At 29.7% G+C, this 66289-nt stretch overlaps 1 protein-coding gene and 1 non-coding gene across 2 annotated transcripts; both read right to left on the reverse strand.

Moving 5' to 3' along the window:
• Positions 1-43053: 43053 nt before the first annotated feature.
• Positions 43054-46711, reverse strand: LOC111309256 (eukaryotic translation initiation factor 2 subunit beta-like). Its single transcript, XM_022908268.2, has 10 exons — positions 46565-46711; positions 46360-46400; positions 45891-45999; positions 45645-45694; positions 45511-45565; positions 45307-45398; positions 44762-44907; positions 44215-44357; positions 44020-44105; positions 43054-43270 (listed from the first exon to the last, which is right to left on the reverse strand). Exons 2-10 carry the CDS (start codon positions 46393-46395, stop codon positions 43193-43195), a joined length of 795 nt encoding a protein of 264 aa, XP_022764003.1. The 5' UTR covers positions 46396-46400; positions 46565-46711; the 3' UTR covers positions 43054-43192.
• LOC149519978 (small nucleolar RNA SNORD34) lies at positions 43669-43746 on the reverse strand. The gene has a single exon (XR_016335523.1). It is a non-coding gene; the product is annotated as a small nucleolar RNA SNORD34 (small nucleolar RNA).
• Positions 46712-66289: the final 19578 nt, after the last annotated feature.

Here is a 66289-nt window from a genome sequence, read left to right on the forward strand (position 1 = left end):
ATGGCTTCATGACTGTTTACCTCTGTTAAAGTCATACTATCTTTCATGTTTGCAAATGGTGCTAAGTTTCATCTACAGAGCTACACCATTTGATTTTATTCCAATGGTATCTTTTTTTCTTAAGCAATATTTGTTACTCATAAGGGCAATTGGAAGATGATTGTAGCATGAGTCCATGTGATTTTTTTTAAAAATATTTTGATGCTAGAGAACTAATGCAACATAGGGTGTTTGTATCTATATTGTTTATAAAACTCTTAATTGAATTTATCAATTTTAATGTAATGAATTAAATGACATTAATTTAATTAAAAATATTATATTAAAATCATAATACTAATTAAAAGGTATTTATGTCTTACCTACTTTTTCCTAAAAAGGGATAATGGATAATGTATAGAGATAATGTATTTAGATCTATTGTCAAAGGTAATAAAATGCAAACCTATAAAAATATTGCAACCATTTTACCCTTATTGGTGCTAATTGTTGGTTTCTCTTAATTGATTTTAGTGAGAATGCTTCTATTATTTATTTGGAGTTACAGGTGCCTTACTTCACCATACAATCTTGTGTGTCTTGTGAGGATGTAACTTTAATTTGGTCATTACATCCATTAATGGCCATGAGTTTAATTTCTATTAATGTTAATTTAACATTACATATTGGTATAAGCATGCATTTGGAAAGGATGGGTAGGGCTTGGTGATTGAATTCTAACTCTTGACACGATCAGAAAGAAAGGATTTTTTACTTGTATGGGAAGTTTGTATTTATCATCATGATGGAGTTTAATTAGATTTGTTACACTTTTAGAAAGGTTACAAGCCCTATAAGAAAATAAGGAAATGGAGGCTCCTTTTTAACGGTGTTTAATAACAAACGCCACCAAGTTCCATGTTTTTTAAAAGTTAGCGATGTTTATATTGTAAGGCATTTCCTTCAGTTATTATATTACATGATCGATTCGACACTCTTACAAATTTTGTTTAATAATAATTTACAGGAACTAATCTAGGTGATCCACCAACTCAAGTATTATATGTAGTAAATATTTATATTTCTTAATATAAAAATAACTTATTATTAAGTGTTAAAACTTGTATTACTTTATTCAGAATATTCTTAAACACATTACTGACCAAGGTAGGAAAAATCGTTGATCAAATGACAGTGTTCCAAATCTATATAATCATCAATTTCATATATTTTAAATTTTTAGCTAATATACTAAAATAATTTGAATGTTATTGCATATATTAAACTTTGTGTTCCATCCATATTGGAACAAATTATGTATTTATAATATTCAATTTATGAATTTAAGTTTGTTTTTATTTCTTTTAACATATTTATTTAATGATAATAATCAATATTAAAAAATTTTAAAAAAATTAAAATTTTTAATTTAGCGGCATTTGCACCTAAAAACATCATTAAATATCAAAATTTAACGACATTTTCTACTATAAACGCTGACAAATTTAATGGTTTTTTTACTATAAAGGTCGCTAAATTTAGCATTTAACGATGTTTTTAGGCATAAACGTCATTAAATTAAGTGACGTTTTTTTGATATAAACATTGTTAAATGTAGTAGCATTTATTTTTAAAAATGCCACTAAGTTAGCGGTGTTTTTCTAAAAACATCGCTATTTTTTCCAATATAGGTATAATCGATACTCTTAGCGACGTTTTTGACAAATACCATGAATCTTTTAGTAACGTTTATAAACATCGCTAAACATGAAAAAAAATGCTACTAAAAACCTAATCCCTTATAGTGATATATATGTCGGCTTAGGAGCTCGATTTTTGCATGTTTGCTCAAAAATTACAAAAGTCTATAATATATAAAATTGTGAAGCTTAAAAGCTCAAAATGGCTTAAGAGTGCATTTCTTTTCCATTCTCTGTTTCATGTTGCTTTTTACCAAGGTTATTTTGCTTTGCTTCTTCTACCTCTCTGACTTTCACATCAATCGTATCTATCTTTCTGGTTCTTTGATTTTGGTCGAGCAATTAGTCTGCTTCCTAATCTTACCATTCATCATTTTCACATGACATTATCGTGTCATGGACTAGTCTCTTTTGATCTTTTCAACCCCATTTGGTGTTGAAAACATGATCTTTAGATGATGAGCTAAATTGACTAGCACCACAATAAACTGACTAGGTCGACCAAAAATCATGTTGAAAGCTAAGTGTATGTCTACCACCATAAACTTAATAACTAAGGTGATGCTCTTCAGTTTAATGCCCAATGTGATTGGTAGCTTGATAATATCCTTTACTAGTATTTATTCATTTCTAAAATCAATCAAAGTGATGGTGAATGGCTTCAACATTTCTTCCCTTATACTTATTCTCAACGTGGTGGCATAGTACAATAAATCAGTTGAACTTTCGCTATCAACTAGAATATTTCTCACCACACGGTTGTGCACCATATTAGTGACCATTATTGTATTATAATAAATTGAATCCCTTCCAAATCTTTTGAGCTAAAGCATATTACTCATCTTTCCAATTTTTTTTTCTTGATTGAGGACCTAATGGCCATGATCATCCCTTAATCAAACTTTCTTTTGGCCGAGGTAGAGTTCCTTCTAGTTATCACATTAATGTTGCCCGTAATAGGTTGATTGTCTATAGCTCGACCTTAATCAAACTTTCTTTTGCCTTTGAAAATAGAAGGCTAGTACTTCACTCTTGTTCCTCCGAAAGTAACACCAAATCTATTAATAAAGAGTTATAATCCTAATGGCAAGTGTGATTGTCATATGAGGGCAATCGACCATTCAACTAAAAAATGCAAATAGCTAAAAAAAAATATTGATGATTTTATTAAAAGTGGTATTCTAACTCCAAAATTGATGAAATAATGAAAGATGACTCTATCCAATTATGAACTATGAGGAGTTGAAATATAGAATAAGGTCTCAGTGTTTAAAGATCAAGAAAAAATGATTTTCTTTTGGTCCTTTGACCTTTTATAAATGACATGTGTATGGTGTCCCTAGAAGTTATTTAAATTAATCTTGTTAGCTTTATTTTGGAAAAAATGAATCCTTTCAATTTTTTTATGAAATTTGTCTTTATGCAATTGTTTGAATAATAATCCCCCATAATTAATTCCAAAATCATAAAATGAAAAGCGCTTTACAAAAAAAAAAATTCAATTGTTTAAGAGTAAAATCCCATACAAGTGATTTTCAATATCATAAAAAATTTTTAAAAAATAAGCATTTTTAAAAGGAAATATGTGTTTTTTTTAAATGGTGGGAATCTTAAAGTAATTGATGATTACTATAAGAAAAAAAAACTCATCCAACCCCATCATACCTTTCATTGATCATTCTTATGCTTCAATCTTTTTGAATAACTTCACTCACTAATCATAATCCTTTAAGGGGCATAAACTCCAACTTTTAAACCTTGTCATCATTTGATATATTGAGATAATAATATTTTCTTAAGCAATGAACAAAAGATAACAATTTTGAAAATTCATTCTGTATTTCAAAAACCAAGCAAGCTACTATTTCAAATTTGTACTTGATAATTAAATGTGTGTTAAATTCTGCCTCCAAGTTTTTTCAATGACCATAGACACAAAAAATGCTTAAACATTTTCTCAAGTAACCATTGTTTCATATCTTAAGGCATACTGACCAAAAAAGGCAAAATTCTTTCTCGCCTAAGACAATTTGTTTCATGCATTAATACCTTTTTTTCCTTATTTTGCCAAAAATGCTAGACAATTTAGAACTAAAATGGGCCTTTCTTTGAATTATGTGATCAAATTTGGAACTCACATACAACCTGATTTTCACTTTCATAAGAACCTTAAGTGAAAAATAAAATGGGACATTAGTCATACAAAAACGATTGATGGTTATAACATAAAAAAAATAACAATAAGCTTTTTATCTTTTTCTTCAAATAATTTGCTCTTCTAACTAAGTGATCGTGTTTGAAATGATGAATGGCCATATTTCTCTATCCTTTGCATATAGAAAAATTATCCACTTGCTATCCATTTAAACATATTAAATTTTTTGTTCCAAAATGAACTCTGGCCAAGGATTGTTTTTTACACTGGGGGTAAAATAAGGATATCTTCAAGAGACCAATTTTAAAGATAGTGTTTGATATTAAGAGCGTCTAGCATGTACTCGGAGATGAGAGATTGAGGTAAAAAGTGAATGAAGTTTCAATTAGAATCCCAAAAACTTAAGAAAGTAATTTGCTAATGATGAAGTCAAATGTTTCAAAAAAATTGGAAAAAAAAAACCAAAGGAAAAAAATATACACCTTAAAGATAAGGGTCCAGAGCAAAAAATGCAAAAAGTTATAGTTAAAATCCTAAGAATTCAAAAAGTAGATTGCTAAAATTGAAGTAAGATGTTTGTAAGAAAAGTGCAAAAAAAAAAAAAAGACACCACCTCAAATATTAGGATCTTAGGCAAAAAGTGAATAAAACTTCAATTAGAATCCTAAGAAAAAATAAGATAGAATTCAAGAAAATAGAATGTTAAAGTTGAAGTCAAATGATTCAAGAAAAAAAAAAAAGAGTAAAGAAAGACACATGGCTTTTCATCCAGATATTGCTTCGTAAGATCTTTGGCCTAAATACCCTGAATAATATATTTTGAGCCTATTTATTCATTCTTTTAGAACAATGAACCTTGGTTTACATTATATACCTTGAAAAGTTCATTTTGACCAAATATGGACACTTGAATTAAAAAGTTATGTCCTTAAAAATTTGTATATACTTGTTATTAATTGGCAAGATTTTACTAAGTTCTTCATTGTTAGAAAATATAACTCTAAGGTAAAAACTCAAAAAGAGCAATTTAGAGCTAGAGCCATTTTTTAGACTCTAAAAGAATTTTAGAGTTCCAAGGTTTTATCCAGAATAAAAGTCATGATGCAAAACCTTTTGAAAGATCAGTACCCATACTTTGCATTTCTCCAAAGAGTGAAAATAAAAAAGAAGCTAACCTTTTTCTTTTCCCAAATCTCTTTCAAAAAAACAATAGTTAGTTTTGACGCACATTGAAGTATTATGTTTTCAATAAAAGAAAAGTATTTTAGAAAATTATCTCTTTTGTGAGTCCAAAAAAAATCTTTGAAACCCTCACCAAGCCTTCCTTAAAATATGCCTACCAATAAAAAAATTGAATTATCAATCACCTTATCCATAAGCATTTCAAATAGTAATCATCAATTTGCAAGAGACTCGAAAGTTATGTGTTTTTAGTTTTTTTCATTGATTATGGAAACACTTTATATGGGACAATATTGTGATTACTTTAGAAAAGTTTGGAAATTAGTTGAGCATTTTATACATAATACTAGGATCATTTTTGGTGAAAAAGTAAACATTGAAAATTTAAATAGAGATCTTTTAAACAAATGCATTTACATCACCTACATGTACATCATGATAAAGACATTTACATTCACATCTACATCACAATAAAGACATTCGCATTTGGATATGTATCATGAAAAAAACATTCACATCTGCATCATGAGAAAGTATTTGTAAGAGCATTTACATGAAAGGAATATAGGCATTTGCATTACGAAAAAAGTTACTTGTATTTGCATTAAGTATTCGTATGCTTACATTCGCATTTGCAAATTTTATAGAAATAGACCTTTGTATCATGATTGTATTTGTCAACTTTGTAAATATTAAAAAAAAAAGAAAGAAAATAAAAATATTTTAAGTAGTGAAAAAAAAAAAGAGAAAAAAATAGCTTAAAAAAAGGCAAAAAAAGAGAAAGAGTTTATCATAAAAAGATGAGAAAAAGAAGAAATAGTTTGACAATAGACTTAAATATCAAAAAGGTTTGAAGAGTTAAAAGAAAAATGATCTGCAAAAGGCAAAGCGATTGATGAAAAAATGAATGAAAAAGATGAAATACAATACAAGATAAGACTTAAGCCTAGTCTTGCTTGCATCCAGATCAAACCAAGCCCAAATTAGCTGATTTTTTAGCTTAGATTAGTTGGCACCCAAGCTTAGATTAGCTGACACCTAAGCCTAGATTAACTGGCTTTTTAAGCCTAGATTAGTTTATACTTTAAGCCTAAATTAATGGGTACCTAAGTCTAAATTAGCTAGCACTTTAAGCACATATTAACTGATATTTTAAGCCCAGATTAGTTGGCAACCAATCCCAGATTAGCTAGCATCTAAGCCTAGCCTAGCTGGCATCTAGATCAAACTAAGTCCAGATTAACTGGCACTCAAATGATAATTAAGTCTAGTTTAGCTAGCACGGTTGAGATTTTAAACCTATTTTAGTTGGCATACTAAGCCAAGTCTAGTTGGCACCCAAATCAAACTAAGCCTAGTTAAGTTGGCACCTAGCTGGCACCCAAGATAATCTTTAAGACCTCCGAACATAATTTTCAAAACCTTCAGGTAACATATTTTAAAATTTTAAAGTTTCAACACCTCTAATTTGAAAAGCATTCAAAGATTTGTAAAACATTTGTATATAATCTTTAAGACTTCTAAGTATAATTTTCAAGACCTGTAAGCAAAATATTTTAAATTTTCAAAGCTTAAATGCCTCTGATATAATGAGCATTCAAAAATTTATAAGACTTATAGGTATAATTTTCAAGACCTTCGGGTATTTTCAAGAGCTTCGGGTATTTTCAAGAGCTTCGAGCAAAATATTTTAAAATTTTAAAATTTCAACGCCTTTTATACGAGCAACATTCAAAGATTTGTAAAATATCCGAACATAATTTCTAAGACCTTTGGGCATAATCTTTAAAACTTTTGGGTATAACATTTTAAATTTTTAAAGTTTAAACACCTATGATATGAAAAGGATTCAAAGATATTAAGTATTGTAAAACTTCCGAACGTAACCTCTAAATCCTCTAGACAAGATTCATAAGTCTTTCGAATTCAAACTATTTTAATTTTAAAATTTATAAAACTTCTGGTATGATTTCTTATTTTATTTTCAAAAGCTATTAAGTTTTTGTTTTCAAATGATCATGTTTATTAATTTAAAAAACCAAAAGAAATTAAAAAAAAAACCAAAATTCAAGAAAAACAAAAACAAAATAACAAGAAATCAACAAAAAAATGTTTTGAAAACTCTGAATTGATATTTCAAATAAAATTATTGTCTATGTCTTTGTCTTATTCTTGATTCTCAATAATGTACCAAAAAAATAACTATAAACACTCAATTTTGTCCAACCTAACTCAATTTTGTTTAATTTCTTTAATGCTCAATCTGTATATTCTTATTTGAGTTATTTGGATTTCTTCAAACTTATTTTGAATCGATCATATTTAATTGTATTATTATTATTATTATTATTATTATTTAAAATTAATTAAATTAATTGAAAAATTACAAATATATGTATATGTAAATAAATAAATAAATAAATAAATAAATAAATAAATAAATTATTATTGTTATAATAAAGTAAAAAAAAAAAAAGAAAAAGGGAGAAATGAACAAAAATAGACGGAAAACAAAATTAGAAGGAGTTACCGACAACCACTGCCAATTTTCAAGCTATGCACAGTATACCAGCCACTACCCCTACACACTCCAACCATTACCTTGCAGATTGCCCAGCCACCACCTTTATCCCTTATGAAAATTTATAGATAAAATTTACAAACACCAAGCACTGGAGGAGGGGCACCCATTTCCACCCTCAAAAGCCTTCACTCGTACCAAAGTCCTAAAACCCCCAAGCCTTGCACTAGGTCCTAGAACCCTCCAGCACGCACCAACAACCGACCATCGACCTTTGCCATAACCTTGCTAACCCTAAACACCAATGCTTGGCACCAATTAGAACTGTCGATCCTTCTATCCTAGGACCTTCAAAGCACCTCACTCACACACACGAACCACCAACCCCTACCCAGTACCAACAGCCCTCGTAAACACCTTTGTTGCCCAGCCAAGCCTAAACCCAACCCCTCAGAAACCCGTACACCTAATAGTCTCTGGCATGCACCTCCATCACCAGGCCAGCCCCTACATGGTAGTAGTACCCATCATAAACACCCTTGCCGCCCAACCAAGCCTGAACCCAACTCCCAGAAACTCGTACACCTAGTAATCCTTAACCTCACACCAAATCCCTTCACCAATATTTACCCAGCCTAGCCTAAGTATAGTCCCTCCAGAATGAAGAACGAAGCAACTTTAGAAACTCAGCTGGAGCCTTCTACCACTACAAAGCCAAATGACATAATCCTTACCAGCCCTTAACCCATCGACCTAAGCACAGAGCCCTCGCCCCAGCCCTACAACCAAAGAGAGCCACCCAAGAAACAGCAAAAAAAAAATTTGTATTCACCAAACCCTAGTAGGAAACAAACTCTCCCTAGCCTTGCACAGTTCTAGTCGACCCCAAAACTAGCATTGGCCAACCCCAGCACCTATCAGCCTTCAACAGCCCTTTTATCAAAACCCAACACACCAACTAAAACTAACCACATAACGGCTTCTCCACAACCAACCATGAGCCCATACCTACCATAGCCTTCACCCACACTAACCACTACCTTGCCTTAACCCCAGTACCTGCCATAACCCTTCACCTAAGAACCATCAGCCGAACAACCATATTTCCAAACAATCTAAACCACCAGAAAATTAAAAAAATCATAAAAAAAAGAAGAAACATAGTCCTCTCAATATAGAGGAACCCAATGCCATAGCCAAGGGTCCTTCGCAAAAACAAAAAAAAAAAAATAGTATTAGTTTAAAAAAAACAGAGAAAAAAAAGAGATTAGGTGAAGAGGTGAAGAAGAAAAAAAAGTAAGTTATCGACGCTGCAACGACCGATGGTAGCTAGTGGCAGTTGGCATGGTGGACGGCGACTGAGATCTGGGTTGTTGTTTGAAGATGGCTGGTATATTTGATTTTGATTTTTAGAGAGTTTAGGTGTTTTTTTTTAGGGTGAAATATTGGAATAAAGTAAAGAAAAAATTCTAGACTTTTAATTGAACTGGATCTGACCCTGCTCATAGACCTAATGACCCGTGTAGACCCTATGCTCCAACTCGATTATGCGCTTGACCCGCTCTAAAGTTGATAGAAGTTTTGATTTGCTGACCTCTGTTGTCCCCTTAACTTGTGTTGACTTTGACTAGTGTTGACCAGCCTTATTTTTAGGGTAATTTTTATTTCGTTGTTAGATTATTTACTTGTTTATCCATACGTATTTAAATTTAAATTGTTTAAAATAAACATATCTATATTTATTGGAAAAAAAAGTGCTAATTTTTCATTAAAAAAAAGAAAAAAAAAAAAACAAAATCTCCAAGGAAAGGATTCTAAAGAAGTCTAAATAAAGATTTTGAAAAAAATTTTGTGTGAAAATTTTTTAAAATTACTGTTAAAATTCGAGATATCTAAAAAATTTTCAATAAAAAATTTTCTTTACTTTGTTCCTTTTTAAAAATTATTAATTATTGTGAAATAATTAGGAGATTAAAACAAAATTAAAATAAGTAACAAAAAAAGTATAATATAAAGAAAATGAGTGATATATATATTTTTTGTGCATATTTTATTTTATTGTTTACATTACATAATCTTACGAATAAATAAAATTTTCGATAATGAGATTTTAAAAAGTTCGAGTAGTGATTTTCAAGAATTTTTTAAATGAGAAAAAACTTCTAAAAATTATCAAAATATTGAAATATTTAGAAATTTTTTTCAATACAAAGATTATTTATTTCTTCCTTCAACTTGAATAATTTTAAAGTATATAAATAAAATATAAATTATTTATAAAAATATACTTTTTAAGAAGCAAATTCGTTTATGGATAATTGCTTCACGGTATAACCTTTAGGTATAATTAATAATAAAATTAATTAAATGAAAATATTCGAGAATAAGATTTTAAAGAAGTTTGAGTAATGGATTTTTTAGAATTTTTAAGTGAAAAAATTTATCTAAAATGTTACCAATCTATTGGAGCATTTAAAATAATTTTTTATAAAGATTATTTTTTTTTATAAATGTCATAAGAAATGAATTTTTAGAAAATATTATTTGATTTTAAGTTATAGGTATCATATTTTATAATATGTTTGTTAAATATAATTTTTTATGATAAATATAAACTGTTGAAGATTGAATCTTCAAGAATTTCAAGTAGAGATTCTTAAAAATTCTTTAAGTGTGAAAGTTCATATTATTATTGCCAAAGTATTGGAATATTTTTAGGACTTTTTTCAATAAATAAGGTTCTTATTTATTTCTTACAACCAAGATAAAAATAAAAATATATTTTTTTAAAAAAAATTAAAACCATTTTAGTCAGAATCAAAAGATAATACATAATTAATTGGTACCATTTTTATGGGCATCATGCGATGTTAATCATTCTACATACGTAACCAACTCCAAAAAATTATCTTTTTAAAAATTTTAATTAATTATAAAATTTTTATTAAAAAAATAAATTTTAATATGTGACCAATTATATCTAGATAAAAAATATTGGTGGCAACTCCTTATGTTTTCAAATTCGTAGAGTAGACCTTAAAGCTATTACAATAATAAGAATAAAAAGAAATAAAAAAAAATTACCACCATAGTGTTGTAAGATTTGAGTATAATTTTATGAGCAAATTATATAGAAAATAAGTTTAATACACTTATTAAAGTAAAACCATAAAAAAAAGTCCTAACATATCTTAAAAGGACTAGAATGGTTTGGCTTATCTATTGATTTTATCCAATTGTACTAGAAGTATAATTGTATTAAATAAGTATAAAAATATGAAAATAGAATTATTGAAATTTGTGAGTATAGAGTTGTGGTCGCAACCAATACCATATATTTCTTAAAATGATAAGAATGAGGCAACAATATCTAAAGCATATAAATGATATGCAAAACAAAAATTTGGGCATATTAGCATAAAGTGATTATATTAGAGATTCAATTTCAAATAAGGGTAATCACCATTAAAGAAAATTGAATTTCAAGATATTTTGTTAGTAGTACTACAAATAGAGTGGATTTAAATCCTTACTATTAGCATCAATAGTGGGAACCCAACTTTGAATTAGTAACATCTAATTATAAAGTTTAATGGGTAAAAATAAGTTATTATTATGTGTTTGTTAAGTACGAGTAAAATCTGCTTAAATTTTAAATTTTAGTATGATCCATTGCGTGAGGAGGATGAGTTTCTATACTTTTAATGGAGTTTATTATTCAAATGTCTAAAGTAATAAAGACATAATGAAAACTCTACCTATATAAACATAAAAATAGTACTGCTTCAACAAAAAGAATTGAGGTCTTTCTTGTAAATATTTATAAATAGAATAAGCACATGGTCATAATAGTATTAAAGTAGTTATAAACTTCTGATATAAGAATAAATAAGTATTATGTGTGTTATATCTTAAATTTTAACACTAAGAGTTAATGTTTAATTTACGAATATCATCAACTTTCGTTAGAATTCTAAGATATATATGCTAATTAAATGTTTAAATCGAAAGATATTATCTTATACTCATAATATTTATTTATGTGAAAAGTTAAATATTAAACACCAATATTTTGAACTAGTGGGATATTGTTAGTAGTTTAGAATGTGATATATCTCACATTGGATAGAAATATTTAATTATTGATAAATAAAATTAATTTTTGTATTAATTTTATTAATATTTTAAATAATTATATTTAAACAGAAACAATTATTATAGACAAATAGTCATAATTATTTGAATATAAATAGATTATTATTCATAAATGTCATGATTATATAAAAAATCATAATCATTTAAATAAAAATTTATTCGTTCATTATAAATATATCTTTCAATACAATCATTTTTACTATTTCTATTTGAAGAGTTTTAAAATTTTGTTATATCATAAAAATATAATTATCTTTAAAAAAATATTTTTCAGTTATAAAACCAATATATTTTTTTTATTATTTCCCATCTCTTATTTATATTTTCTAACATTTTCTATTCAGGTACGAAACTTTCACAAATCCGATCCCTTACTTTTTTTGAAAGAGCTAAAGTTAAAGTTCTTGAGCTCTTTCTTCTATAGCCTAAAGAGAAAGGCAACTCATTGCAAATTTCTTAAGCACCGGTGATGTTGACAATTTGGGCAAAGATCTCAGGGTACAGGAAATAGGTAGCAAACATAACAGCCAATTAATTCATCTAACACTTGGAATGTATTTCTTGGTTCCTCACATGTAATGAGCAGTAATAATGAATTTAATAGCTATCACGTAATATGAATTTTACACATAGTGATACTGAACTTATCATATTACTTGCATTTCACATGTAAATATAACAAACCTATCATAAGGAGATTAATAAATAATGCAGCTCCTGCTTTGATTCAAATATTAAATGTGAGAATGAACATTTAATTCAAAATGAATTGACAACAAATAAAGCTACTCATACTTTACTTATATGTTAGGGATATCTCAAATTTTAATATGTGAATTTTTTTATCACTGCTTTAATAAAACCATCTTAGCTAATTAAGTTTGAACATTTGAAGTTTATTGTTGGACACATGAAATCCACGTCAGAAAAGAATGAAAAATCATACCAACATAAAAAAAAAAAAAAATTGCCAAAATTCAACAACTTTTAGCAAGGAAAAACCGGAGTCTTCTCTCTCAAGTACTGGGTTCTTTTCTTTCCAGTCTCCTTTTTTTACGTGGAATGAAATATTTAAAAATTTGAATCCATTTCCTTGTATAAAGAAGAAATCATAAACTTTTAAACTTAAAACCAAAACCTAAATTTATAGAGAGATTTGGGATGGGGGAAAAGAGGAAGGGAAGGATCTCATAACATACTAATTTAACAAAATTTGCAGAGCACTTTTTTGTTGAAAAGTGAATGGGCAATCAAATCACAATAAAAGATTAAGGAAACTTTGTTGGATTTTCAAAGAGAGTTGTGAAGATAATTAAAATCGTCGCCTGAATAATTGTTTTCTTTTCAAATATTTGTGTTTTCTCCCTTTCTTTTGTTGGCAAAAGAAAAGAAAAAAATTTTTGGAAGAAATATGAATTTGGTTACAGGGGAGAAAAGGGAGAGGGAAGGTAATGGGAGAAAGATTGAAAGAGACATTAATGGCATCAAAGTAATTTTCATTTAAATAAAATGCTGACATGGAATTTTTTCCAAGAAACGTTGACAGGGTATTTAGTTGTCTCAAATTAGATATTTTTAAGAATCAAGTTTAAACGTATCCTAGTTTAACAAATAGGTTGCAAACGATTTAGCTACGAAATAAACACTAATAAACTGAGTCCAATCTCATACTTTTTTTCCGTATCTGATGCCATTTAGCAGTAACATTTTTGTCCATGTTAAACAGAAAAAACGGATATATATATTTATATATATATATATATATATATTTATACACACACTGTAATATTATATAGTAGCTCAAATAAAATATTTTATCAATATTAAAAGATGTGAAAAAAAATTCAGAGTTTAATTTAATTAATTAATGCAATTATTTCATCCTCGAGAGTATAAGACAAGATAAGTTGATATAGAATTAATGATAGAATAAAATGATATAAAATTATAGATAGGTTACTAATTACCTTTTAGATCAATTAACATGTCATTAAAATTTGTACTTGAAGCTTGCAGGCTTCAAAGCGTGTAGGGGCGTCCACTTCAGTTAGGCATGAAGTGGGGTAGGGGGTTAAGGTATATTAAAAATTTTAAAAAAAATATTATAGATATGATTAGATTAGATAATATTATTTTATCATATGTTTGATGTGAGGAAGAGAATAAAAGGTATTATATGATGATTTTTTTTTTTATCTTCCACCATATTTATTCTGCTTAAAATTAAGAGTAGGATAAAATGATTTTCTGATTAGTCAAAATTACTCTTTTTTAAAGTAATAATAATTTAAATGTATAATTTTTTTATATAAATGTAATTCAAAATTTTTTAACTGAAAAATAGACATTCTATGATAACTTTTATAAATAAGAGTTAAATTTATTTTTCTAAGATTTATCTTTTAATAAAATAATCAATCATTTTAAAAATTAAATTATTTTCTAAAAAATTATTTTTTAATTTAATCTTTACCAAAATTAATTTTCATTATTTTTCCCACTTAATTTAATTTTTTCATTTGTTTTCTTTATTTTTATAGTTTAAATTGAAAATAATTTATATGTTTGTCATCTAAAATTATTTTTTTAAAATAGTTTTTCATAAAAAAGTAGTTAAGCTTTTTTGAAAAAATTTATCAAAAATATAATTGAAAAAAATATAATTTGCAAAAAGAAAAACAAAAATAAGGAAAAAAACAGAAAACAAGAAAAGTAGAAAAATAAAATAAGAAAAAATAGAAAATAAGGGAAAAATTAAAAAAAAAAACTGGATTAACTAATTAAATAATGAAACTTTTTAGTTTATTAAATGTTTAAATCAAAATTTAAAGGTTAGTTTTACAAATAAAATAAGTAATTTATAAGTATTTATTATCTAATCTCATTGGATTAGGAAATAATTCTTTAAGATCAAGTCATCTTATGCTAAGAAGATGAAAATACTCTTTGCAATCCAATCATTTCTCTTATGTGTACACCAAATATAAGATAGGATAATAATCATCTTACCGCATCTTGTTCATAATTTTATACACTAAATATGCTTTATATATGTATTATAATAATATATATTAGCTCAGAGTGAATATTTTGATAATGTTAAAAGATCAAAAAGAGAATTTAGAACTCATTTTAATTAATTCATGTAATCACTTTTAAAAGATAGTATACAGTAAATCTAAAATTTATATTTCAACACTTATAATTTTTTTATTTGTAAATTGTAAAAAGGAAAAAAAAAACAAGTTTTAAGGGCATTTGGTAATCAAATGGGTATAATGGTCTTTTTTTATGTTAGAAGCCTTCAGCAGACAACCAGTGGTAATTTTGTCATTTATGCAGACTTAACATGTCAGGCCCATCTGAACCGATCGAGATCTCGTAGCCATACCATTATGGGATAGCATCCCTAAAAAAGATATGTAGATTGAAACCAAACTTCAACATAATGATCAGTTAATTCAACTTTTAAAAGATAATGTCAACCTATTCGTTTGGACACTATCTGATATGCCCAGGATTGATGTCTAAGTGATGGTACATAAGCTATATATTAATCTAGAGATAAAACCAATTCAACAAAAGAAGAGAACCTGTACCCTAAAAAGATAAAGAGCCAACGAGAAGAAGATTGATAAATTACTGTAAATAGGCTTTATTAGAAAGGTCTATTACCTTGAGTGCATAATCAACGTGGTCATGGTAAAAAATCATAGTGAAAAATGAAAGATGTGTGTTGACTTTACTGACCTGAACAAAGCTTGCCCAAAAGAAAACTTTTCTCTTCCTAGTATAGATTGGATGGTGGATGATAGTACCGAGAATGGCCTCATTAGCTTTTATGGATGCCTATTTCGATTACAATCAAATCAAAATGTTAATGGATGATGAGAAAAAATAGCCTTTATTACCAAAAAAGGCTTTTACTGTTATAAGGTAATTCTTTGCGGATTGAAAAATGTAAGGGCAACCTACCAAAGGCCAGTAAATAAGGTATTTAAGAACCAAATCAGTCGTAACATGAAAGTATACATGGACGACATAATAGTTAAAAGCAAAAGCTTGACTGGGCACCTAAAAGACTTTAGAGAGACCTTTAACACCTTAAAAAAGTATAATATAAGGCTTAACCCAAGTAAATGTGCCTTCGATGTCACAACAGGTAAGTTCTTTAATTATATGATCAACAAAAAGGGGATAGACGTGAACTCAGAAAAGTTTCAGGCAATCCTAAACATGAATGCACTGGCAAAATAGTCACTCTAAGCTGATTCATGTCCAGGTTGACCAAATGATGTCTGCTATTCTTCAAAATTCTCATAAACATCTTTAACTTTAAGTGAACTCTTCAATGTCAAAAAGCTTTTGAAAAACTCATGGAGATTTTATCCTTTCTACTTATTTGTCTAAGTCAAGACTCGATGAGATCTTAACTTGTACATGGCCACTACAAACCAGACTATTAGCTTGGTCCTAATCTAAGAAGAAAAAGGGAAACAAAGTCGGTTTATTTTGTGAGTAAGGTATTGATAGGGCTAGAAATTAACTACAAGGTATAGAAAAACTAGCTTATGTAGTTGTCACTTTGGCTAGGAAACTTAGGCTGTATTTTCAAGGCTACGAGATCCATATGTTGCTTAACCAACCACTAAAATAGATTTTAAAGAAGCTAGAAATGTCTTGGAGGTTAATTAAATGGGCAATAGCACTTAGTGCGTTTGACTTGCATATGCTGCGTAGGTCGACTGTGAAATCTTAAGAGCTAGTAGACTTGATTATAAAGCTCACTTTGACCAAGCTTGAAAGATACCCTAAGAAAAAAAAAAAAACCTTGTATAAAGAAAATTGAAAATTTTATGTTGATGGATTGACCATAAAACACAGCGAAAGAGCCAGTCTTATTCTAATTAGCTCGAAAGGACTACAATATCCATATACCTTGAGATTAAGTTTAAGGCATCTAATAATGAGGTAAAGTATGAGGCATGGATAGCCAGTTTAAAATTGGCAATCGAGTTGAATGTTCAATATATAACTATATATAATGACTCTCAGTTAATGGTTAGGTAAATAAATGAGAAGTTCGGAGCTTAAGAAGAAGGAATCCAAAAATATCTAAATAAAGCATTAGCCCTAATGGTCGATTTTACCAAGGTTGAGGTAAAGAAATATTGAGTTAAAAGAATTCACTAGCAAACTCCTTATCTAAGTTGGCTTTAGGAATAATAACAGAAAGTCTAGACTAAGTCTTGATAGAAGAATTGACACACAAAAACACCAAGGACAAGCTCGTAGGATAAATCATAAAAAAAAAACTTAGATAACACCAATCAAGGCATACCTGACTTTGAGAGCACTACCTGAAGATAAAATTAGAGTTAGGGCATTGATAAAGAAGGCTTTTCGATACACAATGATTAAGAAAAAATTATACAAAAGATCTTTTTATCTGTTTTATTTAAGATGTATTTATAACGAAGAAATAGACTACATCTTGTGAGAAATCCTCAAAATAATACATGGATGCCACCTCAGACCTCGGTTATTAGCCTACAAAGTACTTAGGTAAGGTTATTATTGGTCCATTATCAAAAGGGATACAATCGAACTAGTAAAAAGATATAACAAATATCAGAGGTTTGCTCATATGCAACATCTCCCATCATCGAACGTGTCCAGTTATTATAATAAAATAGTCTAACATAAGCATATCAAGAAGGGTGACCTAGTACTCCAAAATTTGAAGCCTCAAGAATAGATGACTAAGGTGGCAAATTAGCCTTAACTTGAGAATGATCATATATAGTTAAAAAGATCATTTATGGCATGACTTACAAACTATAAGACACCAATGGTAACTTCATCCTAAAGATGTAAAATGTAGATAATTTAAAGACTTATTATCAATAGCATGGTCCAAACCGAGCTTATACTTATACTTTTTACTTGAATATTGAAATCAAATTGTGCTTAATGAGCTCATGCTAAATCGACCTAACAAAATTTGACCTAGAACTTGGATGGATTCTTAAATTAATTTAATTCAAGTAATTAAGTAAATCCTTAGTTCATTTAATTGGGCTTAAACTTTTTCAATTAATCGTGCTTAAACTTATACGAATAAAGAAAAAATTATAATAGCAGAAATGAGATGAATCTTGGATGAAGTTGAACAAAAGTTTTTATTTGACTTTTTATTAAGTACAAAAGTTGTTAAAAGATGGTTTGTCAGGTAAGTCATTCCAATCTGAGGTCATTACAAAAATTGACCTCATACATTAACAAAAATTTACAAAAGTTAAAAACAAAAAAGTTAAAAATAAAAAAAAATTATGTGTCAGCAACATTAGCAACAACAGCAAGAGCAATATCCTAATCAGTAGGAGCAACAATAGTGATGATCTCACCTTTCCTAGCCTCTTTCACCTCGAGCTCGACATTTATGGCTTCATCATTACCTTTTTTTTTTTTCATCTTTCTCTTCTTTCTTAGGTTGATTTAGAGGAGATCTTGATCTAATATTGTTGATATCAATTAAAAAAGATTAAGGTTGAGGTGAGAAAACTTAAAATGCACCTCATTTTTGGCCAAGCTAAAGGCACCAAGCATATTTTTCCTAAAGAACTCCACTTTTAGGTGGAAAAATTCATTGGAAGCCTTGAACTCCTTAACATTTTTTATCTTTAGATCTTCTTTCTCTCTCTCTCTTTTCTTGATTTCCAGCTTAAACCTCAGCCTAAGCATCATTAAGCTTAACTTAGGTCTACTCCCTTATAGACTTGATTGAGGTTTTATAACTAGGACGGCCTCTAACTTTAGTGTCAGCTTATCATTCTTTTTCCTCTGCTCAGCCTCTTTTTTATGAGACATACTGATACTAGAACTAACATTGCCCAGAGTGCCTAAGTTCTATTTATGCTCATTGGCTGGGTAGCCATATCTTTGTCAGCCCTCAATAGGTGGGTTATTATGAGGTAGATGTAGTAGAGGGCCTGACTGATTTTGTTAAAGTGCTGAGTTGAAAATTTTTGTTGGACTATATAAAACAAACTCATGCTTAGCAAAATGAAAGATAATGATAAAATCGAGCTTAAGTCAGATAGTACTTACCAAAATGAGGGATCACAACCTTGTCGAACCTTCTCACTATATTAAGGTTATTAGTGAGGTCATTGGTAGGAGCATACTCTAACCTTGTAGAGATCTTTTTTGAGTCGAGCTTTAGTACCCTGGCTTCAAGGTTCTCTAAGGTGGAAGAAGAGACCTTCATCTTTGATTTTTTAGCATGAAGAGGTGTTTGTGCTAAGAACAGATCCTAACTAGCCCAGGCCTTTATCTTTTAAGCTATTAGAAAATGTTATATTGAAAGGTTAATGACCTTGTCCCTTTGTGGGATTAGGCCCCAAGTTGAATTTTCTTTAAGCCTCTTTTAGGCCTAAGAGTGTGCTGGTATATGGTGAAGTTAAAGTCATCATTGGTAGACATCTTTACAAGATCAAGCTAACAATTAAATAAAAATTAGGTTAAAATAAAACCTTACAAGATTACCTTAAACCTACCATAATACTTTATCTTGTTTATCACTTCGAAAGAGGTTAACTTGTGGGCATCAATAATGTGTTACCTTCTACGGGTGTACTCCATTATTTTGTCCCAATCTAATAGATCCAGAACAGATAGAGCCATCGATGTATCAACAAAAACATTGAGGAGATTTATTTTTTTTCGTGCCTCGACCTTAGTCGAACTATGTTATTTATATTTTATTTTTAGAGGCAAAAGAAGAGTAGTTTTCAATTCTTTTTTGAGCTAAGATTAGGGTTGGCAGCCCAACTGGACTTAATCTCATATGGTCATTTTTTTTAAAAAAAATCAGATTTTGGATCGAGTTGGGTCAAGTCAGATAATAGTAAAAAAAGGTTAAGGTCAGGTTAGGGTCGAGTTTTAAACAAACCTGACCTGACTTGACCCAATATATATAAAAAATTTATTTTTTAATTATTTTTAATTTTTAATTTATATAATTTTATATCTATATTAAAAAATAATATTTTATATTTTAAAAAATAATATTTTATATTAAAAAATAATATTTTATTAATTTTGAGTTAGGTCAAGTCGAGTACGGTATATATAATATCAGGTCAAGTCTAGTTCAAGTATAAAAAAATAAAAAAAATCTTCAGGTCGGGTCAGGTTTGAATTTTATGGATATAAAGTCAGGTTGGGTTCGGGGCGAGCCAAAACTCGCCCCGACCTGACCCATTACCATTTCTAGCTAAGATAATAGGAGAAGAATTTTTTATTAGACCGAGGTGTTACATAATACCACATTTTATCACTAAGGTACGTCTTAATAGAAAAAAATTTCCTAAATAGAAGGAGAGAAAGAAGAATATTTAGATGTTGACAAAAATGATGAAAACAACTATGTACCGAACAAAGTTGGACGTGAATTGGGTGATAGTCAGATTTTAAGAATTAAAAATTGAAACAAACAAAGAAAGAAATAGAAACCTCAGACTGACCACGAAAGAATCTCAATATACATAAAGCCAATGTGGCTTTAGTTTATCAGTGACTCGGTCTAAGGAGTTCGACCTTATTATACTATACTCCTTTTTGGAAAAAAATGAGACTGTCGTCAGAGCGTAAAGTGATGGGCTAAACACATGCTAGACAGTCTTTCATGATTTGTCCTGACATTTGGTTCTTTCATCACTTTTTTAAGAATCATATCGAGGTCACAAGGAGTATATACAGGGACCTCAGTCAATCCATCTTGCTCCACAATATTTCTTTCCTCGTCATCACTTTCCCTAATTGAAGTACTCATATCCTCTTATTCTTCCTCAGAACCTTTCTCATCACTAGAATTTTCATTTTCAGAAGATTCTAAACTTCTGAATAGGAGCAGGATTCCAAGGCTGAATCATAGCTGATAGCAACTCAACTTTGAAGTAAAAAAGACGAGGTGAAGACCTTTCAGAAGAGCAAATGATCCCAACAAAAATTAATCGGGAGGGAATAGAAGTGACAATGGTAGCATTGATAGGAGGAATAGCACAAGCAGAAAAAAATTGATGAGATTGAACCCCATAAGAGGGAATAGCTAAAGATAAAGGAAGGTTAGCCATAGAAGATGGACCAACCTGAAAAATGGAAAAATGTGGTGGATTTTGTACATCAAAGTCTATCTGAGCATACAATTCTTCTATGCTCATGACCCATTCCCTTCTTATCTGAGCATTTTTTTTGTTTTGTCGTTGCCATTCTTTGGACATCGGGTTGAACCAAAAAGCCATCTTTTCACAATTACGATCCCCGATATATGGTGGAATCAGAATGTTATCGTCTTGCCGAAGCTGACCTCCATTAAGTTATACCCTAAAACTCTTGGGCTCCCTAGAACTTATTTTAGAAGGCATGGTTATAACTATATATTGAAAAAAGTGTAGAAAAACTTTAAAGCTGAAAAGCTTTTGAGATAAAAAAATTTAGCTCAGAATGAAAGAAAAAAAAACAAAAATATGAAAAATGAAAGCCCCAATACAGCTTTATATAGCCGCGTTGCAAATCAAATGAATTGCGTAAACCATGCTACATGTCAGATTGTAGAGGGAAAGATATCTTTTCATATTTCCTCTTTAAATTTTCCCTCTCAAACTACCTTTTTCCTCATTTAATGCCATCACACTAGCCAAAATTGGATGAATCCAGGCCAAACTAGCCAAATCGGACAAATCCTAGGTTAGATCAACCAGACCAGATAACTCTTCGGGGAGACTGGACCCTTAGTTCATCATCAGAGTTCAAAGTAGAGACTTGAATCTAAACTCCTAAAATAAAACACAAGTCTCGCATCGACTGGACGAACTCCAATGCTAACATTAGACCATTCTGAACAATTATCACCTTAGTAACCTTTAAGCTGGCTATGCCCTTAATTAAATACATACACGTATGATCAGACAACAACAAGGTTTGACCACAACTCAAGGCTAGTTGTCTCCTAACATTGATCTCACTCTATGATGCTGACTTCAAAGAATTAAATTTCATGTCATTTCCTTTTCCCTACCTATCCTACATTAGGTGCATTGATCATAAATTCAGCAATTTGAATAGTGGGGAGACAGAATGTTATAAGCATTTGATGGTTAAAAAGTATAATAATTTTCTTTTTATGTTAGAAATCTTTAACAGATAACCAAAGATAATTTTATCATTTATGTTGATATAAAATATTAGATCGATCTGACACATTCAGTACTACATTAGCTTTACATTATCTTTGTTATCCTCCAATAATTTTTCATTGCTTATATATAAATATGAAAAGTCTAGTCACAATTAAAATAAATTCATGCTACTTCTATTTTTCTTTATTATTTTTTTTCTAATTTTATTTATTTTGATTTATATATTCAAATACAAACGTAATTAATATTTTTTATCTTTACTTTTAATCATCTTTTTCTTTTATCTTTATAAAATTTGACCAGAGATCAAAACTTAGCGCAAGTTTTATGATCTGTCGTCTTTTATGTAAATGAAGTTTGGCCTAGCCAAAAGAAAGAAACGTGAGAAAGAGAAGAACTCAATGAAATTGAGCTTATCCAAATGAAAGAAACGTGACAAAGAGAAGAAATATATTACTATGGACATGAAAGCAGGATTCAAGAGGGCCATGTGGGTGTTTCTCCGAAGGGCGAAGGATGCTATGTACACGCAATCTCCTGTGATTGTGCGCGCATGTACTACTTTTGTATTTTATGTTTTACTTTAATCAATTTAGTTAATATATTACAACATCAAATTAATTTTAACACAAACTTAATAAGAATTTATCTTGATATTTATAAATATAAAGCTAAATTTAAAATTTTAATAAAAATTTTATTTTGATATTTATAAATCAACAGTGATATATAATTATATAATAATATATGATGATCGCTCAAATATTAAGAAAGTTATCATGATTTAACAAAACTTTTCGTATACAATACGTTAATGAAATTTGAAACGTTTTCTTGATTTAATATAAACTACAAACAGATAAGAAAACGGACTGAGATGACACATGATGCAGACCGGGGTTGGCCTGCCAAAATTGCAGATGGGGTGGACCAGGATAGCTTTGAGAGGGATTTGATGGTTAGCTGGGCAATATTGCATAGCAGAAATTTTTTTGTAAAATGCAATGGAACACCCCACAAGATACGGCAAGGTTTGCTGCCTTATATATAGAGAAGTTCAGGAAGACAAAAAAGGTCCTCTAGGTACAAGACCTAATGACGCTGAGGACTGGGCTGCCCCACCAGTTGATATTTTGAATGCTTATTTTGATGGTGCAATAAATGAAGCAATGGAACAGGAGGCTTGGGCGTCGTGACACGAGACAGTGTTGGCGCTGTAGTTGGGGCATCTTCTATAGTTTTAGTGAGAGTTAAATCTCTCTCGATAATTTAAATTACGATAATGATCATATTTTTAGTAATATCATATTTATTATGATTATAAATATAATAAAAATTTTTATGATTATTATGATTATAAATTTTTTAAAATTTTATTTAATTTATTATAAAATATAATAATTTTAATTATTAATTATAAAAATAGAACAGAAAAAAAAGTAGAAAAAATAAAATAGGAAAAAATTGAAAAAAATTGGATTAACTAATTAAATAATGAAACTTGTTAGTTTATTAAATGTTTAAATCAAATTTTAAAGGTTAGTTTTACAAATAAAATAAGTAATTTCTAAGTATTTATTATCTAATCTCATTGGATTAGGAATAATTCTTCAAGATCAAGTCATCTTATGCTAAGAAGATGAAAATACTCTTTGTAATCCAATCATTCCTCTTATGTGTACACCAAATATAAGATAAGATAATAATCATCTTACCGCATCTTGTTCATAATTTTATACACTAAATATGTTTTATATAGGTATTATAATAATATATATTAACTCAAAGTGAATATTTTAGTAGTATTAAAATATTAAAAAGAGAATTTAGAACTCATTTTAATTAATTTATGTCATCACTTTTTTATGTCATTATTTTTAAAAGATAATATGCAGTAAATCTAAAATTTATATTTCAACACTTATAATTTTTTTATTCGTAAATTGTAAAAAGAAAAAAAAAACAAGTTTTAAGGCATTTGATAGTCAAATGGGTATAATGATCTTTTTCTATGTTAGAAGTCTTCAATAGACAACTAGTGATATTTTTGTCATTTATGCAGCTTAACATGTCTGGCCAATCTGACATGTCTAGTGCTACATCAGCTCAGCATTATCCTTATTGCTTCCCAATGGTTTCCCATTATTTATATATAAATATGAAGGGTCAAACATCATTAAGGCAAGTCCATACTACTCTTATATATCCTTGTTACTCTCTTTCCAACCTCACTTGTTCTGATTTACGCGTCGGAGTGCAAACACAGAGAATATCCCTTGTCGTTGGCTCTAACCATCATTTTCTTCTATCTTTCCAAGATTTGACCCAGAGATCAAAGCTCAGCGCAAACATTTGGCATGCCAAGTAAGGGGCTTCTTTTCATTCACTAGCCAAGCAGAAAATAATGCCACCAAAAAAGAGAACCTTAAAGGAAGGAGAGACGGTTATCTCAGTTGGAATAACAATACATAATGGCTAGCACTCAAAACGACTTCCCCCACCACAAACATGCCTAATCATAGAATAATTCTAAGCATTGACCAAGTAGATACAGACCCATAAATAGATACTACAAAGCATAACCCCGCCATAAACTTCAAAAGTGCTCGACTGGATCACCTTTAATCAAGGAGCTACAGTAAGACAACCAAGCTATAAGGAGTTAAAAGCCTTTTTAGCCTTTAAAAAAGATGAGCATAACACTCCAATTCACCATTACCCTAGTCACAATTTGACACATGCCATAATCCAAAAATCTAAATACACAAACCTTGAACCCTAACTAAACAAGGATTTGAAAGCTCAAATGTAGAGAGAAAGCGCTGAAAACAAAAGTAATGGCATTTGAGAATGAGCTTAAGTTCTTGAAAACCTCATTTTTCATCGAAGAAATCAATAAAGCCATGCTTTTTAAGGGGTTCAAAATATCAACCTTGGAAACTTACGATGATACTTTTGACCCTATCGATCATTTGAAACTTTATAAGACAACGTGATGATGCAAGATGCAGACAAAGCCCTGATGCGCAAAGGCCTAGCTATCATTCTAAAGGGTGTAGCTCAGTCTTAGTATAGGAGCCTGAACCAAGGTCAATTACAACTTTCAAAGAGTTTAGCCATTTTTTCCTATCTAGATTTATGAACAGTTAAAGAGTAAAGAAGTCAACTCTGAGTTTGATGTCAATCCACCAAGGTCATAATAAATCTTTGAAAAGCTGTGTCATACATTTTAACACGAAAGCTCTACAGGTTAAAGACTTAGAATAAATGGCTGTTGTAGCCACCTTAACCAGTGGACTTAATGAAAAAAAATACCACATGAAGTTAACTTTGTCGTTGTAACCACCCAAAACTTCGATCGATGTTTAATTGATAGTTAAAAAATATATAAACGCTAAAGCTATAATGAAAAACAACCAAGGTGAGAGAGGCTCATCCCCCTTCATCAGTCATAAGAAAAATAATGATTTCTACAATCTTTCCTCAAGAGGGAGATAACATAAGGCTAGAAGTCCTAGTGGAGAAAGGAACTACATTGTAAAGAATACCTCTTAAGAGAGGATTCTAATGCAAATTGAAAAAACCCAACCTCAAATGGTCGAAGCCACTAAGATAGAATACCTCTTAAGAGAGGATTCTAATGCAAATTGAAAAAACCCCAACCTCAAATGGTCGAAGCCACTAAGATAGAACACAAGAAGAGACACGACCAAAAGATATGCCTTTCACAGAGACATGGGTCATAATACTGAAGATTGTGTTGACTTAAAAAATGAGATCAAAGCCTTAATAAAAAGAGGTCAGTTGAAAAAGTTTGTAGAGCAATAAAGGCAAAGCCAATTTAGAATAAACTATAGATAAGATTAAAGAGAGCCCACCTAAGACAAAATAAAATAGCCAGAAAATGGAAAAAGAAAAGTTTGAAGAGACTTACCGATTCAAGAAAAGGTTTGAATTGATAATAACAGGTCGATCACCTGGGTTATTAATATGATCACTGGAGGTAGTCCACCTCGACTAAAAGAAAGTTCAATCTAGGCATGGTTATGGCAGTAGGCATCATGGCAAAAAAAAAAAAGATTAGACAGATAAGTTGATCTCGTTTAGCTTGAATGATCTTGAACAAATCTAGCACCCACATGACGATGTTATAGTGATCATGATCGTAGTATACAATTATGTAATCAAAATGTATTATTTGATAAAGAGAGCTCAACCGATATCATATACCATGATACCATAAAAAAATTAGTGAAAATCGACTACAATCGATCACTATGATACTAATAAGATTTGGAAAAGAACATGTATTGATAAAAGGAACAATCAAGCTACTGATCTCTTTGGGAACAAAACTGAAGACTATCACTTCAATCATAAAATTTATGGATGTCGATGTCCTATCAACCTATAACATGATATTGGGCCAACCTAGCCAATTTAATATGAAACTTATAGGCTCAGCTCCTCATCCAAAAGTGAAATTCTCAATACCCAATAAGGTGAGAAAGGTTAAGGGAGACAGTCTATGGTATGATAGTATTAGTCACCATAATAAAATGAAGGACTGAAAAGCAGACTAAGAATAAAAGCACTAAAAAATGGTATACAGTAGAGGTTAACAAGAAGCAAGAAGCCACAAGCAAAAATATAAAATGTAAGATCGACTTGATAGAAGTACCCTCTTAAGCTACTTCAAGCTTTTAAGCTCTAGCAAAAATAAAACTTTTGTTCTATTTTTTAAGTTTTTTGAGATAACTCTAAAGACAATCAAGCTTTTAAGTCGGTGTGAATAACTACATGTCATTTAGATCAAGCTAATAGGCCGGCCAAATTACAGTATGAAATGAAAAATACATACCAATTTTATGACATATATATTCAAGAAGTTTTCAACAACATACTGATCATTATGTCGAGGTTTGTTTTCATACGAAATGATCATAACCTAATCGAACAAAAAGAAATAATTAACCAAAAATCAGACTTGGATGAAAGTCAACCTGAGTAGATTGAGAATCTAGTAGCCATACCATTATGGGATAGCATTCCTAAAAAACATATGCGGATTGAAACCAAACTTCAACATAAGTATCAGTTAATTCAATTTTTAGAATATAATGTTGACCTATTCGCTTGGACACTATCTGGTATGCCCAAGATTGATGTCGAAGTGATGGTCCATAAGCTATATATTAATCTGAAGATAAAACCAATTCAACAAAAGAAGAGAACCTTTACTCCAAAAAGATAAAAGGTTATCGAGGAGGAGATTGATAAATTACTGCAAACAAGCTTTATTAGAAAGGTATATTACCCTGAGTGGATAATCAATGTGGTCATGATAAAAAATCATAGTGAAAAATGAAAGACGTATGTTGACTTTACTGACCTGAACAGAGCATGCTCAAAAGATAACTTTTCTCTCCCTAGCATAGATTAGATGGTGGATGATAGTATCGAGAATGGCCTCTTTAGCTTTACGGATGCCTATTTCGATTACAATCAAATCAAAATGCTAGTGAATGATAAGGAAAAATAACCTTTATTACCAAAAAAAGCTTTTATTGTTTTAAGCTAATTTTTTTCATATTGAAGAATGTAAGGGCAACCTACCAAAAGCTAGTAAACAAGGTGTTTAACAACCAAATCAGTCGCAACATGAATGTATACATAGACAACATAATAGTTAAAAGTAAAAGCTTGATTGGGCACCTAGAAGACTTTAGAGAGACCTTTAACACCTTAAAAAAGTATAATATGAGACTTAACCCAAGTAAATGTGCTTTCGGTGTCACGACGAATAAGTTCTTCAGTTATGTGATCAACAAAAAGGGGATAGAGGTGAACTCAAAAAAGGTCATGCAATCCTAAACATGAATGCACTGACAAAATAGTCACTCTAAGTTGATTCATGTCTAGGTCTACCAAACAATGTCTGTTATTCTTCAAAATTCTCAGAAATATCTTTAACTTTAGGTGAACTCTTCAGTGTCAAAAATTTTTGAAAAACTCAAATAGGTTTTATCCTCTCTACTTATTTGTCTAAGTCAAGACTCGGTGAGATCTTAGCTTATACATGGCCACCATAGACCAGACCATTAGCTTGGTCTTAATCTGAGAAGAAAAAGGGAAACAAAGTCGGTTTATTTTGTGAGCAAGGTATTGATAGGGCTAAAAATTAACTACAAGGTATAAAAAAACTAGCTTATGTAGTTGTCACTTAGGCTAGGAAACTTAGGCTATATTTTCAAGCTTATGAGATCCACATGCTGCCTAACCAACCACTAAGGTAGATTTTAGAGAAACTAAAAATGTCTAGGAGGTTAATTAAATGGGCAATAGCACTTAGTGAGATTGACTTGCATATGCTGCCTAGGTCGGTTATGAAATCTTAAGTGCTAGTGGATTTCATTGTAAAGCTCACTTTAACCCAGCTTGAAAGATACCCAAAGAAAAAAGAAAAAACCTTGTATAAAGAAAATTAAAAACTTTATGTTGATGGATTGATCATGAAACATAATAGAAGAACCAGTCTTATTCTAATCAGCTCGAAAGGAGTACAATATCCATATACCTTGATATTAAGTTTAAGGTATCTAACAATGAGGCAAAGTATGAGGCATTGATAGCCAGTTTAAGATTGGCAATCGAGCTAAATGTTCAACATATAACTATATATAATGACTCTCAGTTAATGGTTAAGTTAATAAATGAGAAGTTCAGAGCTTGAGAAGAAGGAATCCAAAAATATCTAAATAAAGCATTAGCCCTAATGATCAATTTTTCCAAGGTTAAGGTAAAAAAAATCGAGTTTAAAAAATTCACTGATAGACTCCTTATGCAAGTTGACTTTAGGAATAATAACAGAAAGTCCAAACTAAGTCTTGATAGAAGAATCGACACACAAAAACACCAAGGACAAGCTCGTAGGATAGATCATAAAAAAAAAATCTAGATAACACCAATCAAGGCATACCTGACCATGAGAGCACTACTTGAAGATAAAATTCGAGTTAGGGCATTGATAAAGAAGGTTTTTCGATACATGATGATTAAGAAAAAATTATATAAAAGATCTTTTTATCTATTTTATTTAAGATGTATTGATAAGGAAGAAGTAGACTACATCTTGAGAGAAATCCTCAAAAGAATATGTGGATACGACCTCAGACCTCAGTTATTAGCCTACAAAGTACTTTGTAAGGTTATTATTGGTCCATTATCAAAAGTGATACAATCGAACTAGTAAAAAGATGTAACAAATATCAGCGGTTCACTCATGTGCTACATTTTCCATCATTTATCGTGTCTAGTTATTATAATAAAAGAGTCTGACATAAGCATATCGAGAAAGGTGACCTGGTACTCCAAAAAGTTGAAACCTTAAGAATAGATGACTAAAGTGACAAATTAGCCTTAACTTGAGAATGATCATATATAGTTAAAAAGATCATTTATGGCATGACTTACAAACTACAAGACATCAATGGCAACTTCATCCTAATGATGTAAAATGCAGATAATTTAAGGGTTTATTATCAATAGCATGGTCTAAACTGAGCTTACACTTGTACTTTTTACTTGAATACAGAAATTAAACTACGCTTAATGAGTTCATGCTAAATCGACCTAACAAAATTTGACCTAGAACTTAGATGGATTCTTAAGTTAATTTAGTTAAAGTAATTAAGTAAATCCTTAGGTCATTTAACCAGGCTTAAACTTTTTCAATTAATCATGCTTAAACTTAAACGAATAAAGAAAAAATTATAACAACAGAAATGAGCTGAATCTTGGATGGAGCTGAACAAAAGTTTCTATTTATCTTTTTATTAAGTACAAAAGTTGTTAAAAAATGGTTTGTCAGGCAAGTCATTCCAATCCGAGGTCATTAAAAAAATTGACCTCATACATTAACAAAAATTTACAAAAGTTAAAAACAAAAAAGTTAAAAATAAAAAAGAATTATGTGTCAACAACATTAGCAACAATAGCATGAGTAATATCCTTATTAGTAGGAGCAACAATAGTGATAATCTAACCTTTCCCAGCCTTTTTCACCTCATACTCGGGCCCTAGAGCTACCTCGAGCTCGACATTTATGGCTTCATCATTACTTTTTTTTTCATTTTTCTCCTCTTTCTTTGGTTGATTTAAAGGAGATCTCAATATGATATTATTGATATTAATATAAAAAAGATCAAGGTTGAGGTGAGAAAACTTAAAATGCACCTCATCTTTGGCCAAGCTAAAGGCACTGAGCATATTTTTCAAAGAACTCCATTTTTAGCTGGAGGAATTCACTGAAAGCCTTGAACTTCTTAACATTTTTTGCCTTTAGATCTTTTCTCTCTCTTTTTTTGATTTTCAGCTCAAACATCAACCTAAGCATCATTAAGCTGAAGCTTAGTCTACTCCCTCATAGACTTGATCGAGGCTTTATAACTAGGACGGCCTTCAACTTTACTTTCAGCTCATCATTCATTTTTCTTTGTTCAACCTCTTTTTTGTGAGACATATTGAAACTAGACCTAACATTGCCCAGAGTGCCTAAGTTCTTTTTATGTTCATTGGCTGGGCAGCCACATCTTTTTTAGCCTTCAATAGGTGGGTTATTATAAGGTAGATGTAGTAGAGGGCCTGGCTGATGTTGTTAAAGGGCTGAGCTAGAAATATTTATTGGACTATATAGAACAAACTCATGCTTAGCAAAATGAAAGATAATGATAAAACTGAGCTTAAGTTAAACAGTACTTACCAAAATTAGGAATCGCGACCTTGTCGAACATTTTCACTATATTAAGGTTATTAGTGAGGTCATTGGTAGGAGCATACTTTAACCTTGTAGAGATCTTTTTTAAGCTAGGCTTAAGTACCCTAGCTTCAGGGTTCTTTAAGGTGGAAGAAAAGACCTACATCCTTAACTTTTTAACATGAAAAGGTGTTTGTGCTAAGAACAGATCCTAACTAGCCCTGGCCTTTATCTTTTGAGTTGTTAGAAAGCATTACATTGAAAGGCTAATGAACTTATCCCCTTGTGGGATTATGAAGTTGAATTTTCTTTAGGCCTCTTTTGGGCCTAAGAGTGTGCTAGTATAGGATGAAGTTGAAGTCATCATTGGTAGACATCTTTACAAGATCAAGCTAACAATTAGATAAAAATTAGGTTAAAATAAAACCTTATGAGATTACATTAAACCTACCCTAATACTTCATCTTGTTTATTACTTCGAATGAGGTCAGCTTGTGGGCATCAATAATGTGCTCCCCTCTACGGCTGTACTCCATTATTTTATCCTGATCTAATAGATCCAAAATAGAGAGAGCCATCGATGTATCAATAAAAACGTTGAGCATATTTATTTTTTTTCATGCCTCGACCTTACTCGAACTATCTTATTTATATTTTATTTTTAGATGCAAAGGAAGAGTATTTTTCAATTCTTTATTGAGCTAAGATTAGGGTTGGAAGCCTAACCTGACCTAATATCATACGGTTATTTTGTTTTTTGACAATCAAATTTTATACTCGGTCAGGGTCGTGTTTTAAGCAAACCCGACCTGACTCGACCCTATATATATAAAAAATTTATTTTTTAATTATTTTTAATTTTTAGTTTATATATTTATATAATTATATAATTTTATATTTATATTAAAAAATAATATTTTATTTTAAAAAATAATATTGTATATTAAAAAAATATTTTATTAATTTTGAATCAGATCAAGTTGATATGGTCTATACAATATCAGGTCAAGTCGGGTTCAAGTATAAAAAAATAAAAAAAAATCTTCAAGTCGGGTCAGGTTCGAATTTTATGGATATAAAGTTAGGTTGGTTTAGGACGAGCAAAAACTCGTCTTGACCTGACCCATTACCATCCCTAGCTAAGATAATAGGTGAACAATTTTTTATTAGATCGAGCTGTTACATAATACCACCTTTTATCACTATGGTATATCTTAATAGAAAAAATTCCTTAAATTGTAGGAGAGAAAGAAGAATATTTAAATGTTAACAAAGATGATGAAAGCAACTATGTACCGAACAAAGTTGGAAGTGAATTGGGTAATAGTCAAATTGTAAGAATTAAAAATTGAAACAAACAAAAAAAGAAATGGAAACCTCAGACCGACCACAAAGGAATCCCAATATACATAAAGTCAATGTGGCTTCAGTTTATCAGTGACTCGGTCTAAGGAGTTTGATATTATTACACTATACTCCTCTTTGAAAGAAAAAGAGGTTATCACCAGAGCGTAAAGTGATGAGCTAAACACATGTTAGGACAGTCTTCAGGATTTATCCTAACATTTAGTTCTCTCATCACATTTTTAAGGATCATATCAAGGTCACAGGGAGTATATACAGGGACCTAAGTCAATTCACCCTACTCTACAGCATTCCTCTCCTCGTCATCACTTTCCCCAATTGAGGTACTCCTTTCTTTTTGTTCTTTCTTAGAATCTTTCTCATCACTAGAATTTTCATTTTTAGAAAACTCCAACTCCTGAATAGGAGCAGGATTCCAAAGCTGAACCATAGCTGATAGCAAGTCAACTCCAAAGTAAAAAAGATGAGGTAGAGACCTTTCAGGAGAGCAAATGATCCTAACAAGAACTAATCGAGGGGGAATAGAAATGACAATGGCAACATTGATAAGAGGAATAGCAGAAGTAGAAAAAAATTTATGAGATTGAACCCCATAAGAGGGAATAGCTAAAGATAAAAGAAGGTTAGCCATAGAAAATGGACCAACTCGAAAAATGTGGTGGATTTTATACTTCAAAGTCTATTTGAGCATACAGTTCTTTTGTACTCAAGACCCATTCCCTTTTTATCTGAGTAATTTTTTTGTTTTGTCGTTGCCATTCTTTAGACATCGGGTTGAAACAAAAAGCCCATCTTTTCCCAATTACGGTCCCCGATATATGGTGAAATCAGAACATTATCGTCTTGCCCAAGCTGACCTCCCTTAAGTTATACCATAAAACTCTTGGCCTCTCCAGAACTTATTTTAGAAGGCATGGTTACAAATACATATCGAAAAAAGTGTAGAAAACTTTAAAGTTCAAAAGCTTTTGAGATCAAAAAATTTAAGTCAGAATGAAAGCAAAAAAAAAAAAAAAAAAAATATGAAAATTGAAAGCCCCAATAGCCATTCATATAGTCACACTGCAAATTAGATGAATTGCGCAAACCATGCCACATGTCAGATTGAAGAGGGAAAGATATCTTTTCATCTTTCCATTTAAAATTTTCTTGCTTAAACTACCTTTTTTCCTCATTTAATGCCATCACACTAGCCAAAATCGGATGAATCTAGGCCAAACTAGCCAAACCGGACAAATCCTAGGTCAATCAACCAGACCAGATAACTCTTCGAGGTAGACTGGACCCTTAGTTCATCATTAAAGTTCAAAGTAGAGACTCGAATCCAAACTCCTAAAATAAAACACAAGTCTCACATTGACTAGACGAACTCCAACACTAACATTAGACTATTCTAAACAATTATCACCCTAGTAACTTTTAAGCTGGCTATGCCCTTAATTAAAGACATACACGTATGATCAGACAACAACAAAGTCGGATCACGACTCAAGGCTAGCTGTCTCCTAATATTAATCTCCCTTTATGATACCAACTTCAAAGAATTAAATTTCATGTCATTTCCTTTTGCCTACCTATCCTACATTAGGTGCATTGATCATAAATTCAGCAATTTAAATAGTGGGGAGATAGAATGTTATAAGTATTTGACGATTAAAAGAGTATAATGATTTTTTATGTTAAAAGCCTTTACCAAATAATCAAAGATGATTTTATCATTTATGTTAATATGACATATTAGATCGATCTAACACATTCAGTGCAACATTAACTTGACATTATCTTTGTTGTCCTCAAATGATCTTTCATTGCTTATATATAAATATGAAAGTCTAGTCACAATTAAAATAAATCCATGTTACTCCTATTTTTCTTTATTATTATTTTTTTTCATCTTATCTGTTTTGACTTATATATTTAAATACAAATATAATTAATACCTTTTATTTTTACCTTTAATCATTTTTTCCTTTTATGTTTATAAAATTTGATCAGAGATCAAAACTTACCGCAAGTTTTGTGGTCTGCCGTCTTTTATGTAAATGAAATTAAGCTTATTCAAAAGAAAGAAACGTGAGAAAGAGAAGAACTCAATGAAATTGAGCTTATCCAAAAGAAAGAAACGTGACAAAGAGAAGAAATATATTACTATGGATATGAAAGCAGGATACAAGAGGGCCATGTGGGTGTTTCTCCGAAGGGCGAAGGATGCTATGTACACGGAATCTCCCGTGCTTTACTTTAATCAATTTAGTTAATATATTACAACATCGAATTAATTTTAACACAAACTTAATAAGAATTTATCTTGATATTTATAAATATAAATATAAATCTATAATTTTAATAAAAATTTTATTTTGATATTTATAAATTAAGAGTGATATATAATAATATATGATGATCGCTCAAATATTAAAAAAGTTATCACGATTTAACAAAACTTTTCGTATACAGCACGTTAATGAAATTTGAAACGTTTTTCATCGTATTAAAATCACTTTGTTCAAGGACCCTTTTTGATTTAATATGAACACCCCACAAGATACGGCGAGGTTTGCTACCATATCGAGAAGTTCAGGAAGACAAAAAAGGTGTTGTAGGTACAAGACCTAATGACGCTGAGGACTGGGCTGCGCCACGGGTTGACATTTTGCAAGCGAATTTTGATGGTGCAATAAATGAAGCGATGGAACAGGAGGCCTGGGGGTCGTGACACGAGACAGTGTTGGCGCTGTTGTTGGGGCATCTTCCACAGTTTTAGTAGGAGTTAAATCTCTCTCAATAATTTAAATTATGACAACGATCACATTTTTAATGATATCATATTTATAATGATTATAAATATAATAAAAATTTTTATAATTATTGTGATTATTATGATCATAAATTTTTTAAAATTTTATTTAATTTATTATTAAATATAATAATTTTAATTATTAATTATAAATTTTTTTATTTTATAATTTTTAAAATAATTTATATTATATCATATATTTTTTTTATTTAAGAAAAAATATTTATAGTAAAATATTTATATTTAAAAAATTATTTATATGATAATTAAAAAATAATAAGAGATAAATAAACATATAAAAAATAAATAATCATAAAAATAATATATTTAATTATTATATTTATCAAATTATTATCGAATTATATTATACATAAATCAAATAATAAATTATAAATATTTATAAATTAAATAAGAGTATTACTATTTATGAATCAAGAGAATTACTTTTTATGGGCTTATGTTGTGGCAATTTTAACAAAAATTGCCTTAAGTTTACTTCCTCAACCTTTTGATTAAATTGCACAGATTCACACAACTTCTCATTCCCTTACTTTGCATTCAATAATTTTTTTCTCCAAACCGTCATTATCATCCCCATCTCTCAGTTTTTTTTTTTTATTTGTGCCATCTGTTCGTCTCCATCAACCTTAAGTCTCACTCTTATCTCTTGTCTCTCATTTTAAGTCCTAGCAACTCTTGTCTCCTTCTACCAATGCACCGTAGCTCAATCCAATCCTAAATGCACAAAATCATGATAAATTTAAAAATTAAAAAAAAAGTAATTTGAGTATTGAATTAATTACTTATCTTAAACTGCATATATTTGATCTTGATTGAAGTTAAATTTCAAAGAATTGATATCTTTAGAAGTTTAAGTTTTGTGATTTTTTTTTTAATTTGTAAATTGATGTTTATTTTTTTTCTTGCTGTTTTTATTTTAAATTTTTAAATAAAATCATATGAAAATTTTTTTCTTGAATTTTTGAATGAATAATGAAATAGTGAGTAATAGCGAACCGTTATTATCGCTATTCAACATTACATTGTAATTTGCGACCGTGATGCGTTTACTATAAATGAGATTAAAGTTTTCTCTCATTTTTTTTTCAATAACGTTGATGGATAGTGATACGATTGTAAAATAATGACATCCAACCACTATTTAAATCTTTGGTCCCTCTTGTAATAGAAGCGTTTGCAGCAATAAAGGCTCTAGAGCTATCCAAAAACCCAGGACTTCAAACTATTATTTTAAAGGGTGACACATTACGAATAACATATGCACGAATTGAGCAGGGGAAAGATTTGTTTTATGTTGGCCATCATATCATGGATGAAGCTCGCAAACTCCAACAGAGTTTTGGTTTTATCAAGGTTAAACATGCGAAACGCAAGACCAATGAAATAGCACATTGAAAGCATTAGAAAGCATTACATTGAAAGGTTAATGATCTTGTCCCCTTGTGGGATTAGGCCCTAAGTTGAATTTTCTTTAGGCCTAAGAGTGTGCTAGTATAGGGTGAAGTTTAAGTCATCATTGGTAGACATCTCTACAAGATCAAGCTAACAATTAGATAAAAATTAGGTTAAAATAAAACCCTATGAGATTACCTTAAACCTACCCTAATACTTCATTTTGTTTATTACTTCGGAGGAGGTTAGCTTGTGGGCATCAATAATGTGCTCCCCTCTACGGGTGTACTCCATTATTTTGTCCCGATCTAATAGATCCAAAATAGAGAGAGCTATTGATGTATCAATAAAAACATTAAGCACATTTATTTTTTTTCGTGCCTCGACCTTAGTCGAACTATCTTATTTATATTTTGTTTTTAGAGGCAAAGGAAGAGTAGTTTTCAATTTTTTATTGAGCAAAGATTAGGGTTGGCAGCCCAACCTGACCTAATCTCATATGGTCATTTTTGTTTTACAATCAAATTTCACACTGGGTCAGGGTTGGGTTTTAAGCAAACCCGACCTGACTTGACCTGATATATATATAATTTATTTTTTAATTATTTTTAATTTTTAGTTTATATATTTATATAATTATATAATTTTATATTTATATTAAAAAAATAATATTTTATTAATTTCGAATCAGATCAAGTCGAGTATGGTCTATACAATATTAGGTCAAGTCGGGTTTAAGTATCAAAAAATAAAAAAAATCTTTAGGTTGGGTTAGGTTCGAATTTTATGAATATAAAGTCGGGTTGGTTCGGAACGAGCAAAAACTCGCCCTGACCCAACCCATTACCATCCCTAGCTAAGATAATAAGCAAACAATTTTTTATTAGATCGAGCTGTTACATAATATCACCTCTTATCACTAAGGTACATCTTAATAGAAAAGAATTCCCTAAACAGAGGTAGAGAAAGAAGAATATTTAAATGTTAACAAAGATGATGAAAGTAACTATGTATCGAACGAAGTTGAAAGTGAATTGGGTGATAGTCAAATTGTAAGAATTAAAAATTAAAACAAATAAAAAAAGAAATAAAAACCTCAGACCGACCACGAAAGAATTCCAATATACATAAAGCCAATGTGGCTTCAATTTATCAGTGACTCGGTCTAAGGAGTTTGACATTATTATACTATACTCCTCTCTAGAAGAAAAAGAGGGTTGTCACCAGAACGCAAAATGATGAGCTAAACACATGCTAGGACAGTCTTCAGGATTTGTCATGACATTTAGTTCTCTCATCACATTTTTAGGGATCATATCAAGGTCATAGAGAGTATATGCAAGGACCTAAGTCAATTCATCCTGCTCCACAGCGTTCCTCTCATCGTCATCACTTCCCCAATTGAGGTACTCCCCTCCTCTTGTTTCTCCTCATAACTTTTCTCATCACTAGACTTTTCATTTTTAGAAAACTCTGACTCCTGAATAGGAGCAAGATTCCAAGGCTGAACCATAGCTGATAGCAACTCAACTCTGAAGTAAAAAAGATGAGGTGGAGACTTTTTAGGAGAGCAAATGATCCCAACAAGAACTAATCGAGGGGGAATAGAAGTGACAATGGTAGCATTGATAGGATGAATAGTAAAAGTAAAAAAAAATTAATGAGATTGAACCCCATAAGAGGGAATAGCTAAAGATAAAGAGAGGTCATCCATAGAAAATGGACTAACCTGAAAAATGAAGAAATGTGGTGGATTTTGTACATCAAAATCTATCTGAGCATACAGTTCTTCTATACTCGGGACCCATTCCCTTCTTATCTGAGCATTTTTTTCGTTTTGTCGTTGCCATTCTTTGGACATCGGGTTGAAACAAAAAGCCCATCTTTTTCCAATTACGGTCCCCGATATATGGTGGAATCAGAACATTATCGTCTTGCCCAAGCTAACCTCCCTTAAGTTATACCCTAAAACTCTTAGCCTCCCCAGAACTTATTTTAGAAGGCATGGTTACAAATACATATCAAAAAAAGTGTAGAAAAACTTTAAAGTTGAAAAGCTTTTGAGATAAAAAACTTTAGGTCAGAATGAAAGCAAAAAAAAAAAAAAAAAACCAGAAATATGAAAATTAAAAGCCCTAATAGCCCTTTATATAGTCGTACTGCAAATTAGATGAATTGCGCAAACCATGCCACATGTCAGATTGAAAAAGGAAAGATATCTTTTCATCTTTTCATTTTTAAATTTTCTCGCTTAAACTACTTTTTTTCTCATTTAATGTCATAACACTTGCCAAAATCGGATGAATCCAGGTCAAACTAGTCAAATCGGACAAATCCTAAGTCAAATCAACCAAATCAGATAACTTTTCGAGGCAAACTGGACCCTTAGTTCATCATCAGAGTTCAAAGTAGAGACTCGAATCCAAACTCCTAAAATAAAACACAAGTCTCACATCGACTAGATGAACTCCAACACTAACATTAAACCATTCTGAACAATTATCACTTTAGTAACATTTAAGCTGGCTATGCCCTTAATTAAAAACATACATGTATGATCAGACAACAACAAGGTCAGACCACGACTCAAGGCTAATTATCTCCTAATATTAATCTCCTTTTATGATGCCAACTTCAAATAATTAAATTTCATGTTATTTCCTTTTGCCTACCTATCCTACATTAGGTGCATTGATCATAAATTCAACAATTTGATTAGTGGGGAGACAAAATGTTATAAGCATTTTACGGTTAAAAAAGTATAATTATTTTTTTTTATGTTAAAAGCTTTTAACAAAAAATCAAAAATAATTTTATCATTTATGTTGATATGACATATTAAATCGATAAGATACATCTAATATTCCATTAACTTAATATTATCTTTATTGTCTTCAAATGATCTTTCATTACTTATATATAAATATGAAAGTTCAATCACAATTAAAATAAATCCATGCTACGTCTATTTCTCTTTATTATTTCTTTTCTAATTTTATCTGTTTTGACTTTTATATTTAAATACAAACATAATTAATACCTTTTATTTTTACCTTTAATTATCTTTCTCTTTTATCTTTATAAAATTTATAAGATCAAAACTTAGCGCAAGTTTTATGATCTGCCGTCTTTTATGTAAATGAAATTGTGCTTATCCAAAAGAAAGAAACGTGAGAAAGAGAAGAACTCAATGAAATTGAGCTTATCCAAAAGAAAGAAACGTGACAAAGAGAACTATATTAGTATGGACGTGAAAGCAGGATACAAGAGGGTCATGTCGGTGTTTCTCCGAAGGGCGAAGGATGCTATGTACACGCAATCTCCTGTGCTTGTGCGCGCATGTACTACTTTTGTATTTTATGTTTTACTTTAATCAATTTAGTTAATATATTACAACATCAAATTAATTTTAACACAAACTTAATAAAAATTTATCTTGATATTTATAAATAAAATATATATCTATAATTTAATAGAAATTTTATTTTGATATTTATAAATCAAGAGTGATATATAATAATATATGATGATCGCTCAAATATTAAAAAAATTATCATGATTTAACAAAATTTTTCGTATACAATACGTTAATGAAATTTGAAACGTTTTTCATCATATTAAAATCACCTTGGTCAAGGACTTTCTTGATTTAATAGTAACTACAAACAGACAAGAAAATGTAATGAAGATGACATTTGATGAGACCGGGGTTGGCCTGCCAAAATTGCAGATGGAGTGGACCAGGATAGCTTTGAGAGGGATTTGGTGGTTAGCTGGGCAATCTTGCATGGCAGAAATTTATTTGTAAAATGCAATGGAACACCCCACAAGATACGGCAAGGTTTGCTGCCATATATATAGAGAAGTTCAAGCAGACAAAAAAGGTACTGTAGGTACAAGACCTAATGACGCTGAGGATTGGGCTGCCCCACCGGTTGATATTTTGAAAGCTAATTTTGATGGTGCACTAAATGAAGCGATGGAACAGGAGGCTTGAGGGTCGTGACACCAGACAGTGTTGGCGCTGTTGTTGGGGCATCTTCCACAGTTTTAGTGGGAGTTAAATCTCTCTCAATAACGATCGTATCATATTTATTATGATTATAAATATAATAAAAATTTTATGGTTATTATGATTATTATGATCATAAATTTTTTAAAATTTTATTCAATTTATTATTAAATATAATATTTTAATTATTAATGATAAAATTTTATTTTATAATTTTTAAAGTAATTTATATTATATCATATATTTTATTTATTTTAAAAAAATATTTATAAAAAAATATTTATATTTAAAAAAATTATTTATATGACAATTAAAAAATAATAAAAGATAAATAAACATATAAAAAAATAAATAATCATAAAAAATAATATATTTAATTATTTAATTACCGTACTTATTAAATTATTATCGAATTATATTATACATAAATCAAATAATAAGTTATTAGATATTTATAAATTAAGTAAAAGTATTATTATTTATGAGTCAAGAGAATTGTTTTTTATGAGCTTATAGTAAATCAAACTTGATAACTTTCACGTCGTGAGTGATTTTTAACAAGAATTACCTTAAGTTTACTTCCTCAACTTTTTGATTAAATTGTATAAATACACACAACTTCTCATTTTCTTACCTTGCATTCAATAATTTTTTTCTTCAAACCTTCGTTATCATCCCTATCTCTCAATGCTCTTTTTTTTTTGTGTGCTATCTATTCGTCTCCATTAACTTTAAGTCTCACTCTCATCTCTTATCTCTCATTTTAAGTCTCAATAACTCCTGCTCCTTCTACCAATGCACCATAGCTCAATCTAATCTTAAATGCATAAAATCACGATAAATTTAAAAATTAAAAAAAAAGTAATTTGAGTATTGAATTAATTACTTATCTTAAATTGCATATATTTGATTTTAATTAAAGTTGAATTTAAGAGAATTGATATTTTTAGAAGTTTAAGTTTTGTGAATTTTTTTTTGAATTTATAAATCGATGTTTATTTTTTTCTTACTATTTTTATTTTAAATTTTTAAATAGAATCAAATGAAATTTTTTTTTTTGAATTTTTGAATAAATAACGAAAAACGAGTAATAACGAACCGTTATTATCGCTATTCAATATTACACTATAGTTTGTGACTGTGATGCGTTTACTATAAATGAAATTCAAATAGCGAAATAACAAGTAATAGCATTCAAATTTTCTCTCATTTTATCTATAACGTTGGTGGATAGTGATACAATCGCGAAATAACTGACATCCAACCGCTATTTAAATTTTTGGTCCCTCTTGTAACAGAAGCGTTTGCAGCAGTAAGGGCTCTAGAGCTGTCCAAAGACCCGGGAATTCAAAATGTTATTTTAGAGGATGACACATTACGAATAACAGATGCACGAATTGAGCAGGGGAAAGATTTGTTTTATGTTGGCCATCATATCCCGGATGAAGCTCGCAAACTCCAACAGAGTTTTCGTTCTATCAAGGTTAAACATGCGAAACGCAAGACCAATGAAACAGCACATAAGCTAGCCAAACATGCTCTTACATATAGACTGGACTTATTTCTGGGAATGCCGCCCATTATTCAATCCATTATTATATCTGAATGCAATAACAGTTAAGTAATGAAATCCATGTTTCTTTAAAAAAAAAAAAAAAAGAAACAGAAGATTTATCCCATCATATTTCTTGAGACGATGAATATTTTCTGGATTACTAATCCATTTTCGTGTGCTTCATGCCACACCCAAATCACCCTTTTTTTATTCATCTTTTATTGAGATCTGTAGAGATTAAATCAAAATACGATAATTTACACACAAAATTACTTATTATTATAAGTTAAAAGATTAGTTACACTACGTACATATGAGAGTTATTTCACAAACACATGGGAGTTATTCCATAACAAATTGAACTCTTATAGCAAGTTATATTAAGTGACCAATTTTAAGCTTGGGTGATCAATTGCTTTTTGGAACCAATTTTTACCATGTTATAGATAATTTTCAAGTCCAAGAATAATTATATTTGTTTTTTAGGAGTAAATATATTGAATATAATTAGCATCTTTAGAAGTTAAAATAATATTAATATAAACTGTTTTTTTTTAATTAGCATTTTCATTATAAAGGGGATTTATATTATCACTGTATATTTAATATAATTTAAAGTGACAAATTTGTTTTGATAAAGAACAATTTTGAAAATTATCATTACATTTTAATAGTGTTTAATTTAGCAAATGCTATAACGTTATTTTCTTGTATTTAAATACGATAATTGGTATATTTAAATAGTTTAAAATATTAATAATTTAGTATTAATATTATGTTTTATAAAAAAATTATGTCGATTTATAACTACATAAAAACACAAAATATATATATTTTTTTGTTTTATCAAATTTATTTATAATTTTACTAAAAATTCTAAACCATTTCACCTACCTATCTTATTTCATAATATGATGTTATGTTTTACTTATATTTGAAACGGCGCTCTCATACATTTCCTAACACTACAATATTCTCTTTTCAAACATTTTTATTACCCAGCAATCACAGCCCGTTGCAATGAAAAGATGGTCTGCACCAATTAATGCTCTTTAAGGTGGAATAAGGAGTGTTGGAAGACTTGATTTCACTTGCAAATTAATGCTACGCACCAAGTAACAGTAGGGTGTCTGTCCATTCAAATTGACATTAGCACAAAGTGATTGGCACGATCACACAAGGAAGAACAGCCACTCCAATATCATGAGGCAGGGCATTGATAGAGAATTCCAAAGCACTTTCTCAGAGAAACAAGCAATCAACTAAAACAAATTCCTTGATATAAAATATTACGATTATTAACCTCTATTCAAAATCCCATAGTACTAGTAGATACTATTACTTAAAATGATGTTCATAAATTTCTCAACTTGGGACATCATTTTGATCAAATCAAAAAGCCTATGTGCCAGCATTTCTGCGGCCAACACGAGCAACAAAGCCAGCTTTAATTGGAGCAACTGATCGTCCAGACCCACACTGCAAGAATGAGATCAGAAGTTTTTAGGGCAACACAGGCCAAGGACAAGTAAAAATAATCAATAACATCTAGTTAGAATAAACGCAGAAACCCATTATCTGACCACCCCTCCCCTCTTTTCCCTTTTTTCTTACTCTTTTCACAATGAACTCCCAACAATTGCAATTCTAACCAACATTAGTAAGTCTAAAAGGAGGCTTCAGAACTATCATTTTCTCATTCACAAAAAAACATGGCAATGTAGGCAGTTGTAAGAACATCATAAGCCTCATTTGGAGAATGAGGTGGCAGAAAAATATTAGAAAACCCATTAAACTTTCTTGAAAAACAAATTAATTGGATGTCAATAAGCACACCAGAAAACTCTATTCTGATTTTTATGTGATGACCAGCAACTCTAGGCCTCAGATTTGTTACTTTATTGTCATCAGAGTGAAGATCTGACAATGTAGGCAATTCTTCATCATAGGCCTTCTAAAAAGCACAGATTCTTTACTAACTACATCATTCAAACCAAAGCTATATTCAGACTATCATGCATGTTTAACACGGTGAGAAGATGAAGTTTGGTCGGTCCAACCTACCAAATAAGCATGACCATCCAATCAATGACAAGTTATTAAGAACTAGAGGTAATAGTATAATGAGAAGAAAAGAGTTCTACGCACACATAAGCACCCAAGGCAAATAATAGGATACACATTTGAGAAGAAGGAAGAATGATTAGAGAAGAATGTGAACTTGTTACCTTCTCACATCTTAGAAAGAAAAGGCGATTCTCCTTCGAGAGAATTGTATCTGGACTTTTGCATCCAAGGCAAATAACATACTCATCTGATAAGAGGAAACCAAATTTTATGAAGTCAATCAAAATATTCCGAGCTTCAAGTTTACATTGCCATCATCTCAATGTCAGTTAGCATAACAGAAAAAAGGTACTTACTGATGTAACGCCTAAGGATCCCTTCAAAATTTTTCGGTGCAAACCTGCCCTTAACAACCAACCTTTGCTGCCCATCAAGAGATCCACTTGTCCCCAACTCAGCAAGCAAGAAGGCCATGACATGGTCTGGTTGCCGATGCATCCTAAAACATTTCCCCAGCCAAGAATTTGTTAGAAAGGATGTGGTGTTTATTATGAAACTTGCAAATAGAACACCATTAAATGGTAAACTCAAGTACAAAAAAGAGAGCTGAATATTGTCTTGGTACAACCAAGAGAAGAAATATTTCTAGTCTTCTCCAAATATGATTAACTCCTAAGTGAAAGACTGTTGGAAAGAGGACATCATGAAGCAATACACTAAGTTAAGAATATGCAGAATTAAACACATGCAAGCAATATATTTTTATGGAATAAATAACAAAATATCCAGAATCTAAAGTTGCCCTTAAAAGAGATCTCAGATCCTCCGCCATCCCAACCAGCAAAAATACTGTATTTGTAGCTGGATAGAACACAGAATACAAGAAAAACAACAATAACATACGTCTTGCATAGATCCATGAAATTCACAAATACAGTTTTCTTGGTGCCTTCACGAAGAACTTGTGGAGGCCTCATAACAGTTCTACGCCTGTCTCCAGCAAGCTCAGGGTTGTTCTCCCGCAGAATGTTAAACACGCGACCAAGAAGCTATATGCATCACATTGAGCGAAGGTTAGACAATTTATCAGTGCTACAACAGAAAATTAGTATATAAACTCAATAATTTTCAAGTACGTGGTGAAAAGTGAAAAGACAATCCCCTTAGAGCTTTGGTAGCCACCAATGACCCCTTCAAAGCCAAATAAGATCAAATTCTCCAGAATTATAAAGAGACACAAAGACAGCTATTTAATCAGTAGACTTAGAGATACATAAAAACATCCTCCAAAATGGATTTCCATGAATGGTGAAATTCTTAAAACATTGTATGAAACTTAAGATTCCATCAACTATCATAGGTACATTACAAGTTTATGAATATCCAATCAATCATATTAACAAGATCAAGCATGCAATATCAATAACACACTGAGAGACACACTATACCTCTTCGTATTCGTAATCACGGTCACTTCCTTCCCAAGGATAACGCTGTTGCAAGACAACACTGTCACCTTCTTCATCCCCATCAATATGATCTAGATAAGTGGTAAAAAAACATATAAAAAATATTAATAACAGATTTCAAGTAAAACCTGTGTTCCAGTTCACAATATTACCGATCACTAATTAATGAAAGAAAATTCTAACCATCAAAATCTTCTCCTGCATCCACAGATTCCTCATTGAATGTACTGGTCTCTACCTACAACATCATAGTAAGAACGATTTGCTGATAGAGAAGAAACCGTACATATCTATTAATTTAAAGTATGTAGACTTACTTGTTTCTTCTTCTTCTTTTTCAGATTGCTAAAGTCAAGCCCATCAGAAACTGTAAGTAAAGAGAAAACAAATGAGTCTCCTAGCAAAACATATATTTTTTAGGATTCCATTTGGTTGATGCTTTTTGTCTTTTGTTTTCTATTATTTTTTCTTTTTTACTTTATCATTTTACTCATTTTTTCCATGAAAGTAAAAAGCAAATAGCAAAAAAATCAAGAAAATTGTAGAATAATTGGCAAAAGTACCAGATAATGCTTCAGTTTTCTCGGCTAACTTATCAACAGAATCATCTGCAGGGTCCTGCATCACAACCTTCTTCTTTTTCTTCTTTTTAGTAGGATCAAATGGCGCAAGCTGAACCAAAGAATCCATTAATTAAAAAAAAAAAAAAGAATTTAAAACGGGACATTCCATAAAACTTTAAATCGAATTGAGTAATATAGATCATGACTTCGTGTGAAGAAAGCATAATTTTCTCATTATTCCATAATGAGTTTAATTACAATAAAATCATAAAATTAACAAAAATATAAATGATTTTATGTCATTCAGTGGATTAAAGTAAAAAAATAAATTCCATATCAAGTTAACATATCTGAATACACAATCTTACACAAATATTATAAATGAACCAATTTAATCTTCTTATCCAATTAATTACAGAAGAACGACATTCGAACAAAGAATTAGTTTTAAAAAAGAAGAAAGACTTACTTCCGACACCTCATCCTTCACTTCATCGTCTGCCATGATTGCTGCAAAGCCAAATAGAATTAAAAGAAAAAAAAATCAGAACAAAGGGATATAAAGTAGATTTAAAAAAAAAAAAAAAACCCTAGAAGCCTCTGAAGCGGGGACAGTGGCGGCATCGCCGCGTAATGGAGAAAAATGGAAAGAGCATAGAAGTGAAAACACTTACCCTGGTGTTTTGATTTTTTTTTTCTTATGCGAAAACGAGCCTCAAATCAAAGAACAGAAGAATATAGCAAAGTGAAACAAATGGGTAAGACGGCTTCTTTTGGTAAAAGAGAGGCTAGGTTGCTTGATTTTTCTTGTGTTACACCTTAAAAAAGGGAAAAAAGATTAAATGGCTTTATTATTTTATATTATTTTTTATAAGAATAAATAATACTCGGGCTTCGTCTAATGCATGCTTAAGCTTAGTGCCCATTCATTAAGCCCATATTTCCAGGCAATGCTCCTTTTTTCAAGTCTCGTTCAGTTCGAGCCGAGCCGAGTTTAAGTTTATTTGTCTACTTTTAAGCTTGTTTAAGATGAGTCGCATTTATTAAGAATTTTGACAAGTTGGGCTCATTAAAATTTTAAAACTTTCAAACATGTTCAATTTATTTAAAAATTTATTACATAAATCATAGTAATTGTTAAAAATATTTTTAGGTCCAAAAAGTAAATTGGTGTTTTTTCTTATTAGAGACAATCAATAGATAACTAAATATATTTTTTATTTTTGAGTCAATTTGATATGTTAGGTTGACCTAACATGTATAATGCTACGTTAGCTCAGCTACGGCACAATTTTACCTTATAGACCATTCACCTTTCTCTTAGAAATAGAATCATTTAAGTATTATTTATCCATTTGACTATTTTTCGTTACATTTATTTTTTTTTCTTCTTTCGACCTCCCATAACTTGACCTATGACTTGAGTATCGGAGTGTAAAAACAATGAACATTCTCTACCTTTGCAAGAATCTCTCTATTTCTTTTGTGATTTCAAGATCCTGACTCTCAACTTGAAGTGTGGTACAAATATTTTGCACACCAGATAGGGATGGCAACAGGTCGAGTCGAGACGAGTTTTTACTCGCTCTAAACCTGATCAGACTTTATACCAATAATACTCGAAATTGACCTAACTTGACTTGAAATTAATAAAATATTATTTTTTAATATAAATATAAAATTATATAATATATAAATATAAAATTAAATAATTAATTAAAAAATAATTTTTTTATATATATCGAGTTAGGTCAAGTTGAGTTGCCTAAAACCCGACCTCAATTTTTTTTATTATTATCGACCTGACCCGACTCAAAACTCGATTAGAAAAAAAAAACCCTAAAAGGTTAGGTCGGAACCATCGGGAATGCATTGGGCTACCATCTCTAACACCAGGTAAATATTATATCTTTTGGCCAAGCTAAACATTATGCCACTCAGAAGAAAAGCCAACAAGGAAGGAGAACCAATTGTCCTAGTTGGGACTAAAACCTAAAATAGCCAACCTACAGATCAACCTATGCAAATACAAGTAAGGCCAACAATGGAATAATTCCAAGCCTTAACTAAACAAATCCAAGCCCTAAAACAAATGGTCTAAAGTATAACACCACCTTAAGCCTTAAAAGTAACCAACCTGGTCACCCTTGGTAGATAACCAATAGAAATACAATCAAGTTATGAGAAAGCTGAAGCCTTTTCAACCTGTAGGGAGGAGGAACATGCTGTTTCAACCATTCATCATCATTATCTTAACCATAACTCTACCCATGCAACCACATAAATTTAAATAGACTAACATAAAACACTAACTGAGTAGAAATCTAGAGGCTAAAATGCATGGCATAGAGAAAGAGTTAAAAGAAAAAGCTATCGCTTTTAAGGATGAGCTAAAATTCCTAGAGACCACATCCTTTATTGAAGATATTAACAGGATATGCCCCTAAAAGGACTCAAAATGTTGACCTTAGGAGCAACGATAGTACCCCTAATCATTTTGACCATTTGAAACTTTATAAAACTAACATGATGATGCAGTGTGCAGATGAGGCCTTGATGTGTAAAAAATTGGCTATAACCCTCAAAGGGGCACTCGATCTTAATTTACAGCCTTAAACTGGGTCGATCATGATATTAAAAAAACTCAAGCACTTATTTTTGTTAAGATTTGTCAATAGTAGAAGAACTAATAAAATTACCTTAACTTTTATGTTAATCCATTAAGGCAGAAATAAGTCTTTAAAAGACTACGTTATGTGTTTTAACGCGAAAGCCCTACAAGTGAAAAATCTCGAGCAAATGACTGTAGTAACCATCATCACCAATTGACTTAACGATAGAGAATACCACTTGAAACTCACACTTTCTCTTGAACCGCCAAAAGCATTGGTTGAAGTGCTATTTGTCATGGGGAAATACATCAATGCTAAAAGTATAATGAAAAATCAAGGCGATAGAGCTCATCCCCCTTTCTTGGCTAGAAAAAAAAGTAAAGAGATATATGATTTTCCTCTAAGAGAGAGACAATAAGGGTATCTAAGGGCTAAAAGCCCAAGTCGACAATGAAGTTACATTGCACTGAATACCTTTAAAGAGAGGATTTTGATGCAAATCGAAAGGGACTCGAGCTTAGATGGCCAAAGCCACTAAAGCAAAATACTCGTTTAAACTATAAAAAAAAATGTGAGTTCCATAAAGACTTCAACCATAACACAGAAGATTGTGTCAAGCTAAAAAATAAAATAGAAAGTTTGATTAGAAGAGGTCAACTAAAAAGGTTTATGGATCAATAAAGATAGGGTCAAGGTAAATTAGATTACAGAAGAAAGGGATTATAGAGAAAAGCCACTAAAAAACTAAATGGACAGACCAAATGAAAATTACAGTGATAGAAAGAAAAGAAACAAGCAAGAAAATGAAGGCTAAGTAGTAAATAACAAGCCCATCATGGACTTAATTAATGTGATTACTGGAAAAAGTTCTATGTTGGCCAAAAAAAATTTTGACCAAAGAATGATCATGGCCATAGGGTTCTCGACCAAGAAAGAAAAAGAGTTGGAAAGATAAACTAATCTTTTTCATGTCGAAAGATATAGAAGGTATCAAATTTTCACATGATGATGCTATTGTAGTCATTGCTTTTGTATATAATTATGTTATAAAAATGATTCTATTTGATAATAGTGCTCGATTGATGTTTTATACTATGCTATAATGCTGAAAATGGGAATCAAATAAGAGATGTTGAAGCCATTTACTAAGCTAATCCAAAAGACAACTTTCCTCTCCCTAACATAGATAGGCTAGTTGATGATAACGTCGAGCATGACCTGCTTAGCTTTGTCATAACATATAGATCTATGGATCTACCACTAGACATGAATTGAAAGAGTTGCCACCAATCTTTTTTGTTTAAGAGTGATTGGCCATCTGACAGAATTTGTCATTTTTAAAGAGAAGTCCCAAAATTGACTTAGGTATCTTTAAATAGTAAATTTTAGTCCATGAAACCAAATTTCATATTTGATAGTGTGATTACACGTGAAAAAGGTTATAGCACCCTCATAGGGACCATCCAAAGGATGGTACCGGTTTGATTTCAAATTATCCAAGCCTTAATCATATTTATAATTTACCAAAATATTTAATATTAAAAATTAATTTTAAAATTACTCCAATAGTTTAGTAGCAATTTAAGATAATTATCTCACCTCAAGAGTATTCATGGAGGTTAGTGTCCCACCTTGAAGAGGTTCCGTTGTCAGATTCATTAATATATTTTTATTCAAGAAAATAATTAGTAAAATCTTTCAATAGTTTGGTAATATTTACTTTGATACAGATCTCCCAATTGTTTAGTAAGATTTTCTTGTAAATTTATTTTTAGAAAATGTATTAAATCTTTTGATAGTGTGGTAAGACTTAATTTAAGATACAAATCCTCTAATAATTTAGTAAGTTCAAAATAAAATATTTTATTGGTAACATTTTTTTATAAATTGATTTATGAGATTTTCTAATAGTGTGGTAAAATTCATAAAAAAATTAAATTCATGAAAAATTATCTAATAGTTTAGTAGGATTCATGAATTTATTTTAAAAATATTTTTTGTTATTATTTTTAAATAAATAAAAAATAAATTTCATAAAGGTATTTTAAAAAATAAATAATAAAATTTGCAATTTAAGGTAATGAGTAAAATAATAATTAAAGATGAAAATAATAATAATAAGTAAAAATAAAAAATCTAAATATAAAATGAAAATCAAATCAAATCAAAACAAAAAAAAAAGATGAAAAAAAAAAAAAAAAACCTACAATCGAGTCAGGCTTGAAGCACAGATTTTCACGCAGGTTATCGGGTTCAAGTAAAAACTTCAAACGTCAATCGAAAAGTTCATCCTAAACCCAGAAAAGTCTTTAAATTCTTGAAAACCCAGAATCAAAAGCCAATAAAAAAACCCCTACAAAAATCTCAGAAGCTCAATAAAATATGGAATCAAACTCAGAAATTAAAACCTAAATTTAGGAAACCCAAAAATGAAATCAAATTTAGAATGAAATAAAATCATAGAACCTAAAAAAAAAAATCAGAATTTGCTTGAATGATTCCTCCCAAAAACAAAAAACTAAGATCTCTAGAATTTTTGTTTTTTTCCCCTCCTCATTTTGTGTGTGATTGATTGGCGATTATATAGGGCCTTCTACTAGGAAATTTAAGGATTCACATCAAATGGAAAAGATTGCAGATCTAATTATGCTCTAAATTGATTTTTTTTCTTGATTCTATTTAAAATCGATTTAATTAATTTTTGGAATTGTCTGAATTTTCTTTCATTTTTAGAATCCCTTAAAAATTTTCCAAGCTAAATCTGACTTTGATTTCTTGATTTTGTTTCTTTTCAATATTCCTTTAATATCTAAAGATATCATGTTTAAGTCTTAATTGTTGAGATCATCCTTGATTAGTGCTTAAATTACTCCACATGATTTATGATTTATGATAAAAATTTAGAACCAGATAAATAAAAGACTAAAATATAAAAAAAAAAGATAAATAAATAAGACAAACAAGATATAAAAAAGAAATGTAGGAAATTGGACAATTGGGCTTGGATCGAATCTAGGCCTAATTAGTTTGAGACTCGGACTAAATAGAGTGTCAACAAGTGCCCATCTTTGCACAGTTTCTATAAAATAAGAATTGCACAAAGACAAATGACATTTATTTTGTTTGGGTCTAGAAAAACTAAAAACATTTAACTTGAAATACAAAGGTTCATAATTTGAAAATTCAAGGGTGTGTCACAAAATTGCAAAGATTCACAAAGTTCCATAACAAAATTGAAAGAGTCCAATATTCTAAGAGTCACAAAAAAATTAGTAATGATTTCAAAATTTATAAAGATTCAAGATTCGCAAAGGTTTTTAGATTCGTAAAGATTTTTAGATTTGCAAGAATGGAAGATTCACGAGATTTCAGGTTTTTCAAAGGTTCTAGATTTTGCAAGAATAGAAGATTCACAAGATTTCAAGTTTTGCAAAGGTTCTAGATTCGTAGAGGTTTCAGGTTCACAAGGACTTTTAGATTCGCAAGAATGGAAGATTTGCAAGATTTCAAGTTTCACAAAGGTTCTAGATTTGCAAGGGTTTTAAGTTCATAAAAAATCCAAAGAATTGAAAGCAATTCAAGTTCGTAAGAAATTTAAAGAGTCGCATTCAAAAGATCCAAAATCTAAAGCTTTTTGCTTGAAAATTTTAGGGATTTACATTAAAGATTTTGTGGTTTAAAAATTCTTGTTCGAAAAATTTCAAGGTCTCACATCGAAAAATTAAAGATTTTCATTCAAAAATTTTAGGATTCACATTCGAAATTTCAAAAATTCACATTTGAAAAACTTTGGGGTTTCGCATCTAAAATTTAAAGAATCTCGTTTCAAAAGCTTCTTTAAACAAAAGGCTTTATAACTTTAAAAGTTTGGAAAGTTTTTCGACAATACTTATCATTATGAAAGATATTCCTCATTTGAGGATTCAAAAGTAAAAATATTTTTTTAATCACAGTCAAATTCTTGTACGTGATTAATGTCATGCAAATGCCTTCTAAATTATGCAAATGCCATAATCCAAATCTTACTAAATGTTGCAAATGCTAATGTCCTACTATAATTCAAATGCTCTCTACATGATGCAAATGCATGCCCCAACAATGATGCAATTGCAATTATCACAATGTATGTAATGCAAATGTCACTAAATCAATATCATAAAATTCTAATCGTGGTAATAAGGTTCTCACCATTCTTTTTTAGCTTCTTAATACTAACAATCTTAAAACAAATTTTGTCAATTGATCCATATCATTTTTCTCATCTGGTCATAACTCATAGGCCATATCAACTAGTCTATTATTGTATTCAATACTGGGCCACCTTGTTTAAATATTTTTCTCAAGCTTTTTTTCACTTCTTTCATCTTGGATTTTTTTCAAAAGAATGGAAAAATCTTTTATGAACAATGTCAGTAATTTATTTACCATCATTCTAATTCATGACAAATATGATACATTTCTTTGATTTATTCAATGAATGTACACTTAGTAAAGAATAAAAAAAATAGGTCTTTGTTATTGAAAGAAAAAAAGGTATAGTCAAGAACAACTTAAAGATAAATGAAAGCAAAATGCCATGACTATGTAAATAGGATATCAACATCTATAATAATGACTGCTCAAATAATTTTAAACTTAAACTCAAAATTCTCTTTCAAAAGCACATTTCATCAATATCCTCAATCTTTGAACAAATCATCAACCTCATTCCTATGATCCTTACATGAAGTTATCTTTTCAAGTTTCCATCTTTTCTTAAATTGCCCTATCGATTTTTCAATTTAAGTCTTCATTTTTTCTTTGTTTTTGTTTTTATTTTTTATTTTTTTGTTTTCCATTTTTGCTTTTTTTTGCACACTCTTATCTTATCTTTTCTTCTCATTTCTTTTTTCTTTTAATCCATCAATGATACTTCAATCAAAATCCCAAACAATCCAATGACAAATCTATCTTAGTTCAATTCATGATTCTCTAATTGAAATATTCACATTCAATCAAAATATACTTTTAAGAAACGTAATGTAGGCTAGGCTAAGGGGTTATGAAAGAAATAGATAAAATAGGCCCAAATTGTATTTAAAGGGTAATCAAAGAAATGATCATTTCTTATCGTGTAAAGCACCTTGACATTTTGCCCCATTAATTTTTCCTTTATTTTTTTTCTTTTTTTCATTTTTTTTTCTTTCATAATTTTTTGAGAAAAATTTGAGCATAAAAAGGGTTTTGCCCCTAAAATCACTAAGGATAAACAAGCTTTTCAAAGTTTGCCCTAATGTGGGGTGATCCTTAGCTAAGGTCTCTTGAAAAAAAATTTCAACATGCTCAAATAGGTTAGCAATGGATAATTTTACTATTTTTGTAAAAGATAGAAGAGAAATGGCTATTTATCATTTCCAACATGAATACTTTCAATGGAAAACATTGATTGATTATGAACAGACTTGTGAATGAACCATTGCAAAGATCATATATTACATCACTTTTGAAATTCTTCACTAGATTTATCTTTTTTTATTCAGCATCCCAATAAATCAACAATCTTAACTTATCAATCAAATTATCATAAATGATGTTTTCAAAATTGAATCCTAAATTATTGTCATGATTGTTTGAACATTCATTATTTGGAATCAAAGAATGGATATAATGAAAAACTGTGAGAAGGTAAAAGTATAGAATGGTGATTCACACAAAAGAGAAAACAACATGAAAATGCATTGAATCTATCACTTTTATTGAAATGATGAAAAATGAGATGAAGTCCAAATACATAAAAGAGATTAATATTCCCAAAAAATCCTAAGATTATAAGCAGTTTTAATCAGCCTATCTAAAATCATGCCTTTAGGTGATTAGGTAAGGGGCCTTTATGAACATTCAGTTCTCTTGATTCGTTGAAGCTTATCAAGCTTGCTCGGATAAACCGTAAAAAGAATATTATTTTGCTAAGAACTAAGCCAAAATTAACCACAAAAGCACTAGAAATAACTCTATAAAATAGAGTTATCACCTAGATATTGGAGGAAATTCAAGTAATTACTTTACCAAGAAATATTATTTTTGTTAGAAAGAATTAGTCTAATTTTTTTAAGAAAAATTTAATTTTTTTTTAAATCCACCTAGATATTGAAGAATTAAAAAATAAAATATCATAAAAAATATAATTACATGCATCATTTAATTTATACTTGTTTGTTATATATGCAATTCATGCATGGATAGTGAATATGGAATAGCAAAATGCCAATTTCAAAAAAAAAATATTTAAGGAAAAATAGAATAATAATAATGTTTTAATATAAAAAATGATGATTTTTAAAACCTTGGCTAGATATTAGACGCACTTCAAATCATATTTTTGAGAGGTTAATTTTCTTACAATTTCACTTAGATATTGGGGAATTAAAGAAAATTTTTTCTTCAAAAATAATAATAACAAATAATTACGAATAAAATTTCTTTCCTTAATAACAATAACAAGACTAAATACATATAAGATAGGTCAAATTGGTTATTTGTTTTTATATGCATTATTTATTTATCTCTTGCTACCTTATGCATTACAAAAAAAAAAAAATTGTGAATTTGTAAACAGTGGGTTTAAAAATTAGTTTTTCTTAAAAAAATTAATGGGTAATATTCCTATGTAAAATTAAAATGTGTTTGATGAATTTATTGGACTATTTGCATTTAAACTACACTTGTATTATACATTAGCTCCACATGATATTTTGCATTTCATTGCCTTTCAAAAATCAGCAAATGATGTGAGTTTTGAGAAAAGTTGTTTAAAAATAAAAATTAATATTCCTGAATAAAGACAATTCTTGAAACCTTGCCTAGATATTGAAAGGCTTCTCAATAATTATTCTTTATAAAAGGATATTATGCAATTTTTTTTAGGAATTTATATGAAAATCCATGGTAAATAGATATTTTTTAAAATTCTACCTAGACATTGGAGAATTAGAAAATGTTTTGATACTAAAAATTTTCATCTCATTCCTAAATAAAAAAATTTATTTTTTTATTTCTTTTTAAAAATGAAAAGGGTAATTTTCATGGAAAAATAAAATTTGAAGGAATCATTTTTAAATATTTGAATTAGGACCATTGTCATCAACATTAAAGATAACCTATGACCAATTAGTAGCAATTTTTTTAAGACATCATAGGGGTGCTAATCCTTCCCCATACGTAATTAACTCTCAAACTCGACCTTGTTTTTGTAGATCAAAATCATATTTTTAATAAACTTTAAATGTGTTTTATTGTTTATTAAAAAGATAAACCTTTTAGGTGGCCAATCACATCTAACAAAAAAATTAGTGGCAACTCTTTTTATTTTAAAACTTTTAAAATTTTGGTCTAGTGGTCCTAAAAACTATTACAACAGCTTTACGACTCAATTGGGAACAAATTTTGAGAGTCAAACCAAAATTTATCATATGTCATCCTAAGTTTTGATTTAATGGTCTTAATTATTGCTTCAATTTAATTTCTTTAATTTTGGTTTTCTTAAAAAAAAATGTTTTGCATTGCATCTATATTTTGATTATGTCATTTATTTTGTATGATTTTTATATGATATTTTTAATAAATATTGGGGCATTTAGATAGGGTTTGTAATAAAGTATTGACATGTTCCTCACACATGATCACATGTGCATTGCATGCATGTGCTTTATACTTGAACTCTAATCATTTTAAGAAAAAGTGAAGTACCTACACTCTCATAAGGCTAATACCTCTCCAACGGCTAGCAAAATGCTCCCACTCAATTGAACATTTTTCATTTGTAACCTATAATGGCTGAGGATTAGAGTGCCTTACTAGTCTATAATGAACAAAAATGTAAGGAATAATTTGTAAACCTTTAGACGTATAAATCCTAACCTTATATATAGTAAACCTTAAAGGGCTAACCTATAGGAGAGTCATGTCAAACCTTTTTGTAGAAATTATCTGAATTAGGACATGTGAGGAACATTCTAACACAATTTGCATTTAAGGGTGATAATGGCAAAAATAAAATTAAAATTTTTAAAAAATGGAATAATAAAATAAGAACATTTTTTCAAAAAATTTTCTTTTGATATATAGTTTGATTCGTTTAGTGTAGGTCCAAAATTTGCATTTTCAAGAAAAGTTTTGTAAAATTAAAAAAAATTAGTATCATCTAACAAAAAAACAGAAGCTTTTCTTAAATTTTTTGTTTATTAGAAAAAAAAGAACAAAAATAAAAAAAGAGAAAAACCTTTGAATCCTAGTTGTTTTGTGTGATAAAAAATGTGTGTTCTTAAATTTTTTCCTCTTTCTAAAAAAAATTTTTAAGTTTGAATAATGTTTCATTTTTTGCATTTCATTTTATCTTTTTTCGTACATTTTTATCACGTTTTTGAAGTTGAAAACAATAAGATAGTACATACACCTTATTTCATATACATCCTAATAAGATAGTATATGCACCTCATTTTATGCACATCATAATAAATAATACATACATTCCATTTCATGAACATCATAATGAAATAGTACATGCATTCTATCTCATACACATCATAATAAGATAGTACATGCATTTCATCTCATATGTATCTTAATAGATAGGACATACATTCCATTTTATGCTCATCATAATGAAATGTTACATGTATTCCATCTCATGCACATCTTAATGATAATGTTAATTTCATTAAGTTTGCATAACACATACATTGCACTTCATGTAAACATATCTCATGCATATAATATGTCAGTGTATTTTATATAAGTATGTTTTATCCATCATAAGCATACATCTCAATACTCATGTACTATGTTATTATATTCTATATATGTTGATTCATGAATGATATGATTCTATAAAAGATGCATTGTACAAATTGCTTTTCATGTGAACACATTTCACTACCATTGTAACATGATATTGCATCTCATGCATACACATTTACATAGATGGTATGATTTTTGTCACTTAGGTGTTGTATGTATGTAGATATTCACCTTTTAAGCATCCATGCATGTCAATAGCATTTTACACTACTTATGTATCCATGATCATGTTACCCACATTCATCATTATGAAAGGTAGAATTGATCTTGCTTTTTTCGAAGAATAAGGGTTCAATAAGGCCAATTTCTTGTAAAATCTTTTGATAGTAGTTTTGTTCACAACATGGAAAACTGTAGAGCTAGAATAGAAATGATTGAACTGGATCAATATGAGATAGGAGAAAAGGTTATGGAAATAAGGCAAAAATTTGAAAGATAATTAATGGAGTTGAAGTAAATAACATCAAGATAAGGGAAGAAATTACTGTTAAGGAGCCATTATACCTACCTAGGCTTGCACGTCCTTATGCTTATAATTTTCATATTGTACAAGCACCACTAGCAAACCACCAGTCTTATATTCATACTAGTATTTCTGTTAAACCATCCCTAATTTAGATAAATGTCAATTTTGGGTCTATTTACTATGATCCCATTACGACACCCAACTTGGATGACCCCAAAGAATGAGAAAAATTGAAAGAAGTACCAAAGCTAGTAGATGATAAAGAGATGAAAAACAAGTTTGACCTATTAGAGGAAAGGTTAAAGGCCATCAAAAGGCATGCCTTATCTAGTCATCCTGACCAAGTTTAAGGTTTTAAACTTTGAAAAGTATAATGGTATCAAATGCCTCTTGGCTCATATCACCATTTATTACCGAAAGATAATAGGTTACACTTATAATGATAAACTGTTAATTCACTATTTTCAAGATAGTCACCAAATCCTTAGCAAGGTGGTATGTTCATTTAGATCGAAATAAAATTCTTTCCTGGAAAGATTTGGCTAAAGCTTTTATTACACAGTAGCATGCACTTGACTTAGTTTCTAATAGATTGTCTTTGCCATACATGCAAAAGAGAGTCAATGAAAGCTTTAAAGAGTATGTTCAAAGGTGGAGAGATATAACTTTGCAAGTACAACCACCCCTAATAGAAAAAGAAACCATTATTCTATTCATCAACTCTTTAAACACTCTATATTATGAAAAAATGATTGGGAATGTCTACAAAAACTATGTTAACATGGTGATTTTCAGGGAAATGATAGAAAATGCAATAAAAAATGGCAAGATTAAGTTAAAAAATGTGATTGATGTTGAAAAAGGTAGTCCATCTAAAAAGAATTAAGGGGAAGTGAAAGCAATCACACTCGAGAGGTATCTATCCAAAAACATCATCCCATGTAATCCTTATCCTTTTTATCAACCCTACCCCCTCATTATAATTAACATCTCCTAAAGTCCATATCTTTGTCAACCAACCCAATAGTTAAGCTTTCAAGCAAATCCATATCCTCAAATGACCACTCATGGTCTTGTTGCCACACTTAGGCCTGCCACCTAACCAATAAGAAATCAAAGAAGATTAAGATAAAGCTAAGAGAAACTTTCAATCCCTATATCTCATCTTTTACCTTTGCTACTAGAAAGCTAGTACCTTACTCCTATGCCTTTGAAAATAACTTCAAATCCATCGATAAAGAGTTATGATCTTAATAGTTAGTATGATTATTATATGGGGGCAATTGACCATTTGATAGATAAATGCAAGCAGTTGAAAGAAAGGGATGAAGATCTCATAAAGAATGATACCTTGACTTTGAAACTTATGTAACGATGGAAGTTGGCTTTGTCCAATCATGAAATTTTAAGAGTTGAGATATAAGAGGGAGCTTCAAATTTTGAATGATCAAGATAGGATAATTTTCTTTTAAACCTTTGAATTTTTGTTTTATACATGCCATGCATATGGTGTTATCAGGCGATTAAGTTAATATTGTTGGATTTTATTTTTCAAAAAATGAATGCTTTGTTTTTTTTTTTATTTATGAAATTTATTTTTATGCAATTGTTCATAATTAAATCCCACATGATGAATTCGCATAATAGAAAAAATGTAAAAATAAAAAAAAACAAAAATAAAAATTTTCTTAAATGAAAGAATTGATGATCATTATGGACCAAGCCCATTTAAATGAAAATTACTCAAGAGCCTTAATACTCCAAGGAATGTACATTTAAATTCCTTGAACTGTGCCTACATTTGATCATACCGTGACAAAAAGGGTGATGATCTTTGCCTAGGCAATGAATAATGAAGTGGTTAATTTGAGATTTTTTCTAATGGATTTCTTGAAAGTTAAGCAAATCTAACATTTTTTAGGCTCTAGATACAAGTAATTTGATATCTATCAAGATTATGCTAGAACTTTAGTTGCAAGAGCCACCCATATAGATCATTTCAAATGACCTCAAACACATCAATTTTTCAATATGTTACCAAAAATTAACTTAGCTTCGGGTCCTAGGATACATTGACCAAAAGTAAAACCATTTATTACCTTTAAGATAACCTGAGTTTTGATGAATGTTTTACATTAGTGGGATGACACAAACAAGTTTAGATTTTGAATGAGTTCATAAGAGGTAGCATGTTAGAATGAAAGCATTTTCCATGCATTGTGATTTGGTAAAGTAGATTAATGTATGAGTTATGGATGCATAAGAAAAGGGAAAAAAGGAAAAAGGAAAAAGAAAAAAAATAAAAATAAAAATAAAAATGATTATGATATTATGCACTTGAAAAATTCAACTAAGTCTAAACAAAAATCTAAAAAAGGTCAAATTTTTGAAAGAAACTAAAAAGAGAAAATCACAGAACTCAAAAGGTAAAGAAAAGTTAGGGAAACAAAAAAAAATCTTAAAAAAATTGAAAAGCCTCTTTTTTTTTTTTTTTTTACCTATGTTCCTAAAAATGATTGCTTTCAATTCAGGTGATTATACTTGAAATGAAAGCTAGCCACTTTTTATCATCCTTTCATAAATATAGAAATTTATCCTTCACTAAACCTTTGAGCCTGATAAAATTTTTCTAAATAAACCTTGAACAAGGATCACCCTCTATACTGAGAGGTAAAAAAAGATGTATTTAGGGGTTAAGTATGATAAAGTTTAAAAAGGAACCTTATATGTTGAGGGCAAATGTCTAATAAAAGGTTCTTAAAATTTTAAATCCACATAAAGAAAAGAAAAAAATGAAAAAAAGTGAAAATAAGAAAAGGAAAAGAAAAATGAAAGAAGAAGAAAAGGAATAAACAAAAAAAAAAGAGAAAAGAAACAAAATGAAATGATTGAGCAAAAAGTATGTGAAAATGAAAGACATATGCCTTAAAGTGAATTCTTCAAATGAGAAAGAATGATCATTGGTTTAATTACCCTTCAATACTTATTTTAAGCCTATCTATCCCTTTCTTTAGAACCTCGAACCCTAGCCTACATTACATGCTCTAAAAAGCTCATTTTGATCAAGCATGAATACTTAAATTGAAAAGCATTCCTTCATGGAATCACCATATGACATATGAGTTTTTATCTTTTTTCATTTTCTAATAACTTATTGAAACCATTAACCCATCTTGGATGAAATTTGTATTATTAAGTGCATGGTGAAAAAATCAAGAAAAATATAAGAAAAATATGGCTCTAGGATGAAAACTCCAAAAAGGGCAATTTAGATCGAATTTAGAAGCTTTGAAACCAATCCTAATGCCAAATGAAGTAAGAGAAGCTAACATAAAACAACCAAAGTTTTTGAAAGATTCGAGAATATTGATGCCCTGAAAGTTTGAAATCCACTAAAAGGATCAACCTTGGAAATTTGAGTATTATTCTTCTATTCCTAAATGGCTTTCCAAAATCTTGAGCCTATCATGGCTAGTCTTGACATTTATGGAAATACCATATTTGGAAACTAAAAGAATGTTAAAGTTTGATTACACTTCAAAAGAATTTCAAAAATTTTGCTTTTTAAGAAATTCATAGATTTAGAAAATTTATGCTTCATTCATGAGCCTATATGAAATATTGTTCATTTTTTTTATCAAGTTGTGAGGCATTCCTTAATAAACCAAAACCTTGATATGATAAATGGTCAACTGTTTGAAAATGGAAAATGTCACCTCTTTCATCTGTAATAGTATACACCAATTCTCAAAAGACTAGAAAGTCATTTTTTTATTTATTTCATTTTCTTTAATCATGGATTAAGTTGTGTGAGGCAATTTTGTTGGTCAATTGTGTTATACATTAAGCATTTCTGTAAATAATAAACAGATCAATTTTGGTATAAAAGAGAAATTACACTTGGCGAGAATTTTCCAAATACAATGTGAGTTGTGATTTATGAAATAAAATATTTTTTCTTTGAAATAAAATAATCTCTAAGTCCTTAGAGCAAGATTTATAAGTCTTCTGAGCTGAATTTGTTTTAGTGTTAAAATTTGTAAAACTTTTAGATATAATCTTCGGGTTATTGTTTTTTATTTTTAAAAGTTATGGAGTTTCATCTTCTGAGCTCAATTTGTTTTAATGTTGAGATTTGTAAGACTTTTGGATATAATCTCCTAGTTATTGTGTTTTATTTTTAAAAGTTGTGAGAGTCTTTGACGAGAGGAGCTTTTAGATTTATTTTCAAAAGCTATGAAACCTCTAATGAGATGAGTTTCTAGATTTATTTTTAAAGTCGTGGAGCCTCTTATGAAAATAGCATTTAGATTTATTTTCAAAAGTTGTAAAACCTCTAATTAGAGGAGTTTTTCAAAAATTAAAAAAAAAAACCAAAACTAAAACACAAAAATAAAAAAAATCCAAAAAAATTCAAAAAAATTAAAATCAAGAAAACCAAGAAAACCAAAGTTATAAAAATTTCAAAAAAAAGAGAGTTTAAAAAAATTTTTTGAAAAATTCTCAAATCATTGACTTTGGACAAAATTATTATCTATGTCATTCCCTTATTCTTAATTTTCAATAATGTGCAAAGAAGAACAACTCTAGACACTTAATTTGTCTAGATTGATTCAAATTTGTTTGATTTTTATACTTGATCTTAACATTTTAATTTAGGCTAGCTTAAACATTTTTAATTGAATTTATCTGATTTAACTCATTTGAATATGTCTTGGATTAATCATTTTTTTTTCCATTTTGCATGAGTTGAAATCCAATTTAATTCATCTTTTTGAGTCACTTGGGCTTAAAGGTCTAATGAAAGTCGAACTCAATTTTAAAGCCTAAAGTTCAATTATAAGCCCAAATTCAATTTTAAGGTCTAATTTAATTTTATTAAAATTAAATAATTTAATCAAAATAAAAAATAAAAAAAAGGTCAATCGCTATGGCAGCCTCCTTTCCTCAAACTACCTCATTATTCTCAACTTTTTTTGTTTTTACCATGCATTTCACCTATTTACCTCTAACATGGAATGATCAGAGACCCAATATCTTAAATGTAGGCCCTCACTTTCTTTTTCCCCAAAATGCAACAATGCTACTTTTACAACTATAATCCAAAATTCCCAGATTACCAATTAGCTTTTCAAAAGAAAACCATTTGTAGTAAGCTTTTAAGGATAATCTCTAGTTTCAATAAAAAAGAATTCACATACATAATTAAAGGGGGAGGCCAATTTTACAATGAGGAAATTGAAAAAAAAAAGAACACCCATTTGGCACCCACAATCTTCAACCTTTTAGTCCACTATCCTAACACTGCCACTTCACCATCACTAGCCCAGCAACCAGCAACCCATCATTGTTCACCATAGCTCTTCTCTAAACCACCAAACGGCTAAGCCTTTGCATGCACTAGCCTTTATACACACTTGCACGCCCCAAACTCCAACTTCACCTAAGAGCACCAATACCCCATTGCCATAGCCCATCCAAACACTCATTCGACATAGAGCAATCAGCCTCTCCACACCAACTCATTTGGCCATCACCAGCTCACTTACAAGCCTATTTGACCATCTTATCCACTGCCTCCATCACTTTTATCACATACCATTTCCATATAAAAGAAGAAAAAATCATCATCTCTAAGGAACTGAAACCTCTATAACCTAAGAACAAAATAAACCTAATACAAAAATCATAACCACCACTACTAAAACCTATACCCAACATCATCCCACACTTAAATTGCTTACAACAAAGATAAACCATCATAAAAACAAAACAACAATAAAATTAAAAGCCACAGTCCTTAGTCAGAGACCCTGCCATAGCAAAAAAAAAAATCATAAAAAAATAAAAAAATAAGAGTAGTAAATATAAACAAGGGATTTCGATTTGTTAGGATCTTTTTGGGCATATGGGTATTTCGAGAGAGGTCTTTTAAGTTTATAGAGGGGTTATTTTTTGGATTGTAAGCAGTGAAAGAGTGCTAGCATAAGGTGAGTGATAGTGGTGTGAGACTTTTGGTTAATCAATGATGGCAACGAAAAATGATAGATGGAAAAGATTATCATGCTAAAAAGGTAAAAAGATTGGACAGTGGAATAAAGAGATTTTTTGGCTTGAAGTTTTGGGCTTTTAGCTTAGATCTAGAATAGTGGAGGTTGATTTAGGCAAAACTAAGGCTAGCAAGGGAAAGAAGAGGCGAAAAAGAGGCTCAAGCTAAAATTTAGGCTAAAAATAGCATTGGTGTCGACTGCTTAAAAATTGGGTTTGAAATGTAAGGTTGGTTTTTGGTTCTAAGAGGCAATGAATGTTTTTCTTTTTTTTTTTTCTATTAGAGGAGAATATAAAGTGATTTTAAAAAAAAGTTTGCTTTTATTAGGTGAAAAAAAAAAAAGAAGTGGGTCTACCCAACCCATGGCTGCTCTGGCTCGACTGTTGCTGTTGACCTAACCTATAGTCCATTGGTTCAAGCCTAACCTGATCCACGTCTAGCATAAAAGCCTATCTTACTTTGGACAGCTTCTTCAACTTTTTCTCTCGAGCCTTAATTCAAAACTCTAGAAAGGTATACTTTTTTCATGAATGTGGGCTTGTTGTTTTCTTATTTTGTCATTTCATCTACTTATTTTAAACTTATAAATGGTAAATTGACCCAAAGTAAAAAAATGAATGCTTAAGTAAATTTTATTGTTAATGGAATAATTATTATTATTGTTTGGGAAATAAAAAAAATAATATAGTGTTTCTAAGTAAAAAATTATTTTGAAAACCTTACCTAGATATTGGAGGAAATTCAAATAATTATTTTACCAAGAAATATTTTTTTTGTTAGAAAGAATTAGTATAATTTTTCTAAACAAAATTAATTTTTTTTAATTTTACCTAGATATTGGAGAATTAAAAAATAAAAATATCATAAAAAATATAATTACATGCATCATTTTAATTTATGCTTGTTTGTTATATATGCATTTTATGCATGGATAATGAATATGGAATAGCAAAATCCTAGTTAAAAAAAAAATCTACTAGTAAAAATAGAATAATAATGTTTTAATATAAAAAATGATGATTTTGAAAATCTTTCTTAGATATCAGAGAGAATTTAAATAATTTTTTTTGAAAGATTAATTTTCTTAAGATTCTGCCTAAATATTAGAGAATTAAAAAAAAAAATTTCTTCAAAAAAAAAATATAACAAATAGAATTTCTTTCATTAATAATAATAACAAGATTAAATACATATAAGATAGGTCAAATTGGTTAATTCTTTGTATTTGCATTATTTATTTATCTGTTATTACATTATGCATTATAAAAAATTGTGAATTTGTCAATGGTGGTTTTGAAAATTAGTTTTTCTTAAAAAAAAATAAATAATGGCTAATATTACCATATAAAAATAATCATTGAAAGCCTGCCTAGATATCGGTGCGCTTTTCAATAATTATTTTTTGCAAAGGAATATTACACAAATTTTATAGGTATATGGTGAGATTCCTAAGTAAAAAAATATTCCTTGAAATTTTGCCCAGATATTGGACAATTAGCGGATGTTTTGATACTAAAAATTTCCATCATATTTTTAAATAAATACTTCTTTTATAAAAAAATTAATTAAAAATAGAATTTAAATATGTGTTTGATAAATTTAATGGATTGTTTGCATTTAATTACACTTATATCTCACATCAGCTTTACATGATATTTTGCATTTTGTTGCATTTCAAAAATTAGCGAATGGTGTGAGTTTTTATGAAAGTTATTTACAAATAAAAACTAATATTCCTTAATAAAATTAATTCTTTAGACATTGTCTAGATATTTTAGGGCTTCTCAATAATTATTGTTTATAAAAAGATATTATGTGAATTTTTTTTAGGAATTAACGTGAAAATCCCTAGTAAAAGATATTCTTCGAAATTCTGCTTAGATATTGAAGAATTAGAATATGTTTCGATACTAAATATTTTCATCTTATTCCTAAATAAAAGATTTTATTTATTTATTTATTTATATTTTTTTTAAAGATGAAAATGGAACTTTCCTGGAAAAATAAATTTTGAAGGAATAATTTTTAAATATTTGAATTAGGATCATTTTCATCAACATTAAAGATAACATATGACCAATTGGTAGCAATTTTTTCATAGGCATTGTAGGGGTGCTAATCTTTCCCATGCGTAACCAATTCCTAAACCTGACCTATTTTCATAGACCAAAATCATCTTTTTGATAAACTTTAAACTTGTTTTATTTTTTATTAAAAAGATAAATTATTTAAGTAGCCAATCACACCTAACAAAATGGATGATGATATAAGGAACAATTTGGAGCCTTTAGGTTGTTAAACCTTTGAACCCAAAATGTTCATAAACCCTAAGGATCCAAACCTATGCTAAAGCCTTGTCATTCCCTTATGTATAGTAAACCTTAAAATATGACACATGAAGGGATAAATTTTTGTTATTTATCTTATATTTATTTAT

The sequence above is a fragment of the Durio zibethinus genome, chromosome 2 (assembly GCF_047325235.1).
Source record: "Durio zibethinus cultivar Kanyao isolate XHJ-2024 chromosome 2, ASM4732523v1, whole genome shotgun sequence".
NCBI classification, from domain to species: Eukaryota; Viridiplantae; Streptophyta; class Magnoliopsida; order Malvales; family Malvaceae; genus Durio; species Durio zibethinus.

Coding starts and splice junctions, on each gene's coding strand:
- LOC111309256 (XM_022908268.2), bottom strand. CDS start 46,395: ATGGCAGACGATGAAGTGAAGGATGAGGTGTCGGAA. Junction 44,358..44,761: donor TTCATGGATCTATGCAAGAC/GTATGTTATTGT, acceptor GAAATGTTTTAG/GATGCATCGGCAACCAGACC. Junction 43,271..44,019: donor TCTTTCTAAGATGTGAGAAG/GTAACAAGTTCA, acceptor TCATTCTTGCAG/TGTGGGTCTGGACGATCAGT.